The sequence below is a fragment of the Phyllobates terribilis genome, unplaced genomic scaffold (genome assembly GCF_046119375.1).
Source record: "Phyllobates terribilis strain yellow unplaced genomic scaffold, ASM4611937v1 Scaffold_4__5_contigs__length_816908805, whole genome shotgun sequence".
Lineage (NCBI taxonomy): Eukaryota > Metazoa > Chordata > Amphibia > Anura > Dendrobatidae > Phyllobates > Phyllobates terribilis.
Genome location: NW_027362764.1, coordinates 400,237,378 through 400,309,466, shown reverse-complemented (window position 1 = coordinate 400,309,466; position 72,089 = coordinate 400,237,378). Strand labels below are relative to the sequence as shown.

General features: G+C 43.4%; 1 protein-coding gene across 1 annotated transcript; it reads left to right on the top strand.

Annotated features, from left to right (window-relative positions):
* Positions 1–25,872: 25,872 nt before the first annotated feature.
* On the top strand, positions 25,873–70,033 carry LOC141265427 (polypeptide N-acetylgalactosaminyltransferase 12-like). Its single transcript, XM_073678504.1, has 10 exons — positions 25,873–26,974; positions 47,014–47,183; positions 55,346–55,535; positions 57,227–57,412; positions 57,798–57,915; positions 58,022–58,198; positions 63,236–63,367; positions 64,645–64,758; positions 64,913–65,068; positions 66,835–70,033. The coding sequence occupies exons 1-10, from the start codon at positions 26,559–26,561 to the stop codon at positions 66,970–66,972; spliced, it is 1,797 nt and encodes a 598-aa protein (XP_073534605.1). The 5' UTR covers positions 25,873–26,558; the 3' UTR covers positions 66,973–70,033.
* Positions 70,034–72,089: the final 2,056 nt, after the last annotated feature.

The window sequence follows — 72,089 nt, the reverse complement described above, 5'->3', positions numbered from 1 at the left end:
GGTCCAAAAGTTGATTGAGAGCATGCCAGGGAGAATTACAGAGGTCTTGAAGAAGAAGGGGCAACACTGCAAATATTGACTTGCTGCATTAACTCATTCTAACTGTTAATATAACCTATTGGTACTCATAATATGACTGCAATTATATTTCTGTATGTGATATAAACATCAGACAAACACTAATAAAAACCAGAGGCCAGCAGATCATGTGAAAATATAATTTTGGTGTCATTCTCAAAACTTTTGGCCATGACTGTACACATACAGGCATACGTACATACTTGAACACAAATTCTTAAAAACACATATAAAACAGACATAAATATATACACACAGTCATACCACTGACATACAGAGATATTCACATCATACATGCACACACACACACAGACACATTACAAATATTTTTAATATGGGGATTGGGGAAGCTGGTAACAAGCCTCGCTCACCTGTCCCTGGCTTGTCTCCTGTCCAGCTCCTCTGGCATGTGTCTGTGCAGGGCTGCTGGCGTATGTTTGATGGCCATCACTTTCATAGTCACAGACATGGCCCTGGACCATCAGGGGGGCCCACTCACCATCGGAGCCCGGACCGCTCCCCCAGCATCTGTGCAGGACGGCTGGGACTGTTTGATTGCCATCACTTTACTAGACATGGCCGCACACAGTGCACTCTGTGGCTGTGTCTGCTAGTAATTAGGTGGCAGGGTCGACACACAAGCAAAATTAAAGGTGCAGTGCTGACCCTGCCGTGTCATTACTAGCAGACACGGCCGCAGAGCGCACTGCACGCTGCTATTTCTGGTAAAGTGACGGCAATCAAACGGCGCCAGTGGTCCTGCACAGATGCTGGGGGAGCAGCTCGGGCCCCGACGGCGAGTGGGCCCCCTGATGGTCCAGGGCCCCGGCACTTGCCCAGGTGCTGACGCCGGCCATGCTCATACTGTATATAGAGGGGCTATGTGGGGTCTCCCACTGTATATAGAGGCTATGTGAGGGCTCATATTGTATTTAGGAGGCTATATGGGGGCTTATACTGTATATTGAGGAGCTATGTGGGGCTCAAACTGCATATAGAGGGCTATGTGGGGGTCATACTGTCATATATATATAGTGGAGCTATGTGGAGGTTCATACTGTATATAGGGGGCTATTTGGGTGCTCATACTATATAAAGGGAGGCTGTAAGGGCTCATACTGCATTAAGGAGGCTATATGGGGCTCATATTGTATATAAGGAGGCCATGTGAGGGCTCATATTGTATATAGGGAGGCTATGTGGGGGCTTATAATGTATGTAGGGATGCTTTGTGTGGGTTTATACAGTATTTAAGAGGCTAAGTGGGGGCTCATACTGTATATAGGAGGCTATATGGGGCTTATACTGTATTTATGGGGCTATGTGAGGGCTCACACTGTACTCAGGGGCTATGTGGGGGCTTAGACTGTATATAGAGTGGCTATGTGTGGGCTCATACGGTATATAGGTGGATGTCGGCATACTTAATTCTGCTCAATATTAAGTGATACAATTAATATTAAGCAGAATTAATTTCAGCCTGTTGGTTCGGCCCTCCACAGTAGTCATGTGGTCCCTCTGGAAAATTAATTGCTCACCCTTGAGATAGAGGATAACTAACTGATTGACAAGGGTTCAGCGGATGGTACCCCCAAAGATCTAAAGAGCTGAGTTCTGCGGAGCCCCATCTGAATGGAGTGATGTGGACCTACATAGCCAATGAATGGAGCAGAAGTGCACATGCTCAACCTTGCATTATTCAGACTGGGGGTCGCAGGGCCCAGTTCTCGAGATTGCTTGGGGGACCAGCAGTTGCAAACCTCAGCGACGAGTGAGATATTCCATATCACATAGAATAGGGAAAGGTAAAAGATAAAAGTCATATGTTCAAAGCCTAAGGGTCTGTTCATGTCTATTCGAAGGGTACACAGAGCTCAGGTCTCGAGGCCACTGGGGAGGCATAGTTTTTATTACTAGATCATATCGTCAAGTGTCATTACTACAAAATAAAACTATTTGTGTTGCTCATGTGTCACACGATGCAACCCTGCAAGATATAAACCGCAGTCAGCCATAACAAGAAAACCACTGACAGGTGAGGTAAATAGCATTGAATAGCATTGGTTATCTCTTTACACTAACACCTGTCATGGGATGGGATCTATTAGGCATCAGGTGAACAGTGAGGTCTTCTAGTTTATGTGCACAGTCCATCATATGCGGTTATTTTTTAAGTCTTTTCTTTTTGCCTTTGCGTGATCTTTGGTGGATGATTTTGGTGTTGTGGTAGGTCGGCTTACTCGGCTGCACATAGAGGTAGACACAGGAAAGGTGTCTCTTTAAATCCTCCACTGGTTTATTAAAGGTACTGCATAAACCAGTGCAGCATTAGCAAAAACAAACACCTAACACCTGGCCTAACCGGAAAACAAAAACATAACATATGGCACAGTCCTTGTTGCTGCAGTGATCTTTCAGCTCAGGGAACAAACAAAAAAAAGGTTCAACTTCCTTATACTCAAACACCACTCTGGAGCTCCCAACTCCAGACACACCCACCATGAATGAGCCAGAAGGCTGTGTATTTATTCTCTGGACTCCACCCTGGGGTGGAGATATTGTGAACAGCCTCCCACCCACTCTACAGCTGTTCAATCAACCTAGCCCTAAACATGGCCAATTAACCCCTCTTAGCACTTAGTGTGCTGGAGCATTTTCTAGGTTCATATCACTGAAGCTAATAACCTCAGTGATACATATCTCCCTTCCAGTACTTTGCCAGTGACTTTGTCAAAGTGTCATTAGATTGATCAGAAATGAATGAACACTGTGCTGCGATTGGCTGCTGTGAGCAGAGAAAATTTTCTTAGTCCAGCTTCCAAAGAGTGTGGTGGTCTCCATAGCATCCAATCATAGCATATTACATTTTACAGCATATTACATTTTACCTCAGCAGTATGAGAAATGAAATCTGAGCTGTAATTGGTTGTTTCGGAAAGTAAAGACAGTTCTTTTTTAGTCACAGTTCATAACAGTGTGGTGGTGTTCATAGCAACCAATCAGAGCACAGCTTCCATTTTACCTCAGCAGTATAAGAATTGAAAGCTGTACTGTGATTGGTTGCTATGAGGCGCAAAGACAGATTTTCTTTTAGACAGAGTTCACAAGAGTATGGTTATGTGCTTACCAAGATTCCTTTTAGTATTCAGTGGTTGGGGTGGATTAAGCTTCTGTTTCTAATAACGTCATCGAAATTGTTACGCTCGCGCCCGGACTGACTGGCGTGAGCGTGATTAGTGATCCCACTGTACCATGAACTGAGGAGTGCCTGGAGGGCCGTAACTAAGTATCAACCCAATCCGACCAAGGTTGCACGGCGGCTCAATCGACTCCGTGAACCAGGGAGGAACCGAGCAGAGGGACCAGGTGCTACTCCAGGTCAGACCCCGGTCACAGCTGTTGACCCACACCGGGGAATGCAGGAACAGGCAGGTTAGACTGGCATGTAGACAGGTGGGTACTGGCAAACACGGCTGGTATGCAGACAGGTGGATATTGACAGGCACAGCTGGTATACAGACAGATGGGCACTGGCAGGCACGGCTGGTGTGCAGATAGGTGGGCACAGGCAGGCACGGCTGACATGCAGAGAGGCGGGTACTGGCAGGTAGAAACGCAGGCAGGATAGGGACCAGTACAGACTGGAATACAGGAATGGAGCCGCAGGTGCGGTAGACAAGCAGAGCGGAGCAAAACCCGCAGATGCGGTGAACAAGCAAAGCAGAGCAAAACCGCAGTTGCGGTGAACAAGCAAAGCAGAGCAAAACCCACAGATGCGGTGAACAAGCAAAGCAGAGCAAAACTGCAGATGCGGTGAACAAGCAAAGCAGAGCAAAACCCGCAGATGCGGTAGACAAGCAAAGCAGAGCAAAACCCGCAGATGCGGCAGACAAGCAAAGCAGAGCAAAACCCGCAGATGCAGTGAACAAGCAAAGCAGAGCAAACCCGCAGATGCGGTGAACAAGCAAAGCAGAGCAAAACCGCAGGTGCGGTGAACAAGCAAAGCAGAGCAAAACTGCAGATGCGGTGAACAAGCAAAGCAGAGCAAAACCCGCAGATGCGGTGAACAAGCAAAGCAGAGCAAAAACCGCAGATGCGGTGAACAAGCAAAGCAGAGCAAAACAAAACCCACAGATGCGGTAGACAGGACAGGGCTCTGTTCACATGGAACAGACTGGAGAACACAAGAAGATAGCTGGAACACAGGAGTTAGATACAGAGGCAGGGAAATAGAACAGAGCAGAACCAGATACACCCAAAGTACTTGCAATGAAGTAGCGAGTGGACACAAAACTCACAAACAGAAGTACAGAGACAACGAGTTGGAGTTAGGTGCAGGTTCAGATACTGCAGGAAAAGGGAAAGGTACAGACATAGAGACAAACAGGTAACCGACTAGGACACTGTTCAGACAGGATCTGAACCAGGAACAAGATGCAGGAACGAGCCTGGGAACTCCGCCCCCATGGTGGCGGAAACTGACTAAAGTCACAGGTACAGGTAACAGGCCTGGGTATACAGCCCCCCAGGGTGGCAGAAACAGACTAGATACAGGACAGGACCTGGCAACAAAGTTGCAAGGAACAAACAGATGGAAAGTGTTGCTCAGGCACCTCCTACTGGGTGGAGGGGGTTTAAGTATCCAGTGACTCACAGCAATAGGCTGGGGACGCATTAAAACTGTGCACACAGTAGCTATAAGAAACAAGCAGAACGCCGTGCCGATGCCCTAAGCAATCAGACAAGAGACATGGACACAGCAGGTACTGAAACAAAGAGTGCAGCATGGACTGACAGGTAAGATTGCGGTCTTGCATGGTGGGAGGTGGTGCACCATGCAAGCACGCCGGCAGGGATGTTACAGTACCCCCCCTTTACGCCCCCTCTTCCTCCAAACAGCAAGGATTTTCTGCAGAGAATTTGGAGGCCGATCCTTCTCCTCAAGAAGATTTCCTCTTCTGTCCACTAGAGGGAACAAAGCTGGTCTCATCATCTTGGTAACTAGGATGTTTCCTTCCTTTGGGCCATCCTCAGCAACAGATGAAGTGGGCGAGGTACCAGGAACAGGACACAGGAAAGTCTCTCTCCACTTATTAATATCGGGTAGCACCCCAAAGGATTAACGGGACAACTGGAGATCCTCCACCGGGTTGGAGGGGTGCAGAGACTCGGGGGAAACTACTACCTTGACGTGCACTTTGCCAAGCTTACTGGATGAAGTGGGCGAAGTACCAGGTACAGAGTTCAGAAAAGTCTCTTTCCATTTGTTATCATCGGGAAGTACCCCAAAGGATTCACGGGACAACTGGAGGTCCTCCACCAGGTTGGAGGGGTGCAGAGACTCGGGGTTAACCACCGCTTTGACGTACACTTTGCCAAGCTTATTGGATGAAGTGGGAAAAGTACCAGGTACAGGGTGCAGAAAAGTCTCTCTTCATTTGTTATCAGGTAGCGCCCCGGGGGATTCAGAAGACAACTGGAAGTCCTCCGCCTGGTTGGAGGGGTGCAGAGACTTGAAGGTAGCCACCGCCTTGATGGACTTATTGCCAGATTTGCTAGAGATGGAGGATCCTTGATCAGGGACCAACTTCAGTTTGGCCTCCGAGATGACATGTCTGCAAGGCGGGGCGGTGCCTAAAGCCAGATCATTGATACAATCGTTGAGACTGTGTGGGGACAATGTCTGCTTCCCTTCCTTCAGAGACTTCAGCGAACAGCGAGTTAGTGACTAGCAGATCTGGTGAAGAAGAAGAAGAAACTGCTGACTGTCCTGAAGATATGGGGACTGGACACCCCTTACACCTCAGCAGTACCCCAGGAAACACCATGCAGGATCTCCAGACCTGAGCGGGCACTAAATCTCTCAGCTCTGGACGACCTGTGGGTAAACCAGACAGCACCTGAAATGTGAACTTCTTCATGTGTAATGCTCCAATCTGGAGCTTAATTTGTACAGACATATTTTGACTGTTTCTGAGTAGGGCTCGTCCTTCTGCTGACAATGCCCAAACCGGCTTCTGAAGTTGTCGGACAGCAATCAGACACTGACTCTTCAAGGCTTTAAGCCGAAACTTCCGGTTAATCCGAGGCCTTCACTTGCCACGGAGACAGTCATGGTCATCTGTGGAGAGAAAACACTAATGCCAAGGGCAGCCTCTCCTACAGGCCTAATGTCTTGGGATTCTCCAACCTTCGTTAGACAAAGACCGTCAGGGGGTCCCAAACAACCGCAGCGGGACCGCAATCCGATTTTGTGACTAAGTTCTGGCTTCTGCTTTGCCTGATGAACATACTTATCCTTCATGGATTCTGTGCGGAAAGCTGCCTCTACAGGCTGGGGAACAGGAGGTCTTTGGGAGGACAGAACCTGGCGTGACAGTTTACCTCTACGCCTTGCACGTCTGGACTGCCTCTTGAGGTTGGGAAAAGAAGTATTCTGTGGAGCATTGTCATCCTGTGTGGATTCTGTGTGGGCAGCAGTCTCTTCAGGCTGGAGAACTGGTAGGCTACCTACACACATTACCCATCGGGGCTGCTCTAGGATACTGGGAAGGGAAGCTTTAGCAGAAGCCTCAGGATTAGGGTGCTCGAAGACCATTATAAAGGCCACCAAGAAGGCCTGCAGGTCAGAGACGATAGGATCCCATGCTTCCCATAGGGGGGTGATCCATTTCAAGGCATCACCCGCTAGGTAGGACATCATGAATGCTACTTTAACCCGATCGGTAGGAAAATAGTGAGCATAGAATTTGAAATGCAGCATGCATTGCTCCACAAATGCACGGCTTCGTTTTGGATCCCCATAGTACCGTGGTGGATCCGCAGGAACGAGTGCTGATAGATCCATTTGGGCTGGTGCGTAAATTGCCTAGGCCACAGCTTGAGAAAATTTTTTTTCTTGGTGCACGTATTCGCCAGACAAGGATTCAAATGTCTCTGAGAGTGAAGGGCCGTGGGGCTCAACGGGAACCATGGCCTGAGCAAACTGTTACGCTCGCGCCCGGACTGACTGGCGTGAGCGTGATTAGTGATCCCACTGTACCATGAACCGAGGAGTGCCTGGAGGGGCGTAACTAAGTATCAACCCAATCCGACCAAGGTCGCACGGCGGCTCAATCGACTCCGTGAACCAGGGAGGAACCGAGCAGAGGGACCAGGTGCTACTCCAGGTCAGACCCCGGTCACAGCTGTTGACCCACACCGGGGAATGCAGGAACAGGCAGGTTAGACTGGCATGTAGACAGGTGGGTACTGGCAAACGGCTGGTATGCAGACAGGTGGATATTGACAGGCACAGCTGGTATACAGACAGGTGGGCACTGGCAGGCACGGCTGGTGTGCAGACAGGTGGGCACAGGCAGGCACGGCTGACATGCAGAGAGGCGGGTACTGGCAGGTAGAAACGCAGGCAGGATAGGGACCAGTACAGACTGGATTACAGGAACGGAGCCGCAGGTGCGGTAGACGAGCAGAGCGGAGCAAAACCCGCAGATGCGGTGAACAAGCAAAGCAGAGCAAAACCCGCAGATGTGGTGAACAAGCAAAGCAGAGCAAAACCCGCAGATGCGGTGAACAAGCAAAGCAGAGCAAAACCGCAGATGTGGTGAACAAGCAAAGCAGAGCAAAACCCGCAGATGCGGTGAACAAGCAAAGCAGAGCAAAACCGCAGGTGCAGTGAGCAAGCAAAGCAGAGCAAAACCCGCAGATGCGGTAGACAGGACAGGGCTCTGTTCACATGGAACAGACTGGAGAACACAAGAAGATAGATGGAACACAGGAGTTCGATACAGAGGCAGGGAAACAGAACGAGCAGAACCAGATACACCCAAAGTACTTGCAATGAAGTAGCGAGTGGACACAACACTCACAAACAGAAGTACAGAGACAACGAGTTGGAGTTAGGTGCAGGTTCAGATACTGCAGGAAAAGGGAAAGGTACAGACATAGAGACAAACAGGTAACGGACTAGGACACTGTTCAGACAGGATCTGAACCTGGAACAAGATGCAGGAACGAGCCTGGGAACTCCGCCCCCATGGTGGCGGAAACTGACTAAAGTCACAGGTACAGGTAACAGGCCTGGGTATACAGCCCCCAGGGTGGCAGAAACAGACTAGATACAGGACAGGACCTGGCAACAAAGTTGCAAGGAACAAACAGATGGAAAGTGTTGCTCAGGCACCTCCTACTGGGTGGAGGGGGTTTAAGTATCCAGTGACTCACAGCAATAGGCTGGGGACGCATTAAGACTGTGCACACAGTAGCTATAAGAAACAAGCAGAAAACCGCGCCGACGCCCTAAGCAATCAGACAAGAGACATGGACACAGCAGGTACTGAAACAAAGAGTGCAGCATGGACTGACAGGTAAGATTGCGGTCTTGCATTGTGGGAGGTGGTGCACCATGCAAGCACGCCGCCAGGGATGTTACAGAAATCATAGCTCCCAACCGTCTCGTATTCGGCGGGACTGTTCCGATTTGAGAACTCAGTCCAGCGTCCTGTCATGGCACAGCTGTTCTCTCGGCAAGTTCTCTCCGGGGCCCTGAGGAAGCGGGGGCCAACTCACCGTCAGGGACCCCGGCACACAGTGGTTCCGGTGAGTCGGGAGATCCCGGTGCCAGCGGCCGTGAGTGGGCCCCCCACTTCCTGAGGGCCCCGGCACTTGCCATAGTAACTTACCTCTCCCTGTTCCTCCGCAGCTCCAGCGTCTTCCGCATCTCCTGACTCTGTGATGTGTCAGACAGTGTGTCCTCTGCTCTGACAGTGCAGAGTGTGGGAAGACATAGGAAGGAGTCCTGACCTGCCGCCAGCAAGGAGAGGTGAGTATTTTATTTTATTTTTTATATATGGGTCCCTTACTGAATGGAGCAATATATGGAGCCCATACTGTATGCGGTTATATATGGGGCCCTTACTGAATGGAGCAATATATGGGGCCCTTACTAAATGGAGCAATATATGGGGCCCATACTGAATGGAGCAATATATGGGGCCCATACTGAATGGGGCAATATATGGGCCCCATACTGAATGGAGCAATATATGGGGCCCATACTGAATGGAACATTATATGGGGCCCATTCTGTATGGAGCTATATATGGGGCCCATTATTCAGTATTGAGCATTATATGGCGTCCATTATTCTGTATGGAACAATATATAGGACCCATTATTCTGCATGGAGCATTATATGGGTCCATTATTCTGTATGGAGCAATATATGGGATCCATTATTCTGTATGGAGCATTATATTGGGCCCATTGCTTGGTATGGAGCATTATATGGGATCCATTATTCTGTATGGAGCAATATATGGGGCCCATTCTGTATGGAGCAATATATGGGGCCCATACTGAATGGAGCAATGTATGGGGCCCATACTGTATGGAGCGATATATGGAGTCCATATTGAATGGAGCGATATGTGGGGCCCATTATTCTGTATTGAGCATTATATGGCGTCCATTATTCTGTATGGAACAATATATGGGACCCATTATTCTGTATGGAGCATTATATTGGGCCCATTGTTTGGTATGGAGCATTATATGGGATCCATTATTCTGTATGGAGCAATATAAGGGGCCCATACTGAATGGAGCAATATATGGGACCCATACTGTATGGAGCGATATATGGAGTCCATACTGAATGGCGCTATATATGGGGTCCATTATTCTGTATTGAGCATTATATGGGGTCCATTATTCTGTATGGAGCAATATATGGGGTCCATTATTCTGTATGGAGCAATATATGGGGTCCATTATTCTGTATGGAGCGATATATGGGACCCATTATTCTGTATGGATCATTATATGGGGTCGATTATTCTGTGTGGAGCATTATATGGGGTCCATTATTCTGTATGGAGCAATATATGGGGTCCAGTATTGTGTATGGTGCATTATTCTTTATGGAGCATTATATGGGGTCCATTATTCTGTATGGAACATTATATGGGGTCCATTATTCTGTATGGAGCATTATATGGAGTCCATTATTCTGTATGGAGCAATATATGGGGTCCATTATTCTGTATGGAGCGATATATGGGACCCATTATTCTGTATGGAGCATTATATGGGGTCAATTATTCTGTATGGAGCATTATATGGGGCCCATTATTCTGTATGAAGCATTATATGGGGTCCATTATTCTGTATGGAGCGATATATGGGGTCAGTTATTCTGTATGGAGCACTATATGGGGCCCATTATTCTGTATGGAGCATTATATGGGGTCCATTATTCTGTATGGAGCGATATATGGGGCCCATTATTCTGTATGGAGCATTATATGGGGTCCATTATTGTGTATGGAGCGATATATGGGATCCATTATTCTGTATGGAGCATTATATGGGGTCCATTATTCTGTGTGGAGCATTATATGGGGCCCATAATTATGTATGGAGCAATATATGGGGTCCAGTATCCTGTATGGTGCATTATATGGGGTCAATTATTCTGTATGGAGCATTATATGGGGTCCATTATTCTGTATGGAGCATTATATGGAGTCCATTATTCTGTATGGAACAATATATCTGGCCCATTATTCTGTATGCAGCATTATATGGGGCCCATAATTCTATATGGAGCAATATATGGGGTCCAGTATTCTGTATGGTGCATTATATGGGGTCCATTATTCTGTGTGGAGCATTATATGGGGCCAATTATACTGTATGGAGCAATATATGGGGCTCATTATACTGCATGGAGGTCTATGTGGTGCCCATAATACTGTATGGAGAACTATACTGTCCGGTCTAAAATGAAAACTTTTGAATCCCCCCCAGGGCACGTACTGTGCTGTGAGGATTTGCCAGTTTCGGAGCTATTGTAGAATATACAGTAGATATCACTTATGTAATGTAATGTAAGAAGTGAGTGAAATTTTTGGCCATGCAATATACCTATATTTTTCTGCCGTATCTGTGCATCATGAATCGTGGTATGTGTTAAAGGGGCACTCTGAGAATCTTTCGCCCTGGGACCGCGAAAACCTTGAGCCGGCCCTGAGAGAAAGAAATGACAATTGGGCATGGAGTGGGGTGTGGCTAGAGGCATGGCCAAAATTGTCCACGGCACGCTAAGCGCCACACAATATTTCCATTTTTCTCTTCTTGAAAAGTTGGAAGGTATGTCGAAATGGCTGCAAGGGAACATCTTTGCAACCTAGACTCAAGAACATAGTTGCGGAAAGTTTAGTTGATCCCACCATGATTCTCATACCACCACTCCACATTAAGCTTGGACTAACGAAGCAATTTGTGAAAGCTCTACCGAAAGAAGGAGATACTTTTAAGTACCTGTGTCCCAAGTTTCAGGGGTTGACCGAAGCAAAACTGAAGCATTTATGTGGGTCTGGACATTTGGAAACTCATGAAGGACGACGTGTTCAAAACAAAAATGAAAGCTATTGAGGAAAGGGCTTGGGATACTTTTAAAAAAGTAATTTCGAGGTAACAACAAAGATCCAAAATTTAGGTCCATCGAGGAGAACATGCTGAAACATTTCAAAGCCTTGGGTTGTCTGATGAATTTGAAGCTACATTTTTTACATTCCCATTTGGCCTACTTTCCTGAAAACCTTGGTGCTGTTAGCGAAGAGCAAGGAGAAAGATTTCATCAGGAAATCAAGGAGATGAAATGACGATACCAAGGTAGATGGAATGTGAACATGATGGGGGACTACTGCTGAATGCCTCACAGAGAAGATCAGCAGGCCTTCTATAAGAGAAAAGGTATCAAGAGAAACTCTGAAGAGATAAGGAAGAATGAATTTGTATATATAATATTGTATACATTTTTGGCTACAATAAAGATTTTCTTGATCATCTTGCTTGTACGTAATTTCACGTGCGTTTTGTGCAAAATCCATACGTGATGGTTAAAATAGAAGCGTTTTTTTTAATCAGGGTATTGGAAAACCAAATCAGTCATTGGATTTGAAACAATTTCTGCATACCGTGAAACGGATGTCATATTGAAGTGTCTGTAACAGTTTACTTATTTTATGCACCCATTAACCCTTTTACAACCTACTGTAGGACATATCCATACATCCAGATCGCCAGGTACTTACCAACCTTGGATGTCCAGGCAATTTTGCGCCGAGTGTAAAAAAAAACAACAGCAACAAAAAAAAAAAAAAAAATTATATATATATATATATATATATATATATATATATATATATATATATATATATATATATATATATATATATATATATATATATATATATATATATACAGTACAGACCAAAAGTTTTGACATACCTTCTCATTTAAAGATTTTTCTGTATTTTCATGACTTTGAAAATTGTACATTCACACTGAAGGCATCAAAACTATGAATTAACACATGTGGAATTATATACTTAACAAAAAAGTGTGATACAACTGAAAATATGTCTTATATTCCAGGTTCTTCAAAGTAGCCATCTTTTGCTTGATGACTGCTTTGCACACTCTTGGCATTCTCTTGATGAGCTTCAAGAGGTAGTCACCGGAAATGGTTTTCACTTCACAGGTGTGCCCTGTCAGGTTTAATAAGTGGGATTTCTTGCCTTGTAAATGGGGTTGGGACCATCAGTTGTGTTGTGCAGAAGTCAGGTGGATACACAGCTGATAGTCCTACTGAATAGACTGTTAGAATTTGTATTATGGCAAGAAAAAAGCAGCTAAGTAAAGAAAAACGAGTGGCCATCATTACTTTAAGAAATGAAGGTCAGTCAGTCCGAAAAATTGGGCAAACTTTGAAAGTGTCCCCAAGTGCAGTTGCAAAAACCATTAAGCGCTACAAAGAAATTGGCTCACATGAGGACCACCCCAGGAAAGGAAGACCAAGAGTCACCTCTGCTTCTGAGGATAAGTTTATCCGAGTCACCAGCCTCAGAAATCGCAGGTTAATAGCAGCTCAGAATAGAGACCAGATCAATGCCACACAGAGTTCTAGCAGCAGACACATCTCTACAACAACTGTTAAGTGGAGACTTTGTGCTGCAGGCCTTCATGGTAAAATAGCTGCTAGGAAACCACTGCTAAGGACAGGCAACAAGCAGAAGAGACTTGTTTGGGCTAAAGAACACAAGGAATGAACATTAGACCAGTGGAAATCTGTGCTTTGGTCTGATGAGTCCAAATTTGAGATCTTTGGTTCCAACCACCGTGTCTTTGTGCGACGCAGAAAAGGTGAACGGATGGACTCTACATGCCTGGTTCCCACCGTGAAGCATGGAGGAGGAGGTGTGATGGTGTGGGGGTGCTTTGCTGGTGACATTGTTGGGGATTTATTCAAAATTGAAGGCATACTGAACCAGCATGGCTACCACAGCATCTTGCAGCGGCATGCTATTCCATCCGGTTTGTGTTTAGTTGGACCATCATTTATTTTTCAACAGGACAATGACTCCAGGCTGTGTAAGGGCTATCTGACCAAGAGGGAGATTGATGGGGTGCTACACCAGATGACCTGGCCTCCACAGTCACCAGACCTGAACCCAATCGAAATGGTTTGGGGTGAGCTGGACCGCAGAGTGAAGGCAAAAGGGCCAACAAGTGCTAAGCATCTCTGGAAACTCCTTCAAGATTGTTGGAAGACCATTTCCGGTGACTACCTCTTGAAGCTCATCAAGAGAATGCCAAGAGTGTGCAAAGCAGTCATGAAAGCAAAAGTTGGCTACTTTGAAGAACCTAGAATATAAGACATATTTTCAGTTGTTTCACACTTTTTTTGTTAAGTATATAATTCCACATGTGTTAATTCATAGTTTTGATGCCTTCAGTGTGAATGTGCAATTATCATACTCATGAAAATACCGAAAAATCTTTAAATGAGAAGGTGTGTCCAAACTTTTGGTCTGTACTGTAATATATATATATATATATATACACACATATACACACACACAGTACAGACCAAAAGTTTGGCCAAAAACAACCGGGTAACATATGCACGACCATAAACACAACATTAATACATGACAACAAACAAAACACAATTGAGTTCTTTAGGTTACAGTGTGGTCTGTGACCGGGTGTCCATATCACCAGCAAAAGGGAGCTTAAACCAGGTTGGGGTCTGTCCTTGCCCCGAGTCCTTGACAGTCTTTATTCATTCCTCGGTTAAGCTTCAAAAGGAGGCACTTTGTGAAATTATTTACAAGCAGTCCCGGTTACCCAAAGTTCATAACCTGTTAGTCCATATAGTCAACTGAAAGAAACTGAAACACATAATCACTGGTCATGCAATTAACTTTTCAAACATTTCAACATTTGACAATTATTTATAAGGGTTATTTACAGTTCTTAATACACCCTATATTTTCCAGCGAGCGGGTATCTGCCCCCTAGTGCTCCAGGTTGACCTGCGTAACCCACTGTCTGGTGGTGGTCTAACCTGGCTTTCCCCACTAGCATTAAGGGTACAGCTACTAGCTGGGTCTACAGGCAGTGCAGGCAGCTGTCTGCGGGTCCTTTGGCTTACCGCAGGCATGGCAAGCTCACTGTCAGCAGAGGGTTGACTCTCCTGGGCTGCTGGCATGGGTTCTTCTGCCTCTGTGGCTGCTTGTTCTTCTGACTCTTCCTGCTCTCCTGTAGGTTCTTGCTGGGTTGGTTGAAGGAAGTGTAGGACGGGTACCACTATTGCGTCGTTTATCCGAGTCCAGGACTGGGGAAACTCTCCAAGAACTGTGCTGATCATTTCTTCCTTGTCCTCTGTGGGTTCAAGGTCATCTTGATCTTCTCCTGCAGTATGTAGTTGCTCGGGGCACCTTTTTAGGTGCTCTCTGGAGACGGTGCTAGTGGTTTCTCCTCCATCCTTGGTAATTACACATACCTTCGAGTTGTTGTGGTTGGACGGCAGTACTGTGTACGGGTCTCTCTCCCACTGGTCATCTAGCTTGTGAAGCTTTCTCTTCCGCTTCAGGACCTGCTCGCCAGGTTCCAGGGGACCAGCAGGGGCGTGTTGGTTGAAGAGCCTCTCTTGCTTTTCTCTTGCTTGAGCCAGGCTCCTCTCCACGCTCTCCTGTACCTTCTTTTACTGTAGCCGCCGTTCCGTATCCCAGTCCGCATCTGGGGAGGTGTCCTCGGGTGTCAGGACTCCCATCTCCAGGTCTATCGGCAGCTTACCTGGTCTTGCTCGCATCAGGTAAGCCGGGGTGCAATTGGTAGCATTCACCGGGATATGGTTGTATAAGTCTATCAGGTCTGGCAGCTTCTCCGGCCACAGGCTGTTCTTCCAGGGGCAACGTCTTGAGGAGATCAATGACGATATTATTCATTTTCTCACACAGCCCGTTGGTTTGCGGGTGGTAAGGCGTTGTCCGAATCTTCTTACAGCCGTAGAGGTTGCAGAACTCCTGGAAGACTTCAGCCTCAAACGCTGGACCTTGATCTGTCAAGACCTGTTCCGGATACCCGTGTGGATGGCAGAAGTGTTGTTGGAAGGCTCTAGCCGCTGTTTGGGCTGTCAAGTCTTTAACGGGAACCACCACCAGAAACCTGGAGTAATGGTCCACAATCGTGAGGGCATAGATGTAGCCGGACCGGCTTGGTGTCAACTTCACATGGTCTAGCGCTACCAGCTCCAGAGGCTGCCTGGTAATGATGGGCCTCAATGGAGTCTTCTGGCTGGCACGGTCCTTCCTTCCGAGGTTACATGGGCCGCAATCTCTGCACCATCTTTCTATGGCCCCTCTCATTCCTATCCAGAAGAACCGCTCCCGTAACAGGAACTCCAGTTTCTTCCACCCAAAGTGTCCTGCTCCGTCATGGTAGGCCTCCAGGACCATAGCCGCATCTCGCCTGGGAACTACTACTTGCCAGGTTAACTTGTGTGTCCGGTGGTTGACAAGCCTTCTGCACAGTTTACCTTCGTAGAGAAATAGTCTGCTCTTCTCCTTCCACAGCTGCTTAGCTTCCTCAGGGGCATCCAGATCGGGATAGGCATCTGCCTGAGGCAGCATTTCCTTCACCAAGCGAACTGCAGGGTCACTATCCTGCGTTTCAGCCCAGCCGTGGTGAGGTAAGGGATTGAACATGATGGTGGTCGAGTCTTTGTCTCTTACACGGTGGGAGTACTGAGTGGCCCCATACCGGAGGAATGCAGGGAGCTCTATTTCCTCCAGCTCGTCTGGATCTTCTCCCTCATTGGGCAAGTGGGGCATTCTCGATAGGGCATCTGCATTGGCATTGGCTCGGCCTGCCCGGTACTTGATGGTGAAGTCATAGTTTGCTAGCCGGGCCATCCACCGCTGCTCTAGGGCACCAAGTCTCGTATTGTCCAGATGCGTCAACGGATTGTTGTCCGTGTACACAGTGAACTTCGCAGAGGCCACGTAATGCTTGAAATGTTCCGTTACGGCCCACACCACTGCCAAGAACTCCAGCTTAAAGAAGCTGTAATTCTCCGGGTTTCTCTCGGTGGGCCTCAGCTTCCGGCTGGCGTACGCGATCACCCTTTCTCTGCCCTGTTGGTTCTGTGACAGTACGGCTCCCAGCCCCACATTACTGGCGTCTGTGTGGAGAATAAAAGGCTGGCCATAATCGGGGTAGGCCAGGATCTCATCCCCCGTGAGGGTCATCTTCAGCTGGCGGAAGGACTCCTCTTCCGGCTTGTCCCACTTGAAGGGTGGCTTTTGGCTTCTGGTCTTAGATTGTCCTATAAGGAGGTCCTGCATAGGGGCTGCCATCTTGGTGAACCCGGGGATGAACCTTCGGTAGTAGCCTACCAACCCGAGGAACTGCCTCACTTCTTTTATGTTAGAGGGGCTTGGCCAGTTCTTTATTGCCGTGATTTTGTCAGGGTCGGGGGCTACTCCTTCTGCACTCACCACGTGTCCCAGGTACTGTACCTTCGGCTTTAACAGATGGCACTTGGAGGGTTTCACTTTCATTCCAAAGCCTGCCAGGGCCTCGAACACCTCGGCCAGGTGCTTTAGATGGTCCTCGTAAGTCTTAGAGTAGACAATAACATCGTCCAGGTAGAGTAGGACTGTTTCAAAATTCCTATGTCCTAGGCAGCATTCCATCAGCCTCTGGAAGGTCCCGGGTGCGTTGCAGAGCCCGAAGGGCATACAGTTGAATTTGCTTAATCCCATCGGGGTGGTGAAGGCGGTCTTCTCCTTGTCAGCCTCTGCCACAGGAACCTGCCAGTACCCGCTAGTAAGATCCAAAGTAGAGAAGTTAGCTGACTTTAGTGCGGCTAAAGACTCCTCTATCCTAGGTAACGGGTACGCGTCTTTATGGGTGATACGATTGACCTTTCTATAGTCCACGCACATTCTCATGGTACCGTCTTTCTTTTTTACCAAAACTAAGGGAGCTGCCCAGGGGTTAGAGCCATCTCTAATGACCCCAGCTTCTTTCATTTCTCTCAGCATGCCCTTTGCGTTCTGATAATGTGCAGGGGGTACAGGTCTGTGTCTCTCTTTTATTGGTGGGTGGCTCCCCGTGGGGATATGGTGTTCCACTCCCTTTACTCGGCCGAAGTCTAGCGGGTGCTTACTAAAGATTCTCTCGTACTCCTGAACCACCCGGTAGACTCCTTGTTTTTGGTGCAGGGGAGTGGAGTCAGCACCCACATGGAGTTTCTGGCACCAATCCTCCTTGTGTTTCTGGGAGCCATTATCCTCCACCGGGGGAGATGGAGGCAAGGGCTTCACGACCCTGAGAGCATTGTGCTCGACAGTAAACAATTTGGCTAATGTAGCGTACCGGGGCAAATGTACTTCCCTTTCTCCAATGTTTAAGATCCGGACGGGCACCCTTCCATGGCGGACCTCAACCACCCCCCGGGCTGTCAAAATGGTGGGCCTGCTGTCTGAGTACACGGGTTCTACCATGGCTTGGTAGTCTCTCCCTCTTAACCCGATTGCAGTCCGACACCAGATCATCATTTCACTTTTGGGAGGCATGGCAATGGGGAACGGGTCGCTCATCCTCATGCTACCGATCTCACCACCAGACACTTCTACCTGTTGCCGTCTCATCAGGGCTCTTATCTCTTTCTGGAGGACCCTCTGTTGGCTGGAGCTAGCATTCATTGCCACTTGCTGCAAAATTACAATTACTTCTGAAAGACAATTTTCAATCACGTTAGTACCCAAGGTTATTTTAGGGTGACTTTCTCGACGGTCAATGTCCACAATAATCACTCTCTGTGCCGGCAGTTCAACCTTACCAATCTTGATGGTCATCTCTCTAAACCCCACCTGCGGCACGGGTTGACCACTGCTGGCGATGATGCTCAAGTCATCGTCTGGATAACGGGTTATATCAGTGTCACTCCAGTACTGCTTGAAAAGTACATAGGGGATGGTAGTCACTTGGGACCCGGTGTCCAGCAGTGCACTCATGGGGATACCGTCCAGCACTACGGGTAAAACTGGGCGTCCCCCTACGTACTTATCACGCCAATTAGACGGGCCTGGTGACCTTATGCCTGGGGGTTGGCCCTCTGCCCCAGGTCGGACCGGTTTAAAGTACAGTACCTGGCTATGTGTCCCGGCTGGCTGCAAAGGCGGCAAATCGGCTGTCCATCCTCAGTGTAACGGTCGGCAGGCCTCCCTCTGAACGACGGGATCCTCCTCCGTCGACGCCACGGGACATCCTCCGGACTGGAAGCCAGCTTGATTGGTCCTGACGGGTCCATCTGCAACGACTGTATGGTCCTGGTCAATGCAGCAACACTCTTTGTTAGTTCATGGACCTGATGGTGCAGGTTTGCAGGCGGTGATGGGTTTAGGGCCTGCGCATCAGCCCCCAAAAGGTCTGCAGGGTAGGGCGCTGCCTCCTGGTGGTAAGTGATGGCAGGGCACCGGGAAGCTACAGCTCCACCAGGTGCTGGTTCTCGGAGCACCCGGATAGCCCTATCTTTGAACTGTGCAAAAGTCAAATCGGGGTTCTGTAGGGCCATGAGGCGCAGCTGGGTTCTGTGGGCACTGGACAGCAGACCTTCTATGAACTGGTCAGTCAATAGTTTATCTGTATCCTGCACGCTGCCAGGGTCAGCTTGTTTGATTGCTCTCAGGGCTTCTTGCAAGTTTAAGGCATAGTCTCTGATACTATCTTGGGCTCGCTGCTTACATCCATAGAACCGCATTTTGATTTCTGCTGAGGTTCCGGTATCAAAGGTGTCCTGTAGACGGGTCAGAACCCCCCTTACAGTCCTTTTCTCCTCCACTGTTCAAGACTTTACCTCCCGCTGGGCCGCACCAGTTAACAGCCCTATCAGTATGCTTACTTTCTATTCTTCTGTCAGGGGATAAACTTTGAACAAACTATACAGCCTTTCTTTAAAGTCGCCCAAGGTATGCGACTCGCCGGCATACTGTGGCAGCCAGGCCGCTCCGGGGATATAGGGCATGGAAAACCGCATCACAGCTGCAGCGGCTACGCTGGTGGTAGAGGGTCCCTCCGCGTCCGACATTTTCCTCCCCCCTAGTTAACCGTGGCCTACCTTCCGGCGATCCTCTTCTGTAGGCCGCGGCTCCGCTAGCGCTGCTCTGGGCGAGGACCTTGCGTCGCGTCCTGGTGACGTCAAAGTCGCTCTCTCTCCTTCCAGGACCTGGTGCAGCGTCCGGACGTAGGGCGGGGCTTCAGGTCTCGCGCAGTTTTGGTGTCCACGCCCCTCTTCTTCCCGCGCGGCGTCCCGAAGATGGCGCCTTTTGGCGGGAAACGGCCCCGAATGGCGGGAAACTTCACTCAGGTAAGTATAAAGTCTTTTCAGGCACGCAATACCCGTTTGTGGTGGGTTGGTCAGAATCCTGCCGACTACGCCAAAGCTGACTCGCCCCCTGGGCCGTGGGGTACTCGAAACCGGGTCTTCTGGCGTACGGTGCTGATGGGGGTAGTAGTGGCAATCCGGTCCCGTGGCTCAGGGCGGTCAGACCAATGTTGTGGCAGTCTATTTATAGATTTGTGAATGTGAAAGTCCGACTACGCCACCCGTGGATTGCGGTCAGGGATAACCGCCGCTGCAGGACAGACCGCTAGGGCTGATGTTGGTGAGCAGCACAGGAATCGTATAACTCCCCATGGGAGGAGTGTAGCCCCAGGGCAGTGTAGGTGGATGTTGGGGGTGATAATTCCGTGATAATTCCGGCCGCGATGGTCAGAATGCAGAGTCCGCTTAAACAGTTCAGGGTCTTTATTGTAACAGATGGTAATGACCCAACAACAGTACCGGCTAGAAGAGGGCCTGGATGTCTGAGAACACTCGGGAAGCCCCTCTGGTCAGGGTGAGGGTATAGGCCTACCGTGCTCTCTAAGCTCTTTCTGACTATTTCCCCCTTTAGTGGTAAAATAGCCCACGTCCCTGAGTGTGCCGTGTATTCTCACCCGTATGGCTTGCAACTTGGGCTCCTTTTACCTCTGGCCTCTCTTGGCTTTGCTGGTCCCTTCTGTTGTGGCGGAGCCTCCGGGCTTCTTAGGCCAAAGGACATGAAATCCTCCACAGATTGGTTCTCTGCTACTGGACTTAGAGTCTTTACAGCCTCGGACCCCAATGTCCGGTTAGATTAATTCTTTGCCAGGACCGGCTCTCGTCGCCTCTCTCCCTGGCCTGCAGTTCCTCCTCTGCCTCACGGACTCCTCAGCTGCTGACCTGTCCCTTTCTCTAAGGAACCCTTCTGGTCACTTCAGAAGTGGGTTCTGGTCTCTCTAACCCGGCCCCAGTTCCAGCTTTTATAGGGCAGCCTGCTCCCCCTACTGGCCTGGGACAGGAGGCGCTGTATGCTAATTGTCCCTAACCAGGGAACCTCCCTCCTGCTCTCAGACACAGCCTTTAATATTTGTGGCATCCAAGCCTGGGGTGACACATATGCATGGCACCCCTGACCCCCATCCTGATATTCATGGCACTCCTCATCCCTATCCTGGTATGCATGGCACCCCTCACCCCCATCCTGGTATTCATGGCACTCCTCATCCCTATCCTGGTATGCATGGCCCCTCATCCGAATCCCAGTATGCATGGCACCCCTCATCCCCAATCCCGGTATGCATGGCACCCCTCATCCCCAATCCCGGTATGCATGGCACCCCTCATCCCCAATCCCGGTATGCATGGCACCCCTCATCCCCAATCCCGGTATGCATGGCACCCCTCATCCCCAATCCTGGTATGCATGGGCCCCTCATCTCCAATCCTGGTATACATGGTACCCCTCATCCTGGTACGCACGTCACCCCTCATCCTGGTATGCATGGCACCCCTCATCCTGGTATGCATGGCACCCCTCATCTCTATCCTGGTATGTATGGTACCCCTAATCCTGGTATGCATGGCACCCCTCATCCCAATTCTGATATGTATGGCCTCCTCATCCCAGAAACCTGGTATGCAAGGCACCCAATCCCTCATCCTAGTATGCATGGCACCCCTCATCCTTATCCTGGTATGCATGGTACCCCCCATCCCTCATCCTGATATGCATGGTACCCCGCATTCCTATCCAGGTATGTATGGTACCCCTCATCCCTACTCTGGTATGCATGGCAAGCCTCAACCCCCAATCCTGGTATGCATGGTACCCCTCAACCCCAATCCTGGAAGGCATGGCATCCCTCACCCCTAATCCTGGTATGTGTGGTACTCTTCATCCCTATCCTGGTATGCATGGCACCCCATCCCTGATCCCTATCCTGGTATGTACAGTACAGACCAAAAGTTTGGACACACCTACTCATTTAAAGATTTTTCTGTATTTTCATGACTATGAAAATTGTACATTCACACTGAAGGCATAAAACTATGAATTAACACGTGGAATTATATACTTAACAAAAAAGTGTGAAACAACTGAAAATATGTCTTATATTCTAGGTTCTTCAAAGTAGCCACCTTTTGCTTTGATGACTGCTTTGCACACTCTTGGCATTCTCTTGATGAGCTTCAAGAGGTAGTCACCGGAAATGGTCTTCCAAAAATCTTGAAGGAGTTCCCAGAGATGCTTAGCACTTGTTGGCCCTTTTGCCTTCACTCTGCGGTCCAGCTCACCCCAAACCATCTCGATTAGGTTCAGGTCTGGTGACTGTGGAGGCCAGGTCATCTGATGTAGCACCCCTTCACTCTCCCTCTTGGTCAAATAGCCCTTACACAGCCTGGAGGTGTGCTTGGGGTCATTGTCCTGTTGAAAAGTAAATGATGGTCCAACTAAACACAAACCGGATGGAATAGCATGCCGCTGCAAGATGCTGTGGTAGCCATGCTGGTTCAGTATGCCTTCAATTTTGAATAAATCCCCAACAGTGTCACCAGCAAAGCACCCCCACACCATCACACCTCCTCCACCATGCTTCACGGTGGGAACCAGGCATGTAGAGTCCATCCGTTCACCTTTTCTGCGTCGCACAAAGACACGTTGGTTGGAACCAAAGATCTCAAATTTGGACTCATCAGACCAAGGCACAGATTTCCACTGGTCTAATGTCCATTCCTTGTGTTCTTTAGCCCAAACAAGTCTGTTCTGCTTGTTGCCTGTCCTTAGCAGTGGTTTCCTAGCAGCTATTTTACCATGATGGCCTGCTGCACAAAGTCTCCTCTTAACAGTTGTTGTAGAGAGGTGTCTGCTGCTAGAACTCTGTGTGGCATTGACCTGCTCTCTAATCTGAGCTGCTGTTAACCTGCGATTTCTGAGGTTGGTGACTCGGATAAACTTATCCTCAGAAGCAGAGGTGACTCTTGGTCTTCCTTTCCTGGTGTGGTCCTCATGTGAGCCAGTTTCTTTGTAGCGCTTGATGGTTTTTGCAACTGCACTTGGGGACACTTTGAAAGTTTGCCCAATTTTTCGCACTGACTGACCTTCATTTCTTAAAGTAATGATGGCCACTTGTTTTTCTTTACTTAGCTGCTTTTTTCTTGCCATAATACAAATTTTAACAGTCTATTCAGTAGGACTATCAGCTATTTATACACCACACTTCTGCACAACACAACTGATGGTCCCAACCCCATTTATAAGGCAATAAATCCCACTTATTAAACCTGACAGGGCACACCTGTGAAGTAAAAACCATTTCCGGTGACTACCTCTTGAAGCTCATCAAGAGAATGCCAAGAGTGTACAAAGCAGTCATCAAAGCAAAAGGTGGCTACTTTGAAGAACCTGGAATATAAGACATATTTTCAGTTGTTTCACACTATTTTGTTAAGTATATAATTCCACATGTGTTAATTCATAGTTTTGATGCCTTCAGTGTGAAAGTACAATTTTCATAGTCATGAAAATACAGAAAAATCTTTAAATGAGAAGGTGTGTTCAAACTTTTGGTCTGTACTGTATATGTCTGTATATGTTTGTGTGTGTGCGTGACTGCGTGCGGTCTCCTGATGAGTATAGATGGCGCCGTGCGGCCTCCTGCTGTCTCTGGGGGGGTCGCCGTGTGGCCTCCCGCTGTGTATAGATGGCGCCGTGCGGCCTCCCGCTGTGTATAGATGGCGCAGTGCGGCCTCCCGCTGTGTATAGATGGCATCGTGCGGCCTCCCGCTGTGTATAGATGGCGCCGTGCGGCCTCCCGCTGTGCATAGATGGCGCCGTGCGGCCGCCCGCTGTGCATAGATGGCTACGTGCGGCCTCCCGCTGTGTATAGATGGCTACGTGCGGCCTCCCGCTGTGTATAGATGGCTACGTGCGGCCTCTCGCTGTGTATAGATGGCTACGTGCGGCCTCTCGCTGTGTATAGATGGCTACGTGCGGCCTCCCGCTGTGTATAGATGGCTACGTGCGGCCTCCCGCTGTGCATAGATGGCTACGTGCGGCCTCCCGTTGTGTATAGATGGCTACGTGCGGCCTCCCGCTGTGTATAGATGGCTACGTGCGGCCTCCCGCTGTGTATAGAAGGCTACGTGTGGCCTCCCGCTGTGTATAGATGGCTACGTGCGGCCTCCTGCTGTGTATAGATGGCTACGTGCGGCCTTCTGCTGTGTATAGATGGCTACGTGTGCTCAATATTGAGTCATACAATTAATGTAAGGCTTTGTGCCCACGATGCAGAAATGCTCCGGATTTTTTTTTGAGCGTTTCTGCATCTCCCTGGCAGAAAAAAAGCATGCGGATTGTACATGCGTTTTTCCTGCCAGGGACATGCGGATGTGAAGCGTTCTTCACATGCATTTCCGCATGCGGGTTTAGCATCACTTTGAAAGTGCTTGACAACTTGGTCACGCTATATAAATCCATGCAACCGGCATGGATTTATATAGTGTGACCGTAAAATTGGTAAAAAATAAATATATAATTACCTTCTGATGCCCTGCCGACGTCAACGGTCGCGTGACCCGTCACATCACTAAATGATGTCACGGCAGGTCCTTTTCAGACCATCGCGAGCTGCCGGCAAGCCAGGATGCATCAGATAAAGACACCAGGGGCCATCAGAAGGTAAGTATAATATTTATTTTTTATTTTATTCTTTTTTTTTACAGGTTCTATGGTACCCGGGTCCGGAGGAGAGTCTCCTCTTCTCCAAACCCGGGTACCATCCGCGCATGGATTCTGCATGTACAGATGCAGTGATGCGGATTCCATGTGTTCCAATGCAAGTCAATGGCGACGAAAGCGACGCGCTTCCGCAAAATAATTGGTAGTGCTGCGTATTTTTCCGCAGCGTAAATTTCCGCAGCATGTGCACACCACATGCGGATTATAATTGGAGAACATGGCAGACATTCTACCAAGCATTTTTTAAGCATTTCTGCAGCGGAATTGCCGCTGCGGAAACGCTTAAAAAACGCATAGTGGGCACACAACCTAAAAAAATTATTATAATTAATATTGTGGCAAATTAATTTCACGTGAACTATCACATGATCTATCACAGGGGATCATGTGACATGTCACGTGATACATCAGGTGTGTGTGTGTGCGTGTGTGTGGGGGGGGGGCCCGCACCTTCTAAACTGCCCGGGGCCCTTGCTACTCTTAATCCACCCCTGGGTGAGTGCCACTGTTCTGAATTCTTTGGATTTCCCCTAACAAATTTGTTTGTTAATTTTATAACATTCCATGTTGGACAAAATTATTAGAAAAATGAAAGTTTAGTTAATTTCATTGTATAGCTCCTAGAATGGAGCAGAACAATGGAAGTAACACATGTAAATGTAAACAGATACTAAGGGCTCATTCAGAAGTCCATGCAAATCGGACCGCAATGCATGGACTGGCCGAGGGTCTCCAAACCTAAATGTGACAGCCTGATAGAAATATATGAAGCTGTCACGCTCAGGTCTGGAGAGCTGCGGCCAGTCCATGCATTAGCAGCCCGTGCTCGGCCCAATTGCCACGAATATCTGAATGAGCCCTAAGGCCGTGTTCACATATGTAAACATATTTGCTAAATCCATTCCATGAATGATAGGCATCAGTGGTGTGAGACAAATCATGAATGTCATTGACTTTAACAGGATCCATCCCCTTTTTGTACATATTTTTCCCAGATTCTGGACACTTTTACACTTCCGTTTGCATTCCTTTAGACGTTGACAGTACTGTGAAAAATATGGCAAAAAAAATCACAGCATTTTACTGTAAAAAAAAATAAAGAAAATTCTGATAAAACTCTAAAACCGCATTACAGATTACTGCTTGGTTCTTTTCTATAAGAAATCCAGACAACCTGGTTTAAGATTTACTAAATGAGACAAGACCTTACTTACAAGCCCTAAGACTGCCAAAAATGTAGCTCCTTCACTTACTGCATTAAGAAGTTCACAGCAGAGAAGCTGAAGTTCAGGAGAGCGGAGAAGACGTCTTATCGGGCTGGGCGGGGCGGAGGCGTGGCGGGAGGAGAGATGACAGAAGGAACAGGAAGACGTGGAGAGGTGCACGCTCTGGGTGGGAAGTGCTCGGCGCTGGCAGCACCAGGATACCGGACAGGACTGAGGGCGCTGCCAGGCACTGTGCAGGAGAGGCTGCCCGAAAGCTGACCCTCTGCAGGGGCCATGTCTGCACTTCTCTTCAGCTGATTGTTCGCATAGTTTGTAACTTGATGGAACTTTTGACTGTGTGTGGAATGAATAGGACTGCTGCTTAGGAAAGTCTGACTTTGCAGTTACCATACAGCTTCATGTGAGTGGGCACTTTACTGGTTGCATGGCATTGACTGGTGCATTGTTTAGAGAAGTAGGTCTGAGCCTGTTCAGTATTGGGGTTAGTGAGATCTCCCCTTGTAGTGGGGTTAATGCTCTTGGAAAGTATACTTTATTGTCTTAGGACAAGTTAGTACTGCCAGATTAATGGTGAAAGTTCTGATGTATTACTTGTTATAGTGTGTAACTTCTGCCAGAATTGACTGTATGTAGTCAGCATTGAGCGCCCTGACCTATGGCAATGCATTAAACATTTAGCTGTAATTTTAATGGGTGAAACAGACTTGTGGTAATTGACACCTATAGATAAGAGTTCCTGGAGGTATCTACCTATACTTTCTCTAGATTAGGGAGTGTGACTGGCACTTAAATCATGAAGAGGAGACGTGGACTGGTATCAGCTTGGCAACCCCTGAGGAGAAGGAAGGGTCTTTGTCTAGTGGCTTCTGTTGCCTGTATTTTGTTCTTCGGTTTCTTGTTGTTGAGTAAAGATGCGGAAGACAGTGACTCCAAGAATTCAGAGGGTGGTAAAGCCGAGGAGCAGCCTAGGGTAAGAGAAGTACCCGCTGAGCATAATGAACTGGACTATGAGCAGCTGAAGAGGCCGGTGTATGAACGGCCACCATTGGATCCAAACGCCTTGGGAGAGTTTGGTCGTCCGGTGAGACTCAATCTTAAAGGGGAAGAAAAGAAGCTGGAAGAGGAAAGCATCAACAAACATCAGATAAACATCTACCTGAGTGACAAGATCTCACTACACCGTCGTCTAGAGGAGAGATGGAATCCAATGTAAGTCCAGATTAACCTCCGAAATGTTAGTAGCAAACCCCCAAAGTGGCCTATCTATATAACCATGGTCATTTCCTTATTGGCAGTGTTGTACGCCTACATGGAATGTTTGGTCAGTTTATCATTCTTGATTCCTGAATCAGACAGAAATTCCTCAGCCTGTCTAATGAATTAATGCTTTTACCATCCAAAATAAACTGTTTTGACCCAAAGTCGTTGAAGTTAAAGGGGTTGTCCACTGCTGGACAACCACTTCTTAATAGCTCCAGTCTGCTGGACAAAATAAAAACTGCAAACTTACCTCTTCGAGTTGTGCCGTTTCCTTACTGTGTCTCCAAGATTTTTAGATATGAACTATTAAGAAGGTATATGAAGCTATTAAGAAGGGGTAGTGCAGTAGTGGCCAATCCCTCTATTATACGATCAAAAACTCCCCAAATCTTAATGTCAGCTTTAGTGATATATCGGGGTTAAATATTCAGGTGTGACTGGAGTTATGTTTCGATAAAGTTTGGTTTAAGATCTCTCTGTTTGATTTTAAAATGAAAGTCATTCATAAAACTATTCTAACAAAGTTCCTTCAAAGATGAGCCTCTGCTGTTAAGACCGAGTTCACATCTTCGCTAAAAAGCTCATTCACAGATCCTGATAAACAGACCAGGCAGAATAGTGCAGCATGCTCTGCTCTTTAGTCTGGCAAAGTCCTGGACACCATGGCGGAAACTAGAGAGACCCCATTATGGTAAGTGAGGTCCATCTGGCACAACTGTTGTCCATCATACGTGGAGTCCCATACTTCAGTGATTTCTGTACCTGTAGCAGAACAGAAATAAAGAAGCCCTTTCAACACTGTCTAAGGCATAATAGGACGTCTGACAGTTGCTGACTAGCCACTACTTGTCAAAACAGGAACTTCACTTTGAAACCAATACCCATCTAGCATCTGATTAATATGGCAATGAGAAATAAAGAATAGTGTGGGTTAAAAGGAATATGTCTGCTTGAAAATGCTGTAAACTCTATGGAAACATATTAAAAAGCAGGAGAAGTAGAACAGTTAGATATGTAGTTTTGTGGAAAAAGATTCAGTGCAAGGCCACTTCCACTTTTTTCCTACATGCTCTATCTGTGTTTTCCATCCTTTGTAGTCTATAGGGCATGTGCACATGTCCATTTCATACAAAAACTCTCATTCATCAAAGCGATTATTCTGGTGTAAATTGCTTTGACAAGCTGCAACGTCCAGTTTCACCCAGCTCCACCAAAATGAGTGGAGCTGGGACGAAATGGGGGCATGATGCCACAGCATGTCTGATTCATGATGAGCTATGGCTTACCTTACGCCAGAAATCTTACTCCAGTCCCCGACTGTAGTAAGGTTTGTGGCAACATGCATGAAGGATGCGCCTGATTCACTAAGCGCCTCTTAATTAGTCGAAAGCATCTGGCTCCAACATGCCCCCTCATCAAGACTGCCATTGTTCACACAGGTCTTGATGAATCGGGGCCCAAGTGTCCCAAAAAGCAAAACAAGAAATGTCAATTTTTTTGTATTTTTAATCTGATTATGGATTTTAAATGAGCCATGGAATTCTGTGGGTAACGGTAGTGTATATAAAAAATTGTTCAGACCTCCATCCAGAAAAGTGGGATGATTTTTTTTTTCTCATTTGTCATCTGTGTGCCGTCCATTCGCATACCGTTATTTTTACAGCTGCAGATATTAATCATTTACAGGGCCATTTACCGTTTCCTATGTTACAAAATTGCAAACTGTTAAAATTGGATCTTTTATTGTGGTGTCTTATGGCATATATATATTTTTTTTGCACACCTATAGACTTGGATGAATGAGTCTCATTCAATGTATGGAAGAAACTAGTGCACGCAGAGGTTTTTTTTTTTTTCACACACAGATTATGTTACTGCCCCATTGAATGATATTGGTCTGAGTGCTGTCCGTTTTTTTTTTCACGAACAGCACTCGGACTAAAAATACAGTAGACATGTCCGTTTTTTTGCAGATGCACAGTCCGCAAAAGTGTCTCACGCTGAACACACATGGATGACATCCGTGTGACACACACCGGCGCCTGGGAATCAGTGTACAGTTAGCGCTGTTCCTAAGCGCTAGGTGCTGAACACTGCCCTCATCATGGTTCCCTGCTGGTGCTGCGATCAGCACCAGCAGGGACAGTGATGAGGGTAGTAGTAGTCTGCTCCTGCTGTGTCTCTGTGTAAAAATAAGATTAAAATAATAAAATTCTTATACTCCCCTGTCCGGAGATGTCACCCCGCTGTAATCCTCTGACTGCTGACGCCGAGGAGCTGGGGAGAATGACCTGCTCCACCGAGCGGCACCCGAGCTGGAGCGGCTCATTCTCTCCGGCTCCTCGGCGTCAGCAGTCAGAGGATTACAGCGGGGTACACTTAGGACAGGTGAGTACATGGATTTAATTATTTTAATCTTATTTTTACACAGGGACACTGTGGGAGCAGACTACTACTACCCTCATCATTATCCCCTGCTGGTGCTGATCGCAGGGAACCATGATGAGGGCAGTGTTCAGCATCCGGCGCTTGGGAACAGCGCTAACTGTAGTGCTGATTCCCAGGCGCCGGTCTGAGTGATCCTGATGCGGCACATGGTTGCTACAGGTGTGACACACACGGGACACAGATATCTCCGGTACCGGAAATATACGGACGTGTGAAACCAGCCTTAGTGAAAACCAAGCTGAAAACCAATGACACTGACACCACAAATACTCATGAAAATCCGATCCAAAGCACTGCTGTAAATTGTTACCTTTAAAGAGCCCTCCTGACATACATATTTTAGTAAATACTTTGCGCTCTGCCTGTACTCTATAACTTCTAGAAATTTCTGAAAAAGCTGACACCCTATTGTTACCAGCTGACAGTAGGTGACTATCTGCTGACAGTATCTAGCCAGTGCTGGCCTTTCACCTCCTTTGAGATGTGTAATAGATCACTCAGTGCTCATAGACTGCCATGAATGTCGGCAGCATAAATCCTGTTTACGCAGGACAATGTGCTGCCGAGAACAATAATCTTTTATGCAAATCCTGTTTAGACTTCATGGCTGACTTTAAAATGAGCATTTCTGGGAACTCGCATTTACATAATCTTGTAAATGGACCTCAACATAGGAACATTTCAATAGAGTGTTCTGAGAAAAGATATCCCGGAATAATTTTTTTCTTGATGAATACAAGTATTATTTATGCTGTGTCAGGTGAGCTACAGGTTACTTCAATCACCTCACTTTTCCCCTTAGTAAAGGGTCAGTTTGACTTGAGTTGATGACCCGAATATTCTGTGTCAGACTGGTGATTGCTTGGCACTGTGCTGGCAGTGAAGTGGACAAGCGGCAGTTTTACTATTATTATTTGATTATTGATGTTAATATTTAGATTTTTCAAAAGCTATATTCTTTATGCAGAATAATGTATAGGTTTGTCGATGTTCACAGCCAATGTCTGTTTATTCAGAACAGATATTTTAAAGTTCTATTGCTTTTTATTTCATGTTGTTGAACAATATTTACTTCTTATCTTTCATATGTGGCAGCACGGTAGAATGGTGATGGGGTGAGAAACATAACATCTGCTTCTTGTACCCAATTAAATGACTTAAATAAATAGGTAAAGTAAAAACTTTTAGTCTTTAGTATTTTGAAGCACAAAGCTAAACTTATTTTTGCATTTAAATAAAGGGAACCTGTCACCTTGGAAAGTCTTTTTTACCTCTAGGGTTAAACTTCAGGTAGCTAGTATTAGGCGAAGTTCACACATTCAGTATTCGGTCAGTATTTTACATCAGTATTTGTAAGTCAAAACCAGGAATGGAACAATCAGTGGAAAAGTATAATAGAAACACGTCACCACTTCTGTATTTATCACCCACTCCTGGTTTTGACTTACCAATTCTTATGTAAGTGCTGCCTGACCACCTTTCTGAAGGTGCGGCTACCAAGAGAAAATGAACTTATTTCCTCCTGGGAGCCGCTGGCTTTCAGTCATTGGAGTGTGCAGTGAGCGGTTACTAAACGGTGAGTGGTGTCTGTAGCGCACCCTGGCACTTGGAATGGCAGTTCGCTCTGCACAATTGCGCTGCAGAGCCAGCTGTCACTCAAGATGCTGTGCCATGCCTACAGCTGCCTCTCACAGTATAGTGAGCGGTGGCAGTAATGTAACTTCCCTGACCCTAGTTTCATACTTGCCAATTGCAATCTTCAGCTATTCATGGCACCGCTCCGGTCCCAATCCACCATCTTGAGACCACTACTTCTCACTGACCAGAAGTCAGAGGTAAGAGTCACAAGTTCTGAATGTAAGTCTATGAGACCCTCGTTTTGGCTCTCATAGACTTGCATTGAGTAATGACTTTCAGCTTGTCCAGCAGGAGCAATCTGGCAGGTCAGAAACTGCAGAAGACCGACCAAATTGGCGCCAAGAACAGATGCAGACTGCGTCTGGTAAGTATAATACTAGGGGCAGGGAACTTAGATTAGTGATACCACTCCAGTGGTAAAAGAAAAAATAACATGGTGGAGTGGTGCATTAATGTGTAGATTACCCTATATCTGCAGGTAAATGGCATTTTTCAAGCTGACAGGTTCCCCTTAAAGGGAACCTGTTAGGATGATTTTACTACTAAAACAAGTGATCTATCTTTTTAAGATGCTAGTGCAACAATTGAAGTGATACCCGCTTTGTATTAATTTAATGTACCAGCTCTGCAAAATCAAATTTTGAAGCCACATGCAAATTACCCTGGAAGTTGACACGTGTACTTGTACTCAGAGTATTTGTACAAGATCAGGATAGGTCCATTCCAGTGTGACTACATCTGGAATATTGTGACAAACCCTTACCCGTGTTCTACCTACATGCTAAGGGGACATTTGCTGAGTGCTTTGTTCGCACATACAAATTTTCCATTGCATTTTTCTATTGCAGAATTTGCTACATATCCATGAAAAAAGATCTGCATCAAATTCTGCAACATGCAGATTTACCACACATTTCATCTTATGCTTTTCAAGGGAAGAAATCTGACAAACTATTTAAAATCCACAATTCTTCCACAGTGTGTGGATGAGATATGCTAAAATCTCATTCTCTTTGCTGCTACTGTAATACTCTGTGGATTTCCTATCGTCAAATCCAGAGACTGAAAATCTGCAGCAAATCCACTGCAGGTGAGCCTATTGTTAAAGGGAGTCTGTCACCTTCAAAATGCCAAAAACTGCAAGACAGTTATACCCGGGACTTAATCCCTATAGAAATCATTCCAGGTATTTACTGTTTAATGTAATTGCTGAAAATTGATTTATATTTTAATCATGCAAACTGATTTTAGACAGCGTTGGCCCTTGCCAACACAGCGCTGTCAATCAAGACAAGGGATTGGCTTTAGGAGGGTGTAATGGTGCACCAAAGGGCATAGGCCATCCCAAGGGTGAACCAAAACGCCCTAATTTTCATGTTAACTAGAAGTAGATTTTTTAGAAAATATTAACCATATATACCTGGTATGATATCTATAGGGCTATGTCACATATGTAAAAGTTTTTGCAGTTTAATTGCTATTTTGGGGGTGACAGACTCTGTTTATGTTGCTTTTTGATTATACTGCAGAATTTTCTATTCTGGTTTATGTAATGTAAATGTTTACAGTAGTTGCAAAGATGGTGAGAAAATTTCTCTCTGCTGACAGTCAATTTTTACTAACTCCTAAGGATCTGGTGGACATTTCCAACTGGATGATTCTTGATGCCGGTGGGTAAGAAGCGTGTCAGCTAGTGGCAGTCCTTGTGAGAGCTAACCATAGTAAACTCCTTTTACATAAGTAAGACTGAGCTGCTGTATCATTCATGGTCCATGGACAGAATACATCAGTTTCTGAAGAAAGCAGGCCATTGTTTCTAATCTGGACAACCATTGTATCTTAAAAGTAAATGTGCAAGAAATAGTAAATTACACTGAGCACAAATGAAAGATCAGACTTTTTCAAGTACACAAGTTTACACAAATGAAGACCGGGAGATGTATCTTTTTGCTCTTGTAGAGAAAACTTGTAGGCTTCTTTCGAGAAGTAAAATATATATGATCCTTTGTCATTCATTTATACAGTCTTTTTGTGTTTAGTTACTCTAATAGTTTTGATTTGCTCTTGCTAGGCCCTCTCATAAGCTCAGCTTGTCATCTAATAGTTTCCTGCATAATCGAAGACATGCTTGTAAAATAATTTTTCTGTTGGCAATGAACCCTGAAGTGCTTGCAAATACTCCTGTGACTTCGTGTAAAGTAAATATTGCCTGAGACGCGTAACTTTCAGGCTGTTCTCCAGTATAGATAATGTCGTCTAAGATCCTGTTTTAACCTTACCAGCAGTTTTCTTCTTTCTGTTCAATAAAACGTGTGCGTTTTTTTTAAATTGATGCAAAGAGCAACAAGTAATAAGTACTATGATGAGATTTGACTTTTCTGCCTATAAGCAGTGAGGAAAGTTTTGGGGGTTACATGGTAAAGTTGAGACTTTTAAAAAGTTCCTACAGTTTAATCTACATTATTGTAGTAATTATCAATAGAAAAGCGAAACAACCCCATAATGTAGTTTCCGATTGTCCTCAAGATAAAAATGTTGTCCCATAAATAACATATCACTTTTTCACAGGATGGGAAGTGTGATAAATGTATGATCACTGGGCATTCCCTATTGTATGACTTAAATTTGTCGATCGCAGGTGTTAAATGACTGCAGATTAGTCACATGCAGGCTAATTGGGGGTCCTATAATGGATGGTCTGTTTAGACTGGCTGACCTCACTTCCATGCACACAAAACGATCACTAATAAGATCTTTCTATGCGCATAGGATATCATTGTTCTCGGCAGCACATGGGACAATGTGCTTCTGAGAACTTTTATTTTTAAGCCAATTAAAAAAATATTGCAGGTCTGATTAAGCGAACTAATAGTTCACGCACTGATCAGTTTCCTTAATCTTCTTTTCCTGTCTATACTCCGTTATCTGGCATCCAAGATATTGCAATTTGCTCAATTGGTGACCTGTGTAGAGATGAATGACGTTTTGGTCTCACCGACCTTCTTCAGATATACACATGCGCATGTTTCTCCAGGCGACGAACGCCGCGTACACTCTTTCACTACCTTGCCATCTTGTGCTGTATTTCTAGATGTGTATATTTGATGAGGGTCGGTGAGACCGAAGCATCATTTGTCTGTGCACAGTTCACTAACTGAATAAATTGCATTATTTTGAGTGCTGAATTCCTGTCTGAGTATATTTAAAAGGGTTGGGACCCTATCGGTACACCTGAAAATTGAAGGGTGCCATACTTCCTTTACTCTATATTCTTTTTCCTGTCTAGTCAGTGGTCCCAACATCACAAGTGACAGCACCCAGGCTCCAAATTGCTCTGTGGAAAAGGTGGTAGGGTGGGGGGAGGAACTACCTGGAGAAGGGGAAGAAAAAGGAAACCGTTGAACCAGGAATTAGAGAAAATGATGTTTGAGTCCAAAAACCCCTTAAAATATTTTCCCAGTCTTCAACTTGGTACTGGCAGCAGTTGTATAGGCTCAAAACTGCTGACACTCCTTTTAAACCTCATGCTTCCAAATCCGTGGGTTCTGTGGACAACTATCGAACCTCTTTCAGCTGCATAACAATTGAGAATTTGGTTAATATTACTGCATCCTAATTGGATAACCTCAATGATAATTTACATGCATCACCTTCAGGTGTTAATGACTACCGGTTGGCTACATATTGGCTAATTCGCTGTCCTATAATGAAAGGCTGACCGCACTGGTCTGGTGTTAAAAGGACTCCTATCTGGAAAATTCTATCTGGAAAATTACTTATTTTAATCCTGGATATATAGGGGTGGACTGTGTGTAATCCAGGATTGATTATAGACCTTTCATAAAGCTTGGTTTTATTACCAATTTTGAAAAATACTTGTTAGACAATAGAACTGAATTGTAGTTGACATATTGTTTGACTTTCTAGCAGTTTGGCCTTTAAAGGGAATTTTTCAGTAGGATTAACCCTCCTAAGCAGTCTATATGGGCACGTAGGCCATACGTAGCTGAATAAAATGATACCTTGATATTTGCGATCCGACGTCTTATTCAAGAGTAATCACGCTTTTCTTATATGTAAAAGAGTTGTTAAGATCTATGGGCCGGACATACGTCTGCATGAGAATCTGCCTCCAGAGTTTATTTAAAAAAAAAAAGTCATTACCAGTGTGTGACATATAAGGACTGACACTTAGCTCTCATCTCACTGATTATTAGAGCAAACACGGTACAACAAGTGGATCTTGTCTTATTAGAAAGATATGCAGCAGCATTTGTCCACTGTCAGCTTTACTGCTGAGCTGCACCTGATAATAACCAACATAGTACAGCAGAGTTGAACCTTGTGTCATTACAAACACAACAAGCACATTTGCAGTTGTCCTCTCACAGAGCTGTTAGCTCTACTGTACTGCCCTTCTCCCACACCGGCTGCCTGTGAGATGGAACCTGAAGCACTGAGAGGACTGCAGCTGCAAATGTTTTGTTGTCAGAAAGAGTTCAGTTCTGCTGAACTGTGCTAGTTCTGATCTCACAGCTGAGCTTCATGTGATTATTACACTAGTAACACCTCCTTTTATTTAAAAATGAGCTCTGGAGCCAGATTCTCAGGGAGTTCAGTGTTGGGCAATAGTCCATAGTTAACGGCTCATTTACATATCATTAAAATGTGGATTTCGGATCTGAGATTTTATTCTATGACCTACATCCCCATGTAAACCACTTAGGTGGGTTATTCCTACTGGCAGCTTCCGTTTAATACTGCAGTTATAGACCAAGATTACATTACATGTTTGACTTTATTATAAATTGTCTCTTCGGAGATGAAGAGAACTAGAACTCTAGTGCCACCTATAGGAAATAGCAATCCTAAAAGTCAATATTTGACCCTTTAACGAGCCTTGTCACATGACTTAGGATAAAAGCCAAAGCTACTTCCTATACCTGGCACTAGAGTTCTAGTTCTCTTCCTCTTAAAAGAGACCATTTGCATATTTCCCAGAGGAGCATTGCGGCTTAAAAGTCTCCTCACCTTGACATGCTTAACATGTCACTCTCCGCAAGGATAAATATTACCCCTTAGATACCTGACTTTATTACTGAACAGTGAAACTTTTTTTTTTTATTTTAAATTACATATAAATGTCTATGGAGGGGATGGAGGCAAAATTAACTTGTACAATTTAAACTATTTAAACTCACACCAACATGTTGGACGCCACCCCTTGACGAAGGCAACGCCGAAACGTGCGTCGGGGTCGGCGTGCAGCACACAGCACCATACACCACCAGGTAATTGAATTGTTCATGTTTCCCCTCAGTGATTATGACATATGAAACATATCCTCTCTCTCTCCCCCCACCTTGGACCTATTGTGCTTTTCACTGTAAGTATTTAGTAATGGACCTCTAGCACGATATGATTTTGTCCATGTTCTATTGTGATTCATATGTGTATATACACTAATTCCCACTAATTGTACACCCTTGCCATAGGTTCTCATTATATATTTTCTCTTTATATCAGTACCTGGAGATAATGAGTTGGGACAATTTTGACAATATATATTTCTATTTTTCTTAGATTGTCATGGTGTCACCTACTGCATACAATTTCTGCACTGTCTTTCACTATGGTTTTAAGTATTTTAATCTGGTGTGTGTTCACTTTGGTTCACAGTGCCACTGTTAACCATTGATCTTAAATAAAGGTGTTTTACTTACATTTTGAGTATTTTACTTTCTTGTTTTGTTCGGGTCTTTCTCTCATTGGTATTCTGTTTAATCCTAATGGTCAGCCATTTTTTGTGTGTCCTAGGCTAATATATGTCATATTGAAGTACTGTTTATTTGAGATGACCATCACTAATTCCGTGACATACTACAGTAGCTGAGTCCAGTGTTCCATTTCAAGTACATAAATAGCCCATACAGAAGTGTGGTGAAAAGCTGCAGATGTATAAATCTCTCAAAAGAACTATTAATTTGTGGAATAATCTGCCTCAAGAGATGTTCACAGTGGGAACCATTATATATATTTATTTTTTGTAGACGGATTAGATGCTTTTTAGAAGAAAAAAATACAAATAATTATGCAGATGAGGAAAATTCGTGTTCTGAATGTTGATCCAATCGTTAGGGCAGACTGGATCATACGATCGGGGTTTACCTATGCATCTTTTTATCCTTTTTTATTTATCAGTTGAACTTGCTGGTCAACTGTGCTAACAATGTAACCATATCAAGCTATTTTGCTTATATTTAAAATATTTTATTCTGGGTACAGCAGAATTTTTTTAATAACATGGAAGAGCTGCAGATCTGCAACTCATTAAAACATGGTTTTAAACTGCTTCTGATATTTGGGTTTATATTCTCATCTTGATACTTTGGTTACTTGTTGCACCTGTTGTACCACGTAAGTCAAATCGTGAACACACCCTGCCCTTGTTTGTCTTATTTGACATACATCTCTGCATGCCAATCCCTTAATTGCTCTTGAGTGGAAGGACTTTCAACAATCTTCTTTACTGCAGTAAACCTCCCTGCTCTGGGCTGTGGGACAGGATTTCTCCGATTAATCTGTTTGCAGGTGAATCCTGTGCAATTAGTTCCAAGGTATTGTACTGCTAAAGCACATGATGAAGATTGTGGATTAGTAGTATTTACCAAAGGTGTTATGCTTCTAGCCTTTACCATATTTGAAACGTTGTGCTTGGCAATATTGAAGGTGCATCTTGCATGTGGGTGCTACTCAAAAAAAACAACAACAACTTAAACATCATATTAAACTTCAAGGAAAGCAATCTCTCCAGTTTATCAATTTCATATCTATGGTGGAAATAAAAGTGACACTAGGAGCACTGGAGAGGCAGCCACAAGATTGCCCCAAAAAGGAAACAATTTTGCAGATGGTGGCAAAGACAATTCTCTTCCTGACAAATTGTTCCCTCGTTTTATGCTTTGCTCGTGTCCTTGTCACTACTGGTAGCATGAGGCAGTACCTGAGGCCCATTCAGACTGCACTGGTAATTCATCTTCTCTAGGATGGCAGATCCATATGTGCTGTCACAAGAAGGTTTGCCATGTCTCCGAACAGAGTCTCAAGTAGGAGCACTGCCAGAGACTTCAAAATATCTTTGAGTGGGCTACTGATGTGCATGTTTCTAACTAAACTGTCAGAAGTAGACCCCATGAGGGTTAATTGAGGGCCCCACTTTAGTGGTACCTATACTCATTGTCCACCATTACTTGGAATTCAGCAGAGAACTCCAGACTTGGGAGCTCTGCCATTGGCACCCTGTTCTCTTCACAAATGAAAGAAGGTTCACACTGAACATTCCAGATGTGGAAAAAGTTTGGAGATGCTGTGATGAATTTAATGTTTTCTGCAACATCAGCCTGACCAGTTTGGACAGGGTTGAGTGTTGGTCTAGTGAGGCATATTCTTAGACTGCTTCACAAATCTGCACGTGATAGCCAATGGTACTTTGACTGCTGTTAGGTGCGGAGAGTTTTTGATGAAATGGACTCTCCTTCACGTTTCCTATATCTGAATCCATTTGAGAATCTCTGGGACAGACATATCAGTGCAACTGATGCTGCCAAGTAACACCGCAGATGAACTAGCAGCTCACTCGTGCATTGATCCAGGTGTAGGAAGGAATCACACAGGATACTACCCTCCATTTCTTCAGTTGCATGCCCAGACATTGTTAGAGTGCAAACAGGCACACCAGGGCCATATACACTACTGCGTCACATCGAGATGCCGTGATCTAAAATTGGATTTGCCTGTGATTTCAATTCTTTACTTTGATTTCAGGTTTATTTGGAATTTAACCGTCCATTTCTTGAGGAAAGCTTTCTAATCAAGTAGTCTATAGGATGTTTCTCCCCATTGATCTCCTTGGACATGACAGCTCCAAGCCCGACATTCAATAAATCTGTCTGACTATGAATACTTTGGAAAAATATGGCCCTACTACCACCAGTTTCCTGTAAAGGGCCAGCTTAAGCTCCTGAAATGCCCTCTCAGCCTCGAGTCTAATTAATCCTGATGTTGTGCCTTTTAGCTGATCAGTTAGAGGCACTGCTATTATGGCAAAATTAGGGACAAACCTTCCCTTCATATCTTCTGGTCCTGTCCGGTTTTACAACCGTTCTGGACTAAACTGAAAAGCATTATCAGGTCAATTACAGGCATTTCATCTGAAATGGGTCCTGAACTATTCCTTCTACAGCTCTGTGAGACTTCTGTTTTCTCCTACAAACGGTCCTTATTAAGATTTTTGGTGATGGCTGCCAGAGCTTTTATTCCCTTGTTATGGAAGAAAGCTAATCCACCTAGCCCATCCCTCTGGATTTCTAAGGTGAATTATTTAATGTACATGGAGGACTTGACGGCTTCTCTCTACAGTAGATATGAGGTCTTCTATAAAACGTGGTTCTACTGGATGGAATTTAAGCAATCTAATGAATATGGAAGCCTTGTGCAGCTTGACACTCAGACTTGATTACCATTGGGGGATTTTTGTTCGAGTGGTTGCCTAGATTGGGGTGGAATTTTTTTTTCCCCTTCCCTTCCCCCCCCCCCGGCTACTTTTCTCTTTTAGTCCCTTCCTTTTTGCATGAAGTCCTTCTCTTTTCTCTCTGCTTTTCTTCTCAAGCCTGTCTTGCTATGAAAAATATAGATGAAACTAAAGTCACAATGTGGATTCTTGATCACGTTACAGATGTGTGTGTGTGTGTGTGTGTATATATGTGTGTATATATATATATATATATATATATATATATATATATATATATATATATATATATATATATATATATATATATATATATATATATATATATATATATATATGGACACACCTCATTTAAAGATTTTTCTGTATTTTCATGACTATGAAAATTGTACATTCACACTGAAGGCATCAAGACTATGAATTAACACATGTGGAATTATATATTTAACAAAAAAGTGTGAAACAACTTAAAATATGTCTTATATTCTAGGTTCTTCAAAGTAGCCACCTTTTGCTTTGATGACTGCTTTTCACACTCTTGGCATTCTCTTAATGAACTTCAAGAGGTAGTCACCGGAAATGGTCTTCCAACATTCTTGAAGCAGTTCCCAGAGATGCTTAGCACTTGTTGGCCCTTTTGCCTTGACTCTGCGATCCAGCTCACCCCAAACTATCTCGATTGGGTTCAGGCCTGGTGACTGTGGAGGCCAGGTCATCTGGCGTAGCACCCCATCACTCTCCTTCTTGGTCAAATAGCCCTTACACAGCATGGAGATGTGTTTGGGGTCATTGTCCTGTTGAAAAATAAATGATGGTCCAACTAAACGCAAACCGGATGGAATAGCATGCCGCTGTAAGATGCTGTGGTAGCCATGCTGGTTCAATATGCCTTCAATTTTTAATAAATCCCCAACAGTGTCACCAGCAAAGCACCCCCACACCATCACACCTCCTCCTCCATGCTTCACGGTGGGAACCAGGCATGTAGAGTCCATCCGTTCACCTTTTCTGCGTTGCACAATGACACGGTGGATGGAACCAGAGATATCAAATTTGGACTCATCAGACCAAAGCACAGATTTCCACTGGTCTAATGTCCATTCCTTGTGTTCTTTAGCCCAAACAAGTCTCTTCTGCTTGTTGCCTGTCCTTAGCAGTGGTTTCCTAGCAGCTATTTTACCATGAAGGCCTGCTGCACAAAGTCTCCTCTTAACAGTTGTTGTAGAGATGTGTCTGCTGCTAGAACTCTGTGTGGCATTGACCTGGTCTCTAATCTGAGCTGCTGTTAACCTGCGATTTCTGAGGCTGGTGACTCGGATAAACTTATCCTCAGAAGCAGAGGTGACTCTTCGTCTTCCTTTCCTGGGGCGGTCCTCATGTGAGCCAGTTTCTTTGTAGTGCTTGATGGTTTTTGCAACTGCACTTGGGGACACTTTCAAAGTTTTCCCAATTTTTCGGACTGACTGACCTTCATTTCTTACAGTAATGATTGCCACTCGTTTTACTTTACTTAGCTGCTTTTTTCTTGCCATAATACAAATTCTAACAGTCTATTCAGTAGGACTGTCAGCTGTGTATCCACCAGACTTCTGCACAACACAACTGATGGTCCCAACCCCATTTATAAGGCAAGAAATCCCACTCATTAAACCTGACAGGGCACACCTGTGAAGTGAAAATCATTTCCAGTGACTACCTCTTGAAGCTCATCAAGAGAATGCAATGAGTGTGCAAAGCAGTCATCAAAGCAAAAGGTGGCTACTTTGAAGAACCTAGAATATAAGACATATTTTCAGTTGTTTCACACTTTCTTGTTAAGTATATAATTCCACATGTGTTAATTCATAGTTTTGATGCCTTCAGTGTGAATGTACAATTTTCATAGTCATGAAAATACAGAAAAATCGTTAAATGAGAAGGTGTGACAGTTCTATGATACTTTTATATTCTACTGTATTATTCTGCCAAAAATATTTATGTATTATGTAAATTTTATGTATTTTATGTTATGTTCCTAAATAATAATAAAAAAAATGCCTGGATGTTTTTTGGAGCGTTTTGCAATCGTTTTTGCTTAAACTACCACTAGTGTTTTTTTCATTATTCAGGAGAGTGAAAAAAAGGATAGGAAAATGTCACAAAACCATGGGAAACCCCTCCCCCCCTCCCCCCCCCCCCCCCTTCAAAATACAGCTAGTGGTCAAAACCATTGGAAGAAACACTCAGGAAATGAGTGAAAAAAAAAATGTCACGATATGCTTCAAGAAAAAAGCAACAAAAAAAAACGAAAACATTTTTTAACTCATCCTTTGCTTAAAAAAACTCAGCGGATTCACCTGAGTTTAAAAGATGTTGTGTGAACATAGCCTTAAGGAGTTTAAGACTGATCAGTAACCGATAAGTGGGGAATCAGTCAATTTCCTTTTATAAGAAGTATTCTACAGTGTCTTATCTTCACTTGTACACTTGTTGATTTATTAAAAAAAAAGCAAAAAAACATAGTGTTGTTACTCTTTTAAAGGGAACCTGTCACCATAAAAACCGCTATTCACCTGCAGTTGAACGCTGCGGCAAGAAAATGAACTTTATTTCCCTGCAGCGTTCTGGTTTCAGTCACGGGGGCGATGCTTCTGTCACCACTCTGAGTATACAGAGTGGCGGATGTAACTGTGCCCCCGGCCCTGACTGACATACTCTGTATACTGTGCCCCCGGCCCCAATGCAGAGAGTGATGACTGAAACCGGAACACTGCGGAGGGAATGAAGTTCATTTTCTCCCCTCAGCGTTCGGCTAAGTGCGAGCTCTTGGCAGGTTAATAACTCGATTAACCCCATATCTGCAATTTAATAGCGTTTTGTCTGGTGATAGGTTCCTTATAAGTGATTTATCCAAATAAATATGGATACACCATTTTACAAAGTGTACAGTGGGGAATATTAAGTATTTGATACACTGCCGATTTTGCAAGTTTTCCCACATACAAACATTGGGGAGGTCTGTAATTTTTATCGGAAGTACACTTCATTTGTGAGAAACAGTATCTAAAAAGAACAGAAAATCACATTTGTATGATTTTTAAATATTTCATGCAATAAAATGCAATTTTAAGTATTTTGATCGCCTACCAACCAACAAGAATTCTGTCTCTCACAGACCTGTTAGTGAAGAGTTTGGGGTTTCTTAAAGAAAAACTAACTGTATTAATTGCAGCTGTTTGAACTTGTTACCTGTATAAAAGACACCTGTCTGCACAATCAGTCAATCACACTCCAACCTCTCCACCATGGTCAAGACCAAAGAGCTGTCTAAGGACACCAGGGACAATATTGTATACCTGCACAAGGCTGTAATGGGCTACAGGACAATAGGCAAACAGCTTGGTGAGAAGGTAACAACTGTTAGCCCAATTATTAGTAAATGGAAGAAGCACGAGATGACTGTCAATCTTCCTCGGTCTGGGGCTCCATGCAAGATCTCACCTCATGGGGTAAAGATGATTCTGAGAAAAGTCAGGAATCAGCCCAGAACTACACAGGACCTGGTCAGTGACCTGAAGAGAGCTGTGATCACAGTCTCAAACATTACCGTTAGTAACACACTACGCCGTCATGGATTAAAATCCTGGTGGGCACGCAAGGTCCCCCTGCTCACGCCAGTACATGTCCAGGCCAATTTGAATTTCGCCAATGACCATCTGGATGATCCAGAGAAGATCATGTGGTCAGATGAAACCAAAATAGAAATTTTTGGTATCCACTCCAATTGCTGTGTTTGGAGAAAGAAGGATGAGTACAGCCCCAAGAACACCGTCCCAACCATGAAGCATGGTGGGGGAAACCTCATACTTTGGGGTGCTTTTTTGCAAAGGGGACAAGACGACTGCACCTTATTGAAGGGAGGATGGATGGGGTCATGTATCACCAGATTTTGGCCAACAACCTCCTTCCCTTAATAAGAGCATTGAAAATGGGTCATCGCTGGGTCTTCCAGCATGACAATGACCCCAAACACACAGCCAGGGCAACTAAGGAGTGGCTCTGTAAGAAGCATTTTAAGGTCCTGGAGTGGCCTAGTCAGTCTCCAGACATGAACTTAAACTCAATGTTGGCCAGCGAAAGCCCTGAAACCTGAAAGATATGGAGGAGTGGGCCAAAATCCCTGCTGTAGTGTGTGCAAACTTGGTCCTGAACTACAGGAAACGTCGGACCACTATAATTGCAAGCAAAGGTTTCTGAACCAAATATTAAGTTCTGTTTTTCTATTGTATCAAATACTTATTTCATGCAATAAAATGCAAATTAATTATGTAAAAAATCATGCAATGTGATTTTCTGGATTTTTTTTTTTAGATTCTTTCACAGTTGAAGTGTACCTACGATAAAAATTACAGACCTCTCCATTGTTTGTAGGTGGGAAAAAACTTGCAAAATCTGCAGTGTATCAAATACTTATTTTCCCCTCTGTATTTATTTTACTCACTTATAAAGCGCCATTAATTCCACAGCGCTTTTCATATATTATTGGCACTGTTGCCCATTGGGGCTCACAATCTAGATTCCCTTTCTGTATGGCTTTGGAATGTACCATGGTTGTAGTTGAATGACTGTAATGAAGTACAAGCTGCTTGGGCCAGGAGAGCGATGTATAGGGTGACGCAGGTGGGATTGAGTTTCCTGCTCATTGTGTTAAAAAGTGCCAAGGTTCAGTTGAAAGCATCCTTGTTATTTGAGATACAAAGGTGTCCTGCATTACACTTCTAGCATATACACCTGGTGTGTGGATACGTCTCTCAGGTTTTTTTCTGTTCTCTTTTACTTATTATTCTTAAAGGAATCTCTCAGCAGGATTTCACTCCCCAAACTCTTTAGATGCACATGTAGCTCTTTGAAAGACAAGTTGAGCAATACCATTACTTGGCCAGTCCATTCATGTTGCTGAGAAATCAATGTTTGAATTGATATGAATGAGGCTGTAGAGCTGAGGTTTCTGTCACTCTAGCTCTATTCACCGCCCAGCGCAGCCGCCTCCTGCTTCACAGATGACTCCTTTGCATGAAGTTACACAGTATATAGACTGTCAGTCAAATAGGGGTACACAAATTTGGACAGCAAAATATTACGCTGCTCTACTGTAATGAAGAATCCTTGTGCAGCCTAAAAACGTTTTATTGGACAATTTGGTCAACTATCCTGGAGGAGATCATCCCTCGGCCATGAGGCAGCATCAGCTGATATTTTCAGGTGTTCATATGCGTTGTGCCTGCACATAACCTGCTCAGGTGAGCACCTTCCTTTTACTTTACTTTCACCCGTTGGTTTTTCTTCCAGTAGAAGGAGACTGCACTAAGCAGAAATGGATCTTGAGTGACAGAGGCTTCAGATCTCCAGTAGCTCTTCAGCCTCAGATGCAGATCAATTCAAACTCAGATTTCTCTGAGGAACGGATTGGCCATAAAAAGGTATTGCTGGACTTGTCTTTAAAAGAGCTACATGCACCTGGGGCCGTGGGGTACTCGGAAGCCGGGCCGGTCGGTTCTATTGGGGTAGTCACTGTGGCGTGACCCGGTTCGGGGCTGTAGGCGGTCAATAAAGAGGACAGTTTATTTAGAGGAAAAGTTTTGTGATGCCTCCCGTGGTATGCGGCTTTAGGTGGCCGCCGCTGCTGTTCAGATCCACTGGGGCCGTTGGTGACGTAGCAGAGATGGTTCAGCTCTCCATGGGTAGAGCTAGGCCTCAGGGCAGTTAAATAGGTGATTTTAGATGTTGTTGGTGTAGTGCAAGGCAGGTGACGCAGTAATTAAGTAAAGGACACAGCGGGGTGCAGTCTTCAAGTTTTTACGGTGCTCCAGGTTACAACTGCTAGCCATGTTATAACAACCCACTGAGTCCTGTGTCCTCCGGGGAAGTGATCCAGCCAACTCTCGGATAACTTGGGTGCACTTGATCAGGACCCCCTTCTTGTGTACCTTCCCAGGTCGTCTCTCTGTGCTGGCTCTCGCCCTGCGCCTCACACACAATGTCCCGAGCCAGTGGCCACGGGCCTTATCGGGCGACGTCCTCTCTGTCCCCTAGGTCCTATATGGCCACCTTTTCAGCGAATGTGTGTGGTTTTGGCTACGACACTTAAGATACCGCAGCCTCCTGTTTGCTAGCGGAGTCTTGCAGTCCTCCACTACTCTGGGGCCGGTCCCCTACTGCGACCTGATCCCTTCAAGGTCGGCGTGAACTCGGGCGCACAGGTGGACTCCGCACTTCCCGTGCCCATAAGATCCTTTCTCTGCCTCTGGAGCCCTTCTCTTACCTCCACTCCCTCGCTTCTCTTGTTCTTTTTCTTACTGGGCCCCTCTGACTGGACCCCACTCCTCAACGGTCCTCTCTCACTGCGCTCTTGCTCCTAGGACCCCCCTTATGGATCTTTCTACCTTTCCTTTTATACTGTCATGTGACCCACGTCACCAACTGTCACTCTACGTGGTCCCCTCTACCTTCAGTCCTTCCTTCAGTGCTCCCCTAAACTACTTCCTCCACCCACCTCCTCTACCTAGTTCTCCCCTCCAGACAGGGACAGGGACTGTGCTCTCCCTCAGGAGCAATCTCGCCCTTCCCTACTGGAGTGATGTGGTGTTGGATGTGGGTGTGTGGGTCCCGGGTAGTGCTCCCTCCTTACCCGAGAGTGGGTTGCCACACAGCCCCATAGTCAAACATAAAAATCTGACCATAAAAAATTAATGGATGATACAGATACCTGGTGCTGTCCTTTTGAAAGCTCTTGCTGCCACCGTTCCTCCATTTTGGAGTTCCATTTGCCTGTACACAAAATTGTCATGATGTTCTCTGACTAACTTATGCTCCGCATGTTTGATAATTTGAGACAAGAAACACTTGATGTCGGTATTCCTGATTCTTTGTACTGACATACGATAAGGTGCCGTACGCAATGCCTGGTAGGAGCTTATTGAGCCTATTGAAAACGTGCATGCTGAGCAGTGATAATATGGGAAATTGGATGGGTAGTGATTTTTTTTTTTTTTTAAAGATGTGTGTGCTACCTTTACTCCTATATAAAATCGTATTTTTATTGCGTGTTTAATGTTTTGCAGGCGTTTAGTACATGTAGCACAGATCTTATTTTTTTTTTTTTGCCCAATGCTAAAACAAATGGAGCTGATCATAGCTGGTCCAACACTTGACACTCCCACCTATCTTGATATTGATGACTTATCTTGTGGCTAAATCAACAATATAATTTTCCCAAACAAACCCTTTAACTATTATTCACCTCTCATTACTTATTTTAAATGAGCGAAATACACATGCGAACTTGTAAATTTTTTTCCCCAGTGTTTACTGATGTTGCATTTTATTCTTATAGGTGTGGAACTGTGAAATATGACTACTATAGGTTACCCAGAACATCTGTTGTCATTGCCTTTTACAACGAGGCTTGGTCAACACTTCTACGGACAGTGCACAGTGTCCTGGAAACTACTCCAGACACCCTCCTTGAGGAAATTATTCTTGTTGATGATTACAGTGACAAAGGTAAGTAATAAGAATTACATGTGCAATCATTTCTTTAACCTTTTTAAAAGAAAATATAATGTAAGACCTACAATCTCTGGTTACAAATTGCTTGTATTGTTGTCATGCATGAATCACCCCAAAAAAAATGCCAACTGCCATTTTACACATTGCAGAAGATTGCGTTGGCAAGAAAAGACTCGCATGACCTCAGGCATGGCTGTGTTGTTTCCCTATAATGCTTTGCAGCTGCAACATTAGATGGTTATAGCACAGCTAATCGGGGGGGACTATCATAGCCCCTCCTGCTGCATTTCAATTACACACTATTTCATGCAGAAGCAAGCAGCAAGCCAACACAGTATTTCTTAAAGAAGAAAACAAATCTGAACTCAATGTCTGTTAGAGAAAGTGTGCTTGTCACTTGTGACTGTACTCAATTCTTGCATTTCTTGTTCAGTTTTTTTTTGTAAGGCGAAGAATAATTAAAAAAAAAAATAGTTTTAGTTAAAAAAAAATGTAAATGAAAATCAACAAAAATCCATACAGTTAAACTGTGACTAATGGATTCATGAATTTCACTTGTGTTACAAATATATAAAATTGAGGTATTTTAGTTGTTTGATCAAAAATGTAAGCCATCCAATCGGGGCCTTAGCCCTCCTGAATCGCCTCTCTGTGACAAAGGCCTCATATGTATTAGTGCTGACCTTGCCCATATATTTTATTGTATTATGCTTTGGAGGGTGTGGATCCCCCTGTGCCCGAGCACCCTTATCCACCAAGGTTTCCCAGAAAGGTTTTCATCAAAGCTAAGCCGGATCCTATCTTTTCCTCAATGCATATGAGACCTTTGGGCGGTGGGTCAGGAGGGCTAGGTTCCATCCATACTAGGTACACCTCGTCATCGATTGCTTTTACGCTTTTTTTTTAATCAAAAACTGTTAACTAAGTAATTCACATTTTTATGGGTGTAGCAGTAGTGTAATTTTATATATTTATTAATCACAGTGTGCTCAAGTGTTTTGTTAGTATTTATGTGCACATGTTCATTAATTTAGTACTAGAGGAGTGCTGGCCTTGACCATGTAATGTGAGTGTTAGAAACTACTTTTTTTCTTTTGCACATCTGTTTTACTAGTACACCAATACTTCTGCCTGTTGACACATTTGACTTTTAGATGTATACTTTAGCATTTCCTGTTCAAAGACTAAAGTTAATTATAGTGAGTAAAAATGTTTGTAAAAGAATAAATGGCAATTGGAGTAATGTGAAAGAAACAAATCTTACACGAGAGTAGATAAATACGGCACTCACCAGAAAGTTTTTTGCAGCAACAAAAGATAATTTACTCAATGTGTGTCTACAGACGTGGGAGGAAAGATAAATGTGAAATCTCCTTTGTATGTCCTCCAACCTGTCTGTGCACATACATGGAATAAAGTATCTTGTGTTGCTTCACAGATCTAGCAAGTGAGTGCCGTATTTCTCTACTTTATTTGTGAAAGATTCTCTCTACCTACTGTTCTGTAATACTGAGCACCGCTAGCCGAATGTTACAAGCCTGCTGCTGTGACTGACCATATTCTGGCTAATATCTACATTAAGGTAGTGCCATCTACTTCTTTATATGGAATATAAAAGGGAAAAAAATCTGATAACATGGCATTTTCAAGAAGAATGTGGGAGCTGTAAGCAGCAACTCACACCAACTGTACCAGTCATCTTGACAGTAGTCCTACCAAACTTGTGACACAATTGTCCTCTTTTGCATTCAGCAAATATATTAGTGAGGACCGTATTGAATGTATGGCACATCACTTGTCTCAGTCACAGCATGGTAATGTTACCTCTGACAGTGACATTATCAGTTTAGATCAGAGTTTTGCACAGTTCTGTGCCACCGTAACAATTAATTTTTTTGACTTTCAGCTCCGTCAATGATACCACTAAGATCATGGGACAGAAAGAAAGGATATAAAAAGTGCTCTAGTGGTGAAAAAGAGCACCCACCAACTGTGCAGACCTTGAGGGAACATTGCTCCATGGTCCACTTATGTTACTTACTTGGGCATGTGAGCATCAGAACGGAACCTTGAGGCACTGGGAGAATGAGTCTTAAGTCTAATTAATCACATTCTTTCTTTTCAAGCACCAAACGCATCAAGCTGTGATACACTGTGTGTTCTGGTACCTCTGTATCATAGACAGAATTTATTTATTTATTTTTCACTAAAGTACCTCTTCTGTGAGATAAGCTTCACTCCAGACATGCGTCAGTAAACCTTGGGCATCCTTAACCCTATTTTTTTAACATGTTTTGGTACATGCTGCCAAATCGTCACTAGGTTTATGCTGACACATCTGAAAGAACTGTTTACATGCTGCAGCTCATCTACTCTTTTCAGTTATGAGCTCCTCAATATTCATGAGCTCTGGCTATTCCCTTCTCCCCACAATTGATTGGCAGCTTTCTGCCTGTGCTTCTATAGTGTAGGCAGAAAACTGTCAATCAGTGGTGATTTGGGGTTAGACAGAGCTAATTGTTGATAGAACTAGAAGAGCTGCAGCAGATAAAATAATGATTTTTATTAAAACTTTAGCAAGAAATCCTGTGACACAGGTCTGGAATCAAGGTCTCTTTCCCTGTTGTATGTTGTTCTCAGATTGGCAAGCATAAACCTGGTGACGGCTTCTCTTTTTAATCGACCATGATAAATTTATTCAGTCACCAATGACAGCACCACGAGAGAGGACTGGAAACCTACAGGCTTAAAAGGGCGGCACCTCTCTCTTGCCCCAGTTTGTTTTCCTGTCCTTGATGGGGGGAACCTGTCAGGCTTACCTGTAAAGAAAAAGACCTTCCTGTCCCAAACCCGACCGGCCGGTTCAGGCAGGGATGCATTCTCTGCCTTGGCCGGTGCGGGATCCCTGGAGGCGCCATGGTGGGCTCAAGGGGGCCTGCTCCGTGAGCAGTGGTGAGATGAGCCGGCCTCCCCTGCCTGGGGATGGACCGCTCAAGCGTGGCTTGGATGTCGGGGAAAGTCCTGCATTCTGCAACTCCCCGGTAAGGTCAGCAGGAAGTGGGGCCACGCTAGCGGGTGATGCAGAGGACGTGGCCGTGTGACGTGCGATGGCCGCATGGACAGTGGGGCCGCGTGATGCGGTGGCCTGATGACGCGGCGGGCCAAGATGGCGGCCCGCATACTCACCCCGGGACCAGAGGTTTTTTTTGGCGGTATACACGCCGGATGGGGCATGTTCGTCTAGAGGAGGGGTTCCCCATCGGGGAGCCTATCCAAGCCACGCAGAGGGTCTGCTGACCCGAAGGTACCGGGCAGTGGCCAATATAAAAAAGGATTGGCTCCACTGCTGGGGTGCTTCCCAGCTCTTCACATGCATGATGAGCCATTCTGAGCAGCATTCACCGTATCAGTAGCAGCAGCAACAAGATCACCTTCTGCTTGGGGAGCCCCAGGAACAAGTGGTCTAGTGCCGCTCTCATTCTAATCGAGGGAGCAGCCGTTCCACAGGGAGGCATGAATCTTCAAGGTCCAGCCAGAAAGATTCAAGCAGGAGGAAGATTTCTGCTGCCCTGAGAGAAAACCCTCTGGCTGAGAAAGATCCTTCAACAAACCCGGTACCGTATGTTTCAGCAAAGGGTAAGTGATTTTCGTGAAAGTTCACGTGGTGATTGTCCCTTCTCCTTGTTAAATTTTTTCAGGGAAAGAAGTGTGGTACTAAATCCAAGCATAAGGAGTGTGCCCTATGTAAAATACCCTTCCCAGACTCCTGCCTTAAAAAACTATGTCGGTCATGTATTGATAAAACTGTGGCTGAAGAGACCCCGATTTCTCCTCACGATTAAGATGCTTACTTAAGGAAGAGATAGGCAAGGCCCTCTCCAAAAAAACAACAGCATGGGGGGGGATCCTTCTCCTGTATCTGAAGATTCCTCAGTTCCTATTGACCCTGAAAATTTGGATGATTCTTCCCTCTCCTCACCCTCTTCTGATAGCGACTCAGGCCGTCACTGTTTTCCCCTAAACTAAGTTGACACCCTGGTTAAAGCCGTCCGTACCACAATGGGTATCGTGGACTCTAAGGCAGTGAAGTCTGTTGAAGCTAGGATGTTTGGGGGGGCTAGACCAGAAGAAAAAGAAGTGTTTATCTCTAAGTAGTAAAATTCAAGGGTTAATCCAAAGAGAGTGGAAGAAGCCAGAAAGAAAAGGCTCTCTTCCACCCTCATTTAAAAGGAAGTATCTCTTCGAGGAAACATCATCTGGCTGGCTGGATCAGTTAGTCACAGTTAAAGGAATGAGTAGCAAGAAGTCAAATCTTGCCCTCAGTACCCCTTGTTCAAGGTGCTGCAGGCTTTCTTGCTGATGCCTCAGCGGACTCTGTAAGGCTGGCAGCAAGATCATCTGTCCTCTTGAATGCTGCACATCGAGCCCTGTGGTTAAAGAGTTGGCCAGGGGACATTGAGGCCAGGTCCAAGTTGTGTTCTATCCCTTGTGAGGGAGAATATCTGTTCGGTCCTACGATGGATGAGATACTTGAGAAAGCAGGAGATTCTAAACAAGGATTTCCATCAGTACCCATGCCTAGCTACAAATGCTTTTTTCGAAAAAAGAAGTTTATCCACAGGAGGCTAGCGAAGGACCAGGACAAATACGAGGAGCGCAAACAAAGAGGTAGAGGACTGCTATTTGGATCCTCCTCCCAGAGAGCCCGAAAATCAGGGCAATGACGTTTAGCCCAGTTGCGGGGGAATGCTTTCCTCCTTTTTCCCAGCCTGGGAGTGCATCACTGAGAGCGGATGGATTATCGGTCTGGTGAAGTCGGGACTGAAGTTGGAATTTTCTTCTCTACCCCGGGGTAGATTTGTGATTACCCCCTCTCGCTCCTCTCCAGAGCAGCAGCTATCCCTGCAGCAGGAGGTTCATGACTTAATTGTAAAGTCAGTCCTGGACGAAGTTCCAGAAACAGAGAGAGGGCGGGGTTTTACCCCCCCCCCCCACCCCCATCCCTCTTCCTGGTGTCCAATCCAGATGGCTCCTTCAGGACAATAGTCAATCTGAAGTCCTTAAATGAACACCTAAAAGTGGATACCTTTTTAAAATGGAATCACTGAAAACGGCAATAAAATTTCTGGTTGTTATATGTTGGTCTTGGATCTCAAAGATGCATACTACCATGTACCCATTCATTCGGATTACCAAAAATACTTAAGGGTAGCAGTGAATATGGGGGGGTGTAATCAAACACTTCCAGTACACATCCCTCCCCTTTGTGCTAACCATTGCACCCAGGGTTTTCACTAAAGTAGTGGCCGAGGCTATGGCTCATGTTAGGGGATGATGAGAATGTCCTTTTCTCTATCTGGACGACTTCCTTGTAGTAGGGAATTCCTTCCATGTTTGTGAGCATCACTTAAAAGAGGTGATATCTACCTTACAAAGCTTAGGTTGGTTGTTAAATTTAAAAAAATCTAAGCTAGTTCCTTCAAAGGTCCAGCAATTCTGGGGAGTCATGTTAGATTCAGGAAAGCAAGAATCTTGCCTTCCGGGCCAAAAAATTAAGTCGATTCAACATCAAATTAAGAGAGCCATTGATATCCCCTCTGTCACTAGAAGTGCCATGTCCCTGTTGGGTACCTTGACATCCTGTTTTCCAGCTCGATGCAGTCCTTGGGATGGTGACTTGATGACAGAAACCTTTCCAGGGGGGGCTGCCTGGAGGTGAGCCCTTCCCGGGTGTTGGTCACTGATGCAAGTCCATCGGGTTGGGGATCACATTTAGGAGAAGAACTAGTCCAGGGGTTTTGGTCTGAAGAAGAGAAAGCTTCTCCTCTAATACCAAAGAGTTATTGGCGATTGATAAAGCGGTAAACAAACTCCTTGTGTCCTTGCAGGGCCAGGACGTCAGGGTGTTCTCGGACAACCATGTAGCCGTGGCTTATATAAACCACCAAGGGGGTACACAATAAAAATCCCTAATGAAAGTGGCAGACAAGCTATTGTAGAAGGCAGAAAAACATGTACTCTCCCTTACTGCCTTACGCATAAAAGGAAGCGAAAACACTAAGGCAGATTTCCTCAGTCGCAGTACTTTAAAAGAGGGAGAATGAGTCCAAAATCAACAACTCTTCTCTCGGATGACCCGGGTGTGGGGTCTTCCAGTGGTGGGCCTATTTGCCACCAAACAAAATCGAAAAGTAAAGGAATTCTGCTCCCTAAATCCCTGGAGAAATCCCCTGGTTGTGGACTCTATCCTGATTCCATGGGCGTTCAGTCTGGCCTATGCCTTTCCCCTGTTATCCCTGTTTCCAGCAGTCATGCTGGTTTGCATGTCTGAGGGAAATGTTGTTGGTGTCAGACCCGTGGATTCTGACAGAAATCCCAGACCTCCTCTCTCAGGGGCCAAATGTCCACCCTCCAGCTCCAGGACTACATCTAACGGCGTGGAATTTGAAAGGGCATTATTAGAGAGGAAAGCGTTTTCGTCCAACTTAATAGAAACCCTTTTGTGTAGTAGAAAACCGGTTACCACATGTATATTTGCTAGAACCTGGCAAAAATTTCTATCTTTTTCAGGTGCAGAGTAGAGGAAGGGGCACCTATAGGAAATATTTTAGAGTTCCTCCAAAAAGGCCTGGAACTAGGGTTGGCTACTAGTACACTGAAGGTTCAGGTCTCAGCTTTAGGCACCTTATTTTCCTGTGATCTGGCAGGAAACTACTGGATCTCAAGATTTATTAAGGAATCATTTAGATCCAGGCCTGTGGTAAAGTTTAAGCTTGCACCCTGGGACTTGAACTTGGTCCTGAATGCACTGACCAGTCCACCTTTTGAACTTTTAGTCTCAGCATCCTTAAAAGTAATCTCCCTTTAAAACCTCACTTCTTATCGTGTTAACTTCAGCCAGAAGGGTAGGCGATATCCAGCCCCCCCCCCCCCCCCCTTCACTCAGATATTAGAGGATAAAATAATCTTCAAACCAGACCTGACCTATCTTCCTAAAGTATCAACCCATTTTCACAGAAAACCCACAGAACCCAAGAAAACGTTTTACCCTCCTTCTGTACAAACACTAAAAACCTAGAAGGAAGAAAAAATACACAAATTGGATGTTAGGAGATGCATTATCAAATATCTTGCAATCACAGAAAGTTGCAGAAAAGATAGATCCCTTTTCTCATGTTACCAGGGGGTTAGGAAAGGTTATAGGGCCTCTAAATCCACTATTGCAAGATGGATAAGAGACGCCATCGCTCTTGCCTTTTCGTCAACTGGCGAGGAAGTACTTGAAAGGTCTGAGAGCCCATTCTACTCGGGCGACCTCCTGGGCAGAAAAGACGGATGTCTCCGTAGAGGAGATATGTAAGGCTGCTACCTGGTTCTCTCGCTCTACCTTTTACAAGCATTATAGGTTACATATGGGTGTCTCTACCGATCTCCCCTTTGGGAGAAGGGTTCTCCAGGCTGTGGTCCCACCCTAGAAATTTCCTCTCTGGAATTCTCTTAATGTTGTCATGGGTGACCGAATAAAGTCTTAGTTACTTACAGGTAACGGGATTTTTCGGAGCCCATGACAGCTCCCTTATATTCCCTCCCTTCACATTTGTGGGAGCACTCCTTTAGATATATTATATCTCACGCTTATAAGGTGAAAAAAACAAAAACATTTTTTTTTTTTGTATTAGTTCATTGTTGTAAATTGGATTGTTGTTGTACTAACCTTGGCGGCCCTCTCATGCTCTGTAAACAAAACTGAGGTGAGAGAGGTGTCCCCATTTTAAGCCTGTAGGTTTCCTGTCCTTGGTGGGTGGATCCCCTCTCTCTTGGTGCTGTCATGGACTCCGAAAAATCCCGTTACCGGTAAGTAACTAAGATTTTCTCCATAGCCTAAATGAGAATCTCCTATTATCGGTTTTGCCACTTATATTCTTCAGAAAATGAATCCGTACTAAGTTATAAGTTACCAAGGTTTAAAACATGGCCGATACCCTCTCTGGTACTGATTCAGACTGACACCGTTGAGATCATTACCACCGTTGGTTGTATTTTTGTTCTAAAATTCAGTGACATGGTAAAAATGTGTCTGTGGATGCAAATATCATGAAACAGTAGTAAAAAGTGACATTTATTTTTCATTATTAATACATTAAACATGCTTTTAGATCACCTTAAGGAGCCGCTAGAAAGGCATATCTCAGGGTTGAAGAAGGTGCGACTAATCCGTGCCAACAAGAGGGAAGGTCTGGTACGGGCACGACTCCTTGGGGCTACCAAAGCAACAGGAGAAGTTTTGACCTTTCTTGATTGCCACTGTGAGTGCCACGAAGGCTGGTTGGAACCATTAATGGAGAGGTAAGTTCACAACTGGAATATCCTAAAACATGCAAATATTACTTCCTCGATTTAGTATTTCTAATGACATACAGATCAAAGAAAAATACAATTATTTAGGGTATAGATAAGAGTAAGAGAATGATTTACAAGAATGAATAGATTTAACAATGTATCATATAAGAGGGTTTTCTCATCTTGTTTTCTGGAGTGCACCACTCCCCAGGCTCCCCGCTTCTTGTTTGCTTGGAAGCGCTGAACTACTGATTGAAAGTTTGGACTAACAACATCTTTAATGTCCCCAAACTGTAAATAATAAAATTTAAAATTCTGCTGTTCTTGATATCAGAGAAATTTTTAATAAATTGCAAAGTTGCTTTTTTGTTTTACAAGCACTTTGCAATTTTAACCATTGGAGATGATGATCGTTAGAGAGTCGATATTGACTTTTAGGATTGCTACTTCCTATAGGTGGCACTAGAGTTCTAGTCCTCTTCCTCCCTGAAGAGACAATTGGAATAAAGATACAAACGTATCAATAAAAAGTTGTCCTATCCAATGGTTAAAGTGACATTAACATCAGGATTATCAGAAGGTGTGTAATCATGTCACCTAGTCACTATATAATTAGATAATATTGAATTATACCTATCATAGCTAACCAGCCGTTGCAGTTTTAGAACATACCTTCTTTTCATATAATTAGTGTTATCATGCCAAATATTCTGTCTATTGCTAACACACTAGAAGCCAGGCCAGGGCTATCCAAACACGACGAAAACTACTGCAGTGAATACTCCTTTTAACTATGCTTCTTTTCTAGACATCTTTCAAAAAAAGTCTAAAAACATAATAAATATGGTGGAAATCATGTTTGCCAGCTTTAGGTGTAAATTTAAAGAAGCCCTGCCATGAAGTTTTTTTATTTTTATAACTAAATCTGTACATGTGTAGAGTGTATTCAGTCACCTACCACTCCTCTCTCCAGTATCGAGCGCCGTTCTGCTCCTCTTCTCAGTGACATCACCGCTCTGCCGACTCTCCAGGTCACACTGCAATCTTCATGACCCTGAGTGGTTTTTACAATGTAAGTTTATAGGAATTAGATTAGAAAAACTCCAGCACCTTCTCTATATCCATCACAAGAGATGTAAAGTTAAAACGTCCATTTTATTAGCTCCATTAAAAAAGCGCCATATGTAAGGCTGACCTAGGTGGACCCTTATGGCATATGTATGGTAGGCTGAAATCTTCCTTTTTTTCTTTATACACCAATGTAAGTTTATGAAGTGTCAGAAAGGGGCTCCATAGGCTTATATTGTAAACAAGACTTCCGGTTCACACACAGAGTGTAAAGTGATCTGGCTAGTCTGATGTGCGGTGACATCACTGAGAAGACCAGGATGGTGCTGGATACCAGGGAAGACTCGGGTAGGCGAGTATATGAATACATGCACACTACATTACATACACAGATATATTAAAAAATCTTCATGGGGTGGGTTGGCTGCGCAGCGCTCAAGTGGCGCACAGTAGTGTACTGCACAGCTCCATTCAATGTGTAGTGGCCGCTCCGGTGTACTGCAAATCAGAACCTATTCAAATGAATAACCAGTTATCAATATTTTATGCTTGTGAATACTTCAGCATTTAGCTCGGTAAATCTGCTGAATGATTTCCGGTTGTGATTCTGTATCTTAACTGTATCCCAGGATCAGGGAAAAGGAAACTGCCGTGGTTTGTCCTGTAATTGATGTGATTGACTGGAATACCTTTCAGTATTTGGGCAATTCTGGAGAGCCTCAGATTGGAGGACTTGATTGGAGACTTGTCTTTACTTGGCATGTAGTCCCAGATCGAGAACAAAAACGCAGACGCTCTGCCATTGATGTCATTAGGTGGGTACATTAGTACTATCCTATAGTGAAGATGCTTTAAACATGGTGCTCCATCTATCCATCGTCATTACTTATTATAGTTCAAATGGATCAGGTTACGGCATATTGTTAATGTTTTCTAGTGTGCTTAAATCGTTCTGTGTGATTATTTTTCTATGTGTGTGTGTGTGTGTATATGTATGTATATGTATGTATGTGTATATATATATATAATATATATATATAATACACGCCTTGTACTGTAGTAATGAAGTATATTGATAAGTGCATTCAGTCTCTTTACCGTTAGATTTCATTTTTAAAGCAAGTCATTGTCTTTGTTGTCTTTTGTGCATAATATGCTATTATCAATACTGCTCTTATGTGTGTGAATTTCTTCTTTTAGTTCCCCAACTATGGCTGGTGGATTGTTTTCTGTGAGTAAGAAGTATTTTGAATATCTAGGATCTTATGATACCGGAATGGAAGTCTGGGGAGGAGAAAATCTTGAGTTTTCATTTAGAGTAAGGAATACAAATTTTTCCTCAATTAAGACCTTTTACGGTAAAAATTGATAAAAAAACAAAAAAAAAACAAATCTTTTTCTTTTACCGTCTTTGTTTGTTCTAGATCTGGCAGTGTGGTGGGACACTTGAAGTTCACCCATGTTCCCACGTGGGGCATGTCTTTCCTAAACAAGCCCCATACTCTCGTAGTAAAGCATTGGCCAACAGTGTGCGAGCAGCTGAAGTTTGGATGGATGAATATAAAGAGCTTTACTACCATCGAAATCCTCATGCTCGCATGGTAAGATGTCTGACACATAGATCGTGTTAAATGATTGGATAACATACCAATATGGACCTTGATTACATCTTATTTTATCTTGTTTAAAGGGAATCTGTCATCAGCTTTTTGCAACCTGATCTGAGAGCAGCATAATGCAAGGACAGAGACCTTGATTGCTGCAGTGTCACTTACTGGGCTGCTTGCTGTAGTTTTGATAAAATCACTGTTTTATCAGCAGGAGATTATCACTAGAGGACTGGTAAACATGCTGCAATGTAGTCCTCCATATTCATGATCTCTATACAACCCCACCACTGTATGGCAGCTTTCTGCCTATGCACAGTGTACACAGAAATCTTCCAATCAGTAGTGTGGGAGAGGTTATACAGAGCTCAGCATTTAGAGAACAACTGGTAGATTTGCAGAAGAAAAAAACTGATTTTATCAAAACTGCACCAAGCGGCCCACTATGCGATATATTGCTGAAATCAGGGTCTCTGTCTCTACATCATGCTGCTATCAGATGGGGTAGCAAAGACTTGGTGATAGATTCCCTTTAAGCCATAAGACCATCTTCCCAGATACTCGCGCCATTAGATTTCTAATATGACAACATATACCAAACGGCTGAGACGTTGACCTTGGCATTTTGATGTCAGATGCTGAGCTGCTGTCGGAATTTTGAACATTAGTGGCAGATATCAATGACCGTGGACTTGCATCACTTTATACAGTTTGTTTTCACCTTTACAAATTGTATAAACCGAATTAGGAGCTGGGGGTATACTTGTGTCCCTTTTTTTTATAATTTATATAATAGGATTGTTTAAATGAATAACAAAATAATGAAGGTCAAGTATATTCTAACGTACTGATGCTTAACTGACAGTTTTAGGGCCACATTTGGTTCCTGAAAGTGGTTGTCCTACAAACAAAATACATTTTAATCAATAAATCTTGGAATATTAATAATTTTAACAATTGGATATATTAAATGTTCCTGTGCTCAAATAATCTTATAAGCCAAGTCAGTGATGTACGAGCTCCTGTGTTGGCTCTTGTGTTGCATACTTGATTTATTATGAGCTCAGAAGCCTGGTGAATGTGGTAGAGACATTCGTTCCTGTGATAAAACAACCAGAGAAATGTGTTCCCTCACACAAATAAGCAGCTGCAAACTTGGTAGGAGCTGTGTATGCGCGACCTTGAGCTGCAGCTGTTCTACACGGTCGTGCAAAGCAAATAACACTACATAGCAGGGACACATTTATAAGGTTATATCAGGACAGAAACATTTTTTAACACATCCAGTTGTGGAACTTTATTAATAATCCAAGGTTTATTGATTAAAATGTAATTTGTTCATGGGAAAACCCCTTTAAGTGTCTGATGTACATTCACCAATTTACGTAAAATTGTTATTATAATGATCAGACTTGATTGCTACTGTATGCAGAGTGCTCTGCCACCTGTCCAAATGCCCTGTTAGAACATATGGATTTCAGAGCGGCGGAAACCCCATACATGGAGATCTGATCCGTGGTTCCAGTTATAGCGGTCTGGATCTGCCCTTGTATTACATCTGAATGGCTACCATATTAATACTGCATTTTCCTTACATCTGCTGCTGCAACAGAAGTGTCTGGCTAGCCACGGCCCCATAAAAATTAGCTGTGATGAAAAGCCCCTTAAAGTGAATATGTTTGGTTTCTTATATTTTTTTATCTGATGGTAACAGCATAAACTGAGATGCTAAGCTTGAGGATATATAGTTTTCTATTATTTGATTCAGTATTTAATTAATTATAAAATAACCTATGGATATGCCATAAGTGTACGAGATGGGAATAGCTCTTTAAATGTCCACCTTTGGGGACACTTTTTTTTTACTCAAATTCTTTTATTTGAGGCTAAGGAATATATTTGTAATTGGATTTCATAAAAAAAGAAACATTGCACCACTTGCTTTCTATAGTTTCTGAATTGCAGTGTCTATTGCTGTGCATAATTAGTTAACAGAGAATCCATCAGTGAGCTCATTCTGACAGTGAGGGTAGTGTTTGTAACTCTTTTTTTTGACCTTCTCTCAGCTGATTGATTTATGATCACCGACCACCTCAAATGTGAATGTGCAGGGAAACAAATGGCGGGTAAATACTAATCTGTGACAAATTTTGAATGAAACCCAATTTCAAAATTTCATAGAGTAGAAAATAACTTTTCAAAAATAATTTCTACACCCAAATGCATGCATTTAATTAAAAATACGCTCCTGTCGGGAGCGGATGACTAGAGCGGGTTCAGGAGCTGAGCCCGCTTCATTCCCGAAGATAATGGCTGTTAATTGGAGATCATTTGCCTCTATGAGCTGCAAGTAGAGCCGAGCTCCTCCCGAGGCTGTTAACCTGTGAAATGCCACTGTCATTCTCTGACAGTTGCATTTACGGTTATGCTCAAAAGTTTACATAGCCCGGCAGATTTTTTCCTTTCTTGGCCTTGTTTCAGAGAATATGAATGATAACAAAAAAACGTTTTCTCCACTCATAGTTATTGGTTGCGTGAAGCCATTTATTGTCAAACTACTGTGTTTTCTTTTTTTTTTTTAATCTTAATGACAACCAAAAACATCCAAATGACCCTGATCAAAAGTTCACATGCCCTGGTGATTTTGGCCTGATAACATGCACAGAATTTGACACACATGGGTTTGAATGGCTACTAAAGGTACCATCCTCACCTGTGACCTGTTTGCTTGTAATCAGTGTGTGTGCATAAAAGCTGAGTAAGTTTCTGGGATCCAGACAGACTCTTGCATCTTTCATCCAGCCACTAATGTTTCTGAATTGTGAGTCATGGGGAAAGCAAAAGAATTGTCAACGGATCTACGGGAAAAGGTAGTTGAACTGTATAACACAGGAAATGGATACAAAAAAATATCCATGGAAATGATAATGCCAGTCAGCAACGATCAAACTGTGATTAACAAATGGAAAATTGGGGGCTCTGTAAAAACCAAACCACGGTCGGGTAGATCAACAAAAATTTCGGTCACAAAAGCCAGGAAAATTGTTCGGGATGCAAAGAAAAACCCAAAAATAACATCAGCTGAAATTCTGGACTCTCTGAAAACTAGCAGTGTGGCTGTTTCAAGATACACAATAAGGAGGCACTTGAAGAAAAATGGGCTGCATGGTCGAGTCGCCAGAAGAAAGCCATTGACTGCGCAAATGCCACAAAGTATCTCGCCTACAATACGCCAAATAGCACAGAGACAAGCCTCAAAACTTCTGGAACATGGTAATTTGGAGTGATGAGACCAAAATTTATCTTCTTGTCCACAACCATAAATGTTACATTTGGAGAGAGGTCAACAAGGCCTATGATGAAAGGAACGCCATTCCTACAGTAAAGCACGGAGGTGGATGGCTGATGTTTTGGGGATTTGTGAGCTACAAAGGCACAGGGTGAAAGTTTCACTTGGTGAAAGTTGAAGGAAAGATGAATGCAGCACGTTATCAGCAAATACTGGAGGCAAATTTGGACTCATCAGCCCGAAAGCTGCACATGGGAAGTACTTGGACATTCCAACATGACAACGATCCAACAGCGACCCTTGTGAGACCATATGCTGGTGTGGTTGGCCCTGGGTTCCTCCTAATGCAGGACAATGCCAGACCTCATGTGGCTGGAGTGTGTCAGCGACTCCTGTGAGCGCCAGTCTATGGCTGGGGTTCATAGGAGACCATAATTTGTACTATATATAGCAATGCTATATGTATTGTTATGTGATCTCAGGTTTAAGTCTTCTAAGGAGATTAAAATTAATCACTCCACTTTTCAAAAAAAGCTCTTAAAAAAACAAAAACAATACACATGTGGTAATGTGCGTTCATAAAAGTCCAATCTACCAAAATCTAAAATTAACCTGATTTTGTAAGCACTGTAAAGCAAAAAAAAAAATCAAATGCCAGAATTTGGTATCAGTAAAAACATCCGCTCACCCTGCAAAAAGCAGGACCTCACAGAGCAACTGCAAAATGAAAGCTATTTTATTTTTATGAATTAAAAAAAAAAAAAACTATTCATGTTTGGTATCTATGGAAATATACTGACCTATAGTATCCTAATTTCCCGGTCATTTTTACTGCACAATAATGCCATAAAAGCAAAAGACTAATAACAAATTCATAATTGCAGTTTTTTGCAATTTCACTTCACATTGAATTTTTTTCTCTGTTTTCCAGTGGCAAAATGAATGGTATAATTCAAAAGTACAATGTATCCTGCAAAAAACAAGTTGTCATATGGCTGTGGGTAGAAAAAAAAAGTTGTCTCTTGGAAGAAGGGAAGGAAATAATGAAAGTGTAAAAACGAAAAATTGCCTGGCCTTTAGTATTTAAAGGGGTTGTCCACTACTCTGACAACCCTGTCTGAATTCCTATGTTCTCCCCCCTTCCCAGGTAAAACAACAACACACATACTCCCCTTCCGATGCAGTTCCAGTGTTGTCATACGACCACTGGGAGAGCCAGCGCTGACATGTCACGTGATCCCTGCAGCTGATCAGCGCTGGCTTTACTTTACTCTCCTATAGATGTAATTGACATCTGTAGGAAGTGAGAGGGCAGCCACAGCTCTCACTTCCTCCTATTGTTTTGCTTTGTCCAAAGTAGGTGAAAGTGAAGCCAGCGCTGATTGGCCACAGGGGATCGCTTGACACAACAAAGTCAAGCAAGCCCCAGGAGAGCAGGTGCCGACATTGCTGGAACGGTGCTGGAGGGGAGTATAAACTTTATTATCTTACTAGGGGTAGTCCTAGGAATTCAGAAGGGGCTGTCAGAGTAGTGGACAACCCATTTGAATAGCTTTTTATATGGAAATGATCAAATTAAAAAATGACATATCTCCAAACTCTTCCCCTCTGTCCGATACCAAGTCAGATAGACCAATGTAATAGAAAGTCTAATAAAGCAGATCGTTCAGATAATGTACGCTGCACTAAGTGCTTTTATCCATTTTCACTATCTCATATGTTTTTGTTTTTATCTTCCCCAGGAGCCATATGGAGATGTGACCGAGAGAATAGAACTGAGGAACAAACTGCAGTGTAAATCTTTCAAGTGGTTTTTGGAAAATGTTTACCCAGAGCTCCATGTTCCTGAAGACACTCCAGGCTATTTTGGGATGGTAGGATTATAATCCAAATGAAGTTGTAGAATGGTTGCTCGGCATTAAGTCCTATGGTGCTTGAAAGGATCCCACTGCTTATTTCAATCTCAACATGCATAGTAGTAAGGTTATCGCTAAGCTTAAAGGCGTATTCCCATCTCCAAGATCCTATCCCAAAATGTAGTAGGTGTAATAATAATAATATTAGCAAATACCTCCCATTAGAAATGTATTATAGTTTTTTTGATTCGCTGACTCTTTCCTCCTATGCTGGCACTGCAGGACCTTAGGTATCCATGGTTACGACCACTAGCAACTAGCTAACTAACTGTCACTTTATCAGTGGACGTAACCATGGATACCTAAGGTCCTGCAATGCCTGCACATGAGACAGCGAATCAAAAATACTATACTACACTTCTAATTATAGGTATTTGCTAATATTATTATTATTATTACACCTACTACATATTGGGATAGGATCTTGGAAATTGGAATACCCCTTTAAGTACTAATAGTGCAGAATAATTGGCAACATAGGACAATTCAACAAGCTGTAATGGAGTAGTAGATGAAGGATCATTCCTGCTTTCTTCTGATGTGTGATCATTAGACCGCTTGTAAGTTGGATATTGCCACATTAGGAAGCTGCTTTGATATTAGTACTTTAGTATGGCAAGTTCACAAATGCTTTCCTACAGCAGTATTATCGTAGTCAAGACTGCAGTTCTAGACGTTATGTACTCCCCTAACAGGCACACCTCTACTGTAGACTGTAATAGCGGAATTGATCGGTCAATGGTTCTTTTAGTCTTGTACATGATCAAAGGAGGCGATAAACCACGTGTGCACTGCTTCTATCGGATAAGTAAAGTTGAACTCCGACTTCATGATAATTTCGTTTACTCTCATAGGCAGAGTATGCCACTATTGTAAAAGTAATTTTAACACAGCCTACATTACAAATTGTTAACACTTTATGCACTGACACTTTAACATACATTTAAATTATTACAGAACCCCTTTAACTTCGTAAAAGTGATAAACCATTTGTCAAAGGTATCGGCTCTTTAAGGTATATTGGAGCTACAGAGGTTTATATCTTGACCATAAGACAGAGGGAGTTACATTGCAGTAAGAAAATGCATTTTTTACACTAGAAAATGATTTTATTTTTACACTGTCAAAGAAGGTTCCAAAAATTAGGAAAAATATGGACAAAGCATTTCTTTTTTTGTAAGTTTTATGTAAAGCCGTGAACTCGCAAATAACCATTTCTAACTTATCATCTACAGCTCAGAAATAAGGGAATGGCCAACCTCTGCTTTGATTATAATCCTCCAAGTGAGAATGATGTCACCGGACAAAAGATTATTCTGTACCCCTGCCATGGAATGGGGCAGAATCAGGTATGAGAAAAAAATGCAAGGGTTGTACGTTCATGGCGACACATACGGTTTTGTATAATGAATATAGATTAGATTTATCTGTATAATATATTAATAGAGAAGTTTGTGTTTTGACATGGAAATTATACATTAATGTTCTCTTTGTGTTTTTCAGTTCTTTGAGTATTCTTCATTTAATGAGATCAGGTACAACACACGACAGCCCGAGGGTTGTGTAGCTGTAGACCAAAGTTCTGACCAGTTGACAATGTTCTTATGCCGGGAAAATGGGCAAAATGTGCCTGAAAACCAGAAGTTTATTTTCAGAGAGGTATGACTAAACATGTTAAATCTTCCATTCTGAGCTGGTAAAGCAATGTCATGATTATAGTGGGTTACTCTACCTATGATTTCTGTAGTAAGTGGTTTTGAGTATATAAGCTCCTTTGTGTTCATCTGACACAAGATGTCGTGTCAGAGGTTTCCACTAATCATCAGAACAATAGGGCTGTGACTTACTGGTTGACCTCAAGGGGGTCAATATATGCAGTTGCTATATGGCCGTTTTACACGAAGACCGACTGCCTCTCTGCAGCCCAATTGACTTCTATAGACTGGCTTCTGGGCATGTGCAGGAGCAGTTTTATAGTGCTAAACCTCTCCTTCCCCTCTCGGCTACTACACACCCCCTACCAAATCTCTCTGACCCTTTATAAAAACACTGTTCACCCATCCTTGTGATGCTGAAGAGCATTGGAGTGCTCAATTTTAGGCCAGCAGCACTACGATGTCATGGAGTGCCTGGGAGAGGTTGTAAAAAAGCCTTTAACAGTTCTGCCAATTCACACTCCACTAGACAGACCACATATATTGTGCTGTGCACACTTTGGAACATCATTGCACAAGAAAGACCTAGTAGAGCTTGAGTGGCCTTTATAAAGGTGGACTTCAGTACTTAGAAAGGGGAATGGAGTTCAGATAGCTAATCAAATTTAGCGTTATTTGGTTAAAAAAAAATTTGAAGGGTCATCTACTAACAATGTGTGTATTTATGTGTGTATGTGAAAGATGAATATGGCGATGGCTCTCATGATCTGTTGATACCTTAGACTAGAACTCTTACAAGGGGCATCCACTCTGTCTAGATCAGGGGTACATATCCATTTATTGTCCAAAGGCCCCATTGTCATATTGAATCATTCCGAGGGGTAATGCTACAGAGACATTTCCGGCATATCAAAATGAAATGCCATAACTGTCTGATGGATAGGAGTCCTGAAAATGTAACCTACACCTAGAAGATGAATGAGGGAGTCCCTTCTTCCCACTCCAGGAAGGAGGAAGCCATGGTTGTATGTGATTACAATTGAGAGAGCCAAATATATATCGACAACCACATTCATCTCTTATACACCATTCTAGAGTCCCCAACAGGGGGTCAATGGATCCTATTCTAGTAATATTTAAGGGTGACGCCAAAATGACTGTGCCTCCTTTCCTGGATATGGAAATTGTACATACAAGAAGCCACATAACGGCAAGCATGTTTGTGACCTGATGTATGGGGGGGTGACCCAGAAAGCCAGGTTGCACATCCCTGGTCTAGATAATATAAGCTTTTTACACAAACGTAGAAAGGGGTTGTAGAATTCCTTACTGTAAGAGTGGTCGCACTATGGAACTCTTTGTCAGAGGAGGTTTCATGGTCATTTTATTAATAGTGTGAATATTATAAGACATTGGTTTTAAATTACTAGAGGTTTGATCCAGAGATTTATCATGACTGCCGGATTTGATGTTGGGATGAAAAATTGTTTGTTTCTTTGCTTTTCTCTGGACCCACGCTGCAATAGGCTGAACTGGATGGACGGTTGGATGACTTTTTTTCTTTTTATTTTATTTTTTTAAGATAATAAAACTATACGACTATGTAATTCACTTGTAGCTAGAAAAACAACACCCCACAGGTTTACCTAATATTCCTTAGATCCGCGTGAACAAGAAATCTATGCTCTTGCGTATATCCAGTATAATTTATAAAGTTATTGATGAAAATGTTATCTGCTTATCTCAACTTATGTCGCTTGTCATTTACAGGATGGCACGTTGCTGCACCAGCAAACGCAAAAGTGTGTTCAAGCTGAGAAAACCACCAACATGGGGAACACTGCACCTGTGCTAAGACCATGTTCAAACTCCGACCTTCAGAAATGGTTTTTCCAAGAAAGAAACTGATCCAATCCATTGTAGACTGGTGCTTGTCCCCTCCAGGGAGGAGGATCATGAGTTGCCCGCCAGCAGTCAGCAACTGATGTCATTGGCAAATACTTGTCACAGATCTCCAGAATAGGAACTTTGCCGGGATCTTTGTGACTCTTCTTCTTCTATATTGACGTGCCTTAGGATTATGGGTGGTGAAATGGTAATCTCTAGAAGAATGGGATGCATATTTCAGACTCTGGTTTTGGAAAAAGAAGGTGAAATTATGTGTGTTAACAATGGGAAATCAAACTGGATTATTTATGTGATTCTTTGTTTTTAATGACTTTAAATTGTTTTCAAACCTTTATTTCCTTTGGTTGCTGGTCTAACCACTTTTTATGTCTTTCCGTCCTTTGCGTGTTTCTTATTTGGATGACTGCTCAGGGTTGAGTAATGTGGCATGTTTTATATGGCACAAGACGGATTGAGTGGCTTTTACTTAAATAGGTCCAGGTAGACCGATTTATTTGCCGTAATTTAAATTCTTGTATAACTTAATCTTAATTTTGCTGCAAACAGCTTATTAATGTATTGCGAAGAACAACATGCATGCGATTTGTTAATGAGTATTCTTTATAAGACATCTAGTGTTTTTTGCACACGTTAATAGATAAAAACTCTGCAGAAAAATACTTATTGAAGTTTTTTACTTAATGAATAGAACTATCAAATTGCTTACTATTTTTGACCTAAAATGAAATTGTTGTTTTTAAAGATATTTTTTATTTAATTTTTTTCCCTTATTAAGTTTTTTTCCTTTTTTTTTTTTTTTTAATAAAATTCTGTTTTAATCTACACATCGACATTTATTAACATTAATTTTTAAAGTGTGACTGTCATTTTATACCTTAATTATGTTATAATATAATAGACAGTGCAAATTTTTGCCGATAGGCGGGTGTCAAGATCCAGAGACCCCCACCATATGCATAAAATACCTCACTGGTGTACATAGCTCTTGCATGCAGACCACACAAAGAGCCATGTACTGGCACAATAGTAAGTGAATAGGTCTGTACACCGCTCTGTGAGATAGTGTGTAGAGTGAACCACCCCTGGACTTACTATTGAGCCCAATCACCACTTGGAGGAGGGTCTCGAGACACAGACACCAAAATTGCATAATGAGTGTTACACTTTAAGTAAAATAATATGATGACACAAAAAAAGCAATGGAATAGTGAAATTGTGAGTTTTTTTTATAGATCCCATTGTTGATTGTTAGAGCACCACTCCAACATTATTTATTGTTTCAGCTTGGCTGGTGTTCCCTGGCCCTAGTAATATACTTGGCAGCCTTCGTCTTCTGTGTCCAGCGCCGCTCTGCTTGTCTTCTGCAGATTGTGACCTGCTGGATCGCTCCAGTGTTTGCTGGGTGAGCCGGAGGTCACTACTCAATGTAAGTCTATGAGAGTCAGAATAAGATTCTCATAGACTTGTATGTAAAGCTTGTGACTGTTGCCTCTGACTGTCTGTCAGTCAGAAGTTGGAGTCACAAGATAGCAGATCGGGACAGGAGTGGCTCTAGAAACAACTGAAGATGATGACTGGTAAGTATTTTACTAGTGGCAGGGAACATGGAGTAGTGACACCACTCCAGCACTGAAATAACAAAAAAAAACAGCTGGAGTGGCGCTTTAGGATAAAATGGGATGTGAGTGGACATTGACTTCTGGCAAGCTAATGTATTCTCTAAACTGAAATTCGTGCCCTGCTCGTCAGTCATAAATTCAGTGCGAGCTGAATGTACTCTGATAATGATTATAAGGCCATGTTCACACGTTCAGTATTTGGTCAGTTTTTCACATCAGTATTTGTAAGCCAAAACCAGGAGTGGAGGATAAATACTGAAGTGTTGACGTGTTTCTATTACACTTTTCCTCTGATTGTTCCCCTCCTGGTTGTGACTTACAAATACGAATGTAAAATACTGACCAAATACTGAACATGTGAACGTGGCCTAAAGCAGACACTACATAAAGTTTTGCGCACCTTCCACTGAGTTCAATAGTAACAAGTTGCTGCACAAAACGCGAGCGCAAACATACATTTCTGGCCACGTATACATATATTATTGCACCTATGATGCATCAGTGCTGCAGCATACAGTGACCTCTGGCAGCTGTACAGATGTCATTGAATTGGGTAGCGCTAGGAACGGGTGAGAGCACTTGCCGGACTGAGACCACCATTACAACTCTTGAGATGTAATTTGTATTTGTAACAAAGTTCATTCATGAAAAGTACATAGTGAACAAGTGGGGACTCGAGCTTTACTACTTACTCAGCTCTGTAATTACTGTCCTAAACTTCTCTGCAATTACTTTTGTGAACACACAGCTGATATAGAGCCCCTTTAAACTTCTTCATGCAAGTTTTTATTCTTTAGCTTTAAATCACAAGTGATTTCATTCTCATCTTTACTGCTGGTGTTCAACATGATTCTTGGACTAAAATCATATTCATTTGGGAGCTCACATGCCAGTATTTTGTTTCTGATTCTTTCATTTATTTTTTCAATGATCCGCTCTTGCTGCAAAGAGTGGAGACAATATTCCGTGTCTACAGCTCAGGTCTGTGCCTATTCATCACTTTCTATGCCAGGATCAAAAGTGTTTGTTACAGCTCGATGCCATTTTCATGTTCAGTAACTAATATGGAAACCATCAAAGTACTGTAGCAGTAGTTTTTATAAAAAAAATATTTTTAATGTATATGTAGGAGATTTGTCAGTGTTGCTTTTCAAATGCAATGCATAGACATTTTGGAGTTGGTATTCTTCTTTGTTATATATAATGCTTAACTAATTAGGTCTTCTCACCTTTTATGATTAAGACAGAGAGGTTCAACTATTTTGTAACAAAACAAAAAGATTCTTGATCTCTTTTTATTTATATGTTGGGAAAAATCTGTATTTCTAGAGAAAACAATAGCAAATATTTTTGATATCCACACAGAACTTGTATGATTATTTTGTCTGAAAGCACAATTACAATAAAACTTGAGCTGAATAAAGTTCTGTTTTCAAATTAAATCTTCTTATCATTATTTTGACCAAACCATGATAGATGCGTAATGGGCAATTATTTGTATCTGTATACCGTACAGAATAAATCTCTAGTTATAGATCTTCAAGTGAGGAAGAAATGACTTGTCAAGTTTTACAAATAAAAGGAGAGATGAAACCGCATTATAGAGAATGGAAAAGAGTGTGAAATTCAGTATTAGAAGTTAGTCCATACTTGACATAAGAGTAGTACAGGATTTTTATTCAGTAACCTAATAAAGGTATCCAGACCAGAGTTGCCAAGTTGAGATGTGTTGTTGTTTTGTTTTTTTTTTTTAAATGGGCAAAATATGCCTGAGAACCAAAAAGTATATTCTTAGAGAGATATGACCTGCTGTAGACATCTAATATATTTATTCATCTTTTTAGAAAGAAAGAAATAAAATAAAACCGGAAGTTATAACATGATGACTCAGTGGTTAGTACTATGCCCTTGCAGCGCTGGGGTCCTGGGTTGAAATCCCACCAAGGATAACATCTGCAAGAAGTTTGTATGTGTGTTTGCCTCCCACACTCCATAGACCTGCTGCTAGGGAATGTAGATTGTGAGCCCCAATGGGGACAGTGATGATAATGTCTGTAAAGCGCTGTGGAAGTAATGGCGCTATATAAGCGAATAAAATAAAGATTAATTTCACTACGATACATGATAAATTATAAAGAATGCACACACACATATAGGAAGAGATCTGTCAATCAAGGAGAGTGGGATGACGAGAAGCCGCATTGGACCAGTCTCTTGGACGAGTTGGGCTAGTGATCAGAGTCGCATCGATTCTAGGCAGGTTTTGTCTAATATCACCCAGTAATATGACATGAAGCCAGTCTCTGATTCTTGCTGCCATTGTTTAAGTTGGCATGAATCAGCTGACAGGTTTCCTTTAAAATGTTTTTTTTTTTACCACACAGGAACACTTCATATTAACCCATTCTGGATTTTTTTTTTTGCTTTTGCCTCACAACATTCCAGTGGTCATCACCATTTTTTATTTTTTGTTATGGCTCCAGTATAGTAGTCTGTATATTAAATACATCCATTTATTAGGGCATACATGGGTGCGTATACTCTTGTGTTATAACCAAAAGTAATCTTTTCCTTTGCCACATACAAAGGAAGAAGTAATTGGCTTCAGTTGTAGCATCCAACAGCCTAAACACCGGAGAACAGAGGTTTCTCTGATGTCTACCACTAAATCAGGTGACCGATTGTGTCTAACAACTGTTTGTTTTGAATCCACCCCTGGATTACATGGACACAGTGGCAGTGCCCTGGTGACCTTTGTGCTATAATATGATTCAGGCCTTCTCAGAGCTCCTACCATTTAGTCACCAGTTCTTAGGGGTTAGAGTGTCTTTCTCTAGATTCAGCTTTTTATTCTATACAGTAGATCTTGTAGATGACCTCGTTGGCCAAGAGCACTCACCCGATAGCACCATCTGCCTGATCAGACTGATTGTGAGTCAGAGCAGGGAAAGATCAATCATAAGACCCTCACAGTTGAACTGGTATAATAAAGCAGGTAAATTATACATCTTCACCAAAAAGAGACTGGTCAGTTGTATATGGCATTTGTCAATTTAAGATGTTCAGAAAGCAACTTTAGTCCCTGCGAAAAAGATATAGACGTAAAATGGTCTTTGGAACCAAATACAATCAACTGGATTAGATTCATCTGTTCATTTTGTACAGTATCGGCTTGTTGGGAGGTGCAACTGGGAGATGCAAAAAGCTTATTGCTGATCAAGAACAAATGTAAAGTCTAGTGTACTTGTATAAACTTATTTTTACTTTGTTCTTTCTGCACAGAGAAGAAGCAACATGTCATTCATGAGGTATTTTTGCCTAAATGAAAGGCCATCTATTAAAACCAGAAAAAAAAGCATTTTTCACAAAATGGAAAAAAAAAACAAACAGTAAATTCTTAGGGCAGAAAAATCTTCATCATTAATATAGTCAACCTACTCAAAGGCCACTTTCTGTATTGTTATCCGTATGTCGGTTTTTTGTTTTTTTTTTACATTT

What these genes read in the sequence shown, in the direction of transcription:
- LOC141265427 (XM_073678504.1), top strand. Translation starts at nt 26,559, where the DNA reads ATGAAGAGGAGACGTGGACTGGTATCAGCTTGGCAACCCCTGAGGAGA. An exon ending in GAGGAGAGATGGAATCCAAT is followed by an intron (nt 26,975 to 47,013) that starts GTAAGTCCAGAT and finishes TTATTCTTATAG; the next exon opens with GTGTGGAACTGTGAAATATG. An exon ending in GAAATCCTCATGCTCGCATG is followed by an intron (nt 58,199 to 63,235) that starts GTAAGATGTCTG and finishes TATCTTCCCCAG; the next exon opens with GAGCCATATGGAGATGTGAC.